Genomic DNA, 54,626 nt, shown 5'->3' with positions numbered 1-54,626 from the left:
TTCCTGCCACCACCTCCCCTCCCTCCAGTCACCTCACCACCTCCTCCCCTCCCTCCTGTCACCTCACCACCTCCTCCCCTCCCTCCTGTCACCTCACCACCTCCTCCCCCTCCCTCCTGCCACCTCACCACCTCCTCCCCTCCCTCCTGTCACCTCACCACCACCTCCCCTCCCTCCTGTCACCTCACCACCTCCTCCCCTCCCTCCTGTCACCTCACCACCTCCTCCCCTCCCTCGTCACCTCACCACCTCCTGTCACCTCACCACATCCTCTCCTCCCTCCAGTCACCTCACCCCCTCCCTCCAGTCACCACACCACATCCTTTCCTCCCTCCTGTCACCTCCTCACATCCTCTCCTCCCTCCTGCCACCTCCTCTCCTCCCTCCAGTCACCTCACCACCTCCTCTCCTCCCTCCTGTCACCTCATCACATCCTCTCCTCCCTCCTGCCAGCTCCTCCCCTCCCTCCAGTCACCTCACCACCTCCTCTCCTCCCTCCTGTCACCTCATCACATCCTCTCCTCCCCTCCCTCCTGTCACCTCACCACCTCCTCCCCTCCCGTCACCTCACCACCTCCTCCCCTCCCTCCAGTCACCTCACCACCTCCTCCCCTCCCTTCAGTCACCTCACCACCTCCTCCCCTCCCTCCTGTCACGTCACCACCTCCTCCCCTCCCTCCAGTCACCTCACCACCTCCTCCCCTCCCTCCTGTCACCTCACCACCTCCTCCCCTCCCTGTCACCTCACCACCTCCTCCCCTCCCTCCAGTCACCTCACCACCTCCTCCCCTCCCTCCTGTCACCTCACCACCTCCTCACCGCCCTCCTGTCACCTCACCACCTCCTCCCCTCCCTCCTGTCACCTCACCACCTCCTCTCCTGTCACCTCCTCTCCTCTCTCCAGTCACCTCCTCTCCTCCCTCCAGTCACCTCCTCTCCTCCCTCCTGTCACCTCACCACCCCTCCCTCCTCTCTCCTGCCACCTCACCACCTCCCTCCTGTCACCTCACCACCTAGCTCCTCCCCCCTGTCACCTTACCACCTCCTCCTCTCCCCTGTCACCGCCTCTCCTCAGGCTGCGACCCTGGTTCTGGCCACCCCCACCATCAGGAACATTCTTCTTGTATCTATTCTATGTAGTCCTGGTAGAATTGTATAGGTTTCTATGAGATCCCACCTCATTATTCTGAACTCCAGAGAATGCAATCCTAAATGACTCAATTTCTCCTCAATCTCAGCAGGTCTGACAACATCTGTGGAGAGAAAAGGGAGCTGATATTTTGTGTATTTGTCAGAGTCATCCAGACTCAAAACCTTAGCTCACTTTTCTCTCCCCAGATGCTCAGACCTGTAGAAATTGTCCAGTATTTCTGTTTTTGTTTCAGATTTCAGCATCTACAGTAATTTGCCTTTATCAATTTCTCCTCGTATGTCTGTCCTGCCATCCCAGGAATCAGTCTGGTAAACTTTTGCTGCACCCTCTCTAGAGCAAGAACATCCTTCCTCAGATAAGGAGACCAAAACTGCACACAATATTCCAGGTGTGGGCGTGTGGCCTCACCAAGGCCTGTATAACTGCAGCAAGACATCCCTTCCCCTGTACTTGCATCCTCTTGCAATGTGAAGGCCAGTTTAGCATTTGCCTGCTGTACCTACATGTTCACCTTCATAGAACATTACAGTGCAGTACAGGCCCTTCGGCCCTCGATGTTGCACCATCCTGTGAAACCCCTCTAAAGTCTTTCTACACTATTCGAGGACACCCAGGTATTGTTGCACATTCCCCTCTCCTAATTTACATCCATTCAGATATTAGTCTGCCTTCTCATTTTTTCTACCAAAGTGGATAACCACACATTTATTCAAATTATACTGCATCTGCCATTCATTTGCCCACTCTCAATTTGACCAAATAACACAGAAGAATCTCTGCATCCTCCTCACATCTCACCCTCCCACCCAACTTTGTTGTCATCTGCAAATCTGGAGAGATTACATTTTGATCCCTAATCTAATTCATTAATATGTATTGTGAATAGCTGGGGTTCTAGCACCAATCCCTGCAGAACCCCACTAATCATTACCTGACCCGTTAATTCCTACTCTTTGTTTCCTGTCTGTCAACCAGTTTTCCATCCGTCTTAATACACTACCCCTATTCCCATGCTCTTTAATTTTACCCACTAATCTCTTACACAGGACTTTGTCAAGTTTTCTGAAAGTCAAAATAAACCACACCCACTGGCTCCCTCTCAACAACTCTGTAAGGTACATTCTCAAATAATTCTAGTATATTTGTCAAGTGTGATTTCCCCATCAATTGTTGCAGTTCCCCCATGCGCTCCTTGAATATTTGCCATTACCTATCCACTGACATCCCTTTAAGTAACGTTCCACAATCGATCTTAGCCAACTCACGCCCCTTACCATTGTAGTTTCCTTTAAGATTCAGAACTCTAGTTTCAGAATCAACTACTTCACTGTCCACTTGTGACACTAATAGAGGACAGCATGATAGCACAATCATTAGCATTGTGGCTTCACAGCACCAGGGTCCCAGGATCGTTCCCGGCTGGGTCACTGTCTGTGCAGAGTCTGCAGGTTCTTCCAGTATCTGCGTGGGTTTCCTCTGGGTGCTCCAAGTATCAAATACTTGATTAACCAAGTCTTCATATAGATCATGTTAAATTTATACAAATGATTTGGATCAACATGCAGAAGTCAAGGGTGACCAAAATGCTGTGCAAATACAACCTGATACATATATACATGAATAGAAAACATGAAAGTGAGCCCAAGGTTCCCAAAGCTGTCCACCACTGGATACTTTCCTGATCTCATGTCTGCACTTGTTAAATAATCAGAGCAATGACTCAATTATTGTACCATGTAATTAGAAGGCAAGCTGGATTAACCTTGTTTTCTTCTTATCCAGCAATGCAAGACCAGGAAAACACCATGTGTAAGTTTAAAGATCAGACATCTGTACAGAAGTCATGTTGGACAGCAATAGAACTCGCTCACTTGTTGTTAGCAGTGTCCTACCAGTTCAATGCTGCTGGTCTTCCATTTCTCATTTGTTTGTAGTTTGTGGAATATCCAGTGCACGGTGAAATTAAAATTTCTGACAAAGGTATCATTTTGACCAAGAAAGTAGCTTACATACAAGTCAAATTTTTGACTGGAAAATAGGGGAGTGTTTTGTTCATGGATGGTCTTGTTTCAATAAATACAACTGATAAACAGTACCTGTACAGGGGGGGGGGGGGGGGGGGTGTGTGTGTGTGGAGGAAATAGAGATGTAATAAAATGCTTTTTTTCAACCTAGCTTTTCAACTTCACACTTGTTGCATTTCAACTCTGCAGTTGATTAAACCTCATTGCTTCCCAACCAAAAAGAACTTGAGCCATAGAAACTTAATGCCACAGAAAAAAATCGTCTTTGGGTTCATTGTGCGTGCACTGGTTCTTTGAAAGAGCAGTCGAGCTAGCAACCTTTCTGGTCTCTATGGCTCCGTTTGCAGCATATTGATCATCTAAGCACTCAACCAACGCCGTGTTTTTAAATAAATTTTCCACATTTTAAAAATGTTTCAGGCTGTGAATGATTTTCAACCTCATGTAAACTAGTGGAGTAGTGACAAAACAAGTTCCTATTGCAGGTGACAGTGTGCAGCTTGTATCATAAATATCACAACACAATTATCTATAATTCTGGGGCAAAAAGTATTCACTGCAATTAAATTATGTAGTTATCTATTTAAAAGATGGACAAACTAAAAATGCCAAATTAGTTTCTATTCATATGTTCGTATAAAGAATCACCTCACTGGGATCTTCTGAATTCAAGTCGTCATCCTCAATTAAACAAAAGCATCTTGGAGCCTCCCAAATAAAAAGTCTTAAACAGATATAGTGGATTTCACTTTAGATGTGAAGAGGGTAATTTGGGCATCATCTTTAGATATTAAACTATTTAACCAGTTTAAAAACTCTAGTTCCATTATTTACTGGAGAAGTAAAAATATGTGAGAAATAAGCTGTCAATTGTAAAAAGTTACCACAAATACACAATCTGTCAGTTCTCCCAGGCAGAAACTCTGCAGATGTTAAAACTCAAGGTCTGTATAACAATGTGGGACAGTCTTCCATTTGCTTTGACTCCAGGGTGTCTGCCGATAACAACCGGGAGGGGTAATGGATAGCATCCATACTTCGAGAGAAGCCATTAAACCACTGATATCACCAATTGCAAGACAATATACATGTCTTTATAATGATTGGATTGTCTAATTAAGCATGCAGATCTTTGATGTGATTGATTAATTATTATCATATACTATGCATGATGTAACCTTTATCAATAATCATGATTGGACATATATAACTAGTAACAAATTATTCAGATATGCTCATTTCTTCTAACCCAATCTCAAAGTATATCGGTCTGTACCATTCTTGAATCAGTGCTCTCTGGCATCCCAATTTGGAACGGCAGTAGGCTCTGCTATAGCTTATAACAAAGGACTAGTTTTTTCACTCCAAGAGTCTTTGTCTGATTTCTCGTTATGGAAGAGTGAAGTACACCAAGATTGTATAGCTTTACTTTTTTCTGCCTTTTTAAATTTTCTTCCAAGGTCTTGCATTTTGGCCTGGCTAAAAGTAGACCTTTTCTCTTCTCCCATCATTGCTTCCAATGGATGGAGAGCTTCAGGTCCTCAAGTGAAAAATTGAAAACAAAATCATCTGCACTTGCAATGAAATTTGGTCACCATCAATGCTAATCTGTCTCGAGTATAGAGCTCCTGTGTTTCACATTTCTGTTATACAGGTAGTCAAGCACTGGGGACCTCTGCTCTGGTTTGGGAGCAGTAGGAAGTTACTCAGAATGTTTGATATGATGTCACACACCCCCCCCCCCCCCCCCCCCCCTCCTCCTCCTCCCCTCCTCCAACCAACCCCACTTTACACCTTATGTAGATGTGCCTCCTTCTGATTATAATCGGAGCCAGATTGTTCCTGCTTACCTGGAAGCGCACTCCAATACAGAACTTTCCCTAAGTTTGCATTTTTATTTCTTCAATCTTGGTTTAATAAGTAAAAGAGCGATCACACAATTTTTCACAGGAAGGCAAGTCAAATTACCTCCATTAGGTTTCTTGCAGCACCCAGCAATTCACTCAAGGACAGGTTGTGTGTCTGCTTAGTTGAGGAACAATGTGTAATATGTGGATTTTTTAAAAATGTGAAATGAAAATGTATACAGGCAAAATTGCAATTATAGCAATCATGAACTTACATCATACTTCATTTAAGATGTCAAAACTTGGAATGCAGATGAGAATTCTTTATTATACAAGTGCTTAAAATAACCCTATCCCAGGAGGTATTTGTAGAAAATGTAAAATTGTTAAAAACATGAATTATGGAACTAAAACAGCAACATACATTTCTGTACATTTAATCTGTACATTTCATATTACATTACAACTATTTAACAGATTTTTCTTTTAAGGCGTACATGACATCATCTTGGCTAACATTCAATCTTACTCGCATGTGCAGATCATTTTTACTAGATTCAACAAGCAGTAGACGACAAGCCCCAAGTCTTGTACATATTAACATAGTCTGGGACATTGTTGGAGGTTGCAGACCATCCATTCTGCATAGTCCCATATGCTGCTGGTAGATCTGCAAAAGTGGTAGTGGGAGAATAATAATTTAGAATCCAGAATTTTAAACAAAATATTCTGTGTTAAAATGCTGCTATATGAAAAACAATATACATATACTAATATTAAAGTTTTGCATTATAGCACATTTTCAGGAAGACCGAGGCTTGGACTGACAAGTGGCAAGTAACATTCATGCAACACAGATGCCAGGCAATGCCCCTCTCCAATAAGAGAGGATCTAACCATCACCCCCTTGACATTCAATGGCATTATCATCGCTGAATTCCCCAACGTCAACATCCTGGGGGTTACCATTGACCAGAAAGTGAACTAGCCGTACAAATACTGTGACTACAAGAGAAGGTCAAAGGCTAGGAATTCTGCAGCAAGTAACTCACCCCCTGACTTCCCAAAGTCTGTCCACCATCTAAAAGGCACAGGTCAGATGTGTAATGGAATACTTTCCACTTGCCTGGATGAGTACAGCTGCAACAACACTCAAAGACGTTCAACACCATCCAGGACAATTCAGCCTGCTTGATTGCTACCCCTTCCACAAACATTCAATCCCTCCATCACCAACAAACAGTGGTAGCCGTGCATACCATCTGTACATCAGGCACCACTAGCTAGGTATTACTCATCCCTAGTTGCCCTTCAGAAGGTGGTGGTGAGCTCCCTTCTTGAACTACTACAGTTCCTGAGGTATAGGTACACTCAGTGCTGCTAGGGAGGGAATTCCAGGATTTTGACCTAGCGATAGTAAAGGAATGATGATTTTTTTTTCCACGTCAGGGTGGTGAGTGACTTGAAGGGGAACCTCCAGGTGGTGTTGCCCCCAGATATTTGCTGCTCTTGTCCTTCTCGATGGTAGTGGTTGTGGGTTTGGAAGGCGCTGCCTAAAAATACCTTGGTGAGTTCCTGCTGTGCATTTTGTAGATGGTATACATTCCTGACTTTGTAGGGAACATAATTATGACGTTTGAATGAAGAAATATGCCCATAATAGAATTCCAGTTTGGCTAACATGCTATCTCTACTTGATTTTATGCAAAACATGGAAAGCCGTTTAGAAATTTTTGCTTGTATTTTATAGCATAAAACATATTGATTTTGCATTCCCACCTGTGTGGCATTAGTTGGGAGATTTTAACTTAGCCATATTTTCCTTTGCCACCAATTCCTTCCTAAAGCCACAATAACTTCCCTGGGCTAAATTAAATCAAAAATTAAAGCAAAAATATGGCAATTCTGGAAATCTGAAATAACAGCAAAATGCTGGATAAATGCAGCAGGTCTAGCAGCATCTATGGAGAGAGGGACAGAAATAACATTCAGTCCATATGACTTCTTCACAGATGCTGCCAGGCCTGCTGAGATTACCTAGCATTTTCTGGTTTGGTCCTTGTACTAATTGCCAGACTATAACTCAATGGAATGTTATCACCCACTCTGTTTACAGAAAGTGCTTAAAATAACACATTTTGTACTAAAATTAGGAACAATTCCCAAAAAGCAATTTAAAATGTATTTTATTCCAATATTAATGTTGCATGGAACAATTACAACAATGCACATTTCATCACACAATTTCCTACAATGTAATTTTTTTGTGTGTGCACTCATGTTACGCACACTGGATGAACAGCTGAAATGTCACTGCTGCAAGATTGGGAACTCAATTTTTAATCAACAATGGTAAATTATACTGACCATATATTTTTTATCAATATTGGTAAATTATACTGACCATATATTGTATTACTGGAAAAATAATTCACTCAATTGTGTTAGTAAAAAAGGTTAACAAGTTTTTCAAAATAGAAAACAAGCATTTTCTCATGGCTGCTATTGATTAAAATGGTCTATAAATAGGATACCTGTTTATAGGTTTCTGTACATGCATGTAAAAGGTGCTCTGGGCAAGTACTGGGGAGCATTTTACAGAAAGTGTTAGTATTTACCTGCTGAAATGTTGCTTCTTCTAGACCAAGCCGTTGGAATTCAGCAAGCACTGCTCTCATAAAAATCTGTTCCTGGGCAGAGGCATTCCTACAGCACAGAAAGAACAATATTTAGTAACAGGAATTGCAATCTCATTCTCTGGATTTGGATTTTTCATATAATAACTGATTGTTAACTGGATAGGAATGTCAAAGAGCAAGTCACAGAATATTGCTCTGCTAAATTAAAGCGAGGGGGAGGGAGAAAGAGGAGAGACAGGATCAGAAAATTATATTAAAAGGTTCACAAATAAAGAACCAATATGCATAATCTGTTGTGCTCAATTTTGTAACTAACTTATCAGCCTGCGCTGGCACCAGGCTTGAAACATCAAATCAATCTTTGGCCAAGGGTGCTAGATAATTTTGTGCAAAACATCCATTTCCAGAATGGGTCTAAAGCACAATTGTGAAGACCCAAGGTACTTCACCAGAGCATTACCAGAGAAAATTTGACATCATGTCACACAAGTGGAGGCATAGACAGGGTACATAGTCAGAGGCTTTTTCCAAGGGTGGAAATGTCAATTACAGGTTCAAGGTGAGAGGGGGAAGTTTAAGGAAGATGTGTGGGGTACGTTTTTCACGGAGAGTGGTGGGTGCCTGGAAGGCGTTGCCAGAGGATGTGGTGGAAATAGGCACATTAATAACATTTAAGAGGCATCTGGATGGGTACACGAATAGGGAGGAAATAGAGGGATATGCACAGAGTAAGGGCAGACGGTTGTTTTAGTTAGGGCATCATGATCGGCACAAGCTTGGAGGGCCGAAGGACCCGTTCCTGTGCTGTACTTTTCTTTCATCTAGATTAAAACATGTGACCAAAAGCTTGGTCAGCAGAGGTAGGTTTTAAGAAGCATCTTGAAACAGGTGAGAGGCAAGAGATATCAAGATATTTAGGGAGGGGAGTCCAGAACCTGGTGCTGGGGCAGCTGAAAGCACAGCCACCAATTGTGGAGGAAGGGAAATTGGAAATACACAAGTGGCCAGAATCGGAGGAATCCAGAGCTTTTAAAGGGTTTGAGGGGGTTACAGATATGTGGAGGGGCCAGCCAGACCAAGATAGGCTTGGAATACAAAGTTGAGAAGTTTACCGGAAGCATTTCAGAACCTGGCACTAATGCCGGTCATTGAATGTAGGGATAACGAGTGAACAAGACTTGGCATGATTTAGCACAGTGGGCTAAATAGCTGGCTTGCAATGCAGAACGATGCCAGCAGCGCGGGTTAAATTCCCGTACCGGCCTCCCCGAACAGGCCCCAGAATGTGGCGACTAGGGGCTTTTCACAGTAACTTCATTGAAGCCTACTTGTGACAATAAGTGATTATTATTATTATGAGCTAGATACGGGCAGCAACATTTTAACCTTACAGGTGAAAAGTAAAAGACCAGCCAAGAGAGCACTGAAAGTGCTAAGTCTGAAAATAACAAAAGCATGATTGAGGGCATCAGCAGCTGATGAGCACAGATGGACAATATTTCTTGTTGGCTGATTCAATTACATCCATTGAAATGTGTAATATTTTGCAAGTTTTAAGATTTCCTGTTGAGTCACATTTTCTTCCTGTCACAGTTGATGAATCAGGATGTTTCAGGGTATTCATATTTAAACTGTATGACATGTTTATTCACCATTATACTGTCCCTTTTAGCCCTTTGGAAGGCAGCATTTTACTGTGATGCTTTGCTCCACCCATTAAACCTTCTCTCCAAAAAATTCCTTTTACAATATTCTATTGGCTGTCTAGCATGTTTTTGAAATAGTCTCTTGCCCAACTATCAATTTCGCCATCAGTGCCTTCTCAGCAATTTTCACAATGCTCGTCTGCCCTGTTTCTGCTTCCTTCACCCCCACTTAGTTTAGTGTTGCTGTTGGTTTGCCATCTTGCTTCCGCAAACCCATTCTTGTGCTGGGGTATTTCCAGTCACAGGCTGCCCATCCATAGCATGAATGTTACTTGCCACAAACACCCAGCTAGAATATCATCCAGGTCATTTTCTACTTGGGTACAACTGCTTAATTGTCAGAGAAGTTACAAATCATACTGTGCAATATTCAGCAAACACTCCCACCTTATGATGGATGGAAGGTCACTGATGAAGCAGAAGATGGATAGGTCTAGGACACTACATGAGGAATTCCTGCAGCAATGCCCTGGGGCTTCCAACAACCACAACCATCTTCCATTGTACAGGTATGACTCCAGTCACTGGAAAGATTTGCCCAATTCCTAATGGCTTCTATTTACGAGGATACTTCATGCCACACTGTCAAATGATGCTTTAATATCAAGGGCAGTCACTCTCATCTTACTTCTGTATCTCCGCTCTTATCCCCATATTTGGAACAAGGCTACAAATTAGTTTTTCAGCCGACAAGGGGACAGTAAGGGGCCCACGGGGAAACATGAGACTGCGCCTGAGTGAGTCATAAAGAGTATGGAGTTGGGAATTTGGTGCACAGGACAAAAGAGGTGCTCCATCGTGTACCAACTCCTGGAGACTGATGAAAGAAAGGCGAGTTTTTCTTTCCTCATCTCCAAGCTAATAATAGTAATCTTTATTAGTGTCACAAGTAGGCTTACATTAACACTGCAATTAAGTTACTGTGAAAATCCCCTAGACGCCACACATGGCACTTGTTCGGATACACAGGAGGAAGAATTCAGAATGCCCAGTTCACCTAACAGCGCGTCTTTCAGGACTTGTGGGAGGAAACCGAAGCACTTGGAGGAAACCCACGCAGACATGGGGAAAACGTGCAGATTCCGCACAGACAGTGACCCATGCCGGGAATCGAACCCAGGTCCCTGGCGCGGTGAAGCAATAGTGCTCACGTGCCACCCAAAAATGTACTAAAAGCTAGGCAAATGTAAGATGCTATTACGTCAGACAAATATAAACCTATAAAAAATAAATATGTAACTCTTAAGTATCTAATATACGGGGCATCACGATGGCACAGTGGTTAGCACTACTTTCTCACGGCGCCGAGGTCCCAAGTTCGATCCCGGCTCTGGGTCGCTGCCCCAGACTTCTGCACATACTTCGCCACAACCCAAAGACGTGCAGGGTAGGTGGGCTGGCCACGCTAAATTGTCTCTCAATTGGAAAAAATTAATTGGGTACACTAAATTTATATTTTAAAAAAGTATCTGATTTACAGGAACAAGAGGAGCTGATCGGTGAGGAAATCCATTTTATTTTCTAGTCTCCAAATATGGTAAATAGTCATAGAATTGCAGAATCCCTAGAACAGAAAGAGGCCATTCGGCCCATCGTGTCTGCACCGACCTTCTGAAAGGGCACCCTATCTCGGCCCACTCCCCCATAAACCCACCTAACTGTTGAGCACCAAGTGATAATTTACCACGGTCAATCCACCTAATTTTAATTTAATTTTTTTAATCTGCACATCTTTGGACTGTGGGAAGAAACTAGAGCACTCTTGAGGAAACCCAGGCAGACACGGGGAGAAAGTGCAAACTTCACATTGTCACCCGAGACCAGAATTGAACCCACGTCCCTGGTGCTGTGAGGCAGCAGTGCTAGCCACTGTGCCACCCTATGTGCCTTGTTAGGCAATTGTAGAGGGAGGCTGAGAATCAACCACATTCCTGAGGGTCTGGAGTCACATGAAGGTCAGAGAAGGGATGGGAGATCTCTTTTGTTAGAATGAGTGAATCATGTGGATTTTTTCCAACCATCCAATAATTTCATGGTTAGGAAATGAAAAAATTAAAATCGCTTATTGTCACGAGTAGGCTTCAATGAAGTTACTGTGAAAAGCCCCTAGTCACCACATTCCGGCGCCTGTTCGGAGAGGCTGTTACGGGAATCGAACCGTGCTGCTAGCCTGCCTTGGTCTGCTTTCAGGGCCAGCGATTTAGCCCAATGTGCTAAACAGCCCCTCATGACTGAGACTACTATTTCCACTGGACGCAACGTGGGCAGCACCAAAGGAACATTACAAGTTCTATATAATGTGCAATCAAATAAAGTCAACACAGCATTTAATTATTTACCTTATAGCAGTAATGTACGGCGAGGAAAACATTTCATCAAGAGCCTGTACCACGTGAGGCATTCCTACAAGGTTGGATGCGGCTTGCTGAGCTGCTGAATATTCACATATTTCAGCAGCTCTCCTGCAAATATCAAGAGCACGCCTTGCATCACCAGACAGAGCTGCCACCTGCATGAATACAAAACAGTAGTCTGGCATTTGCATACGCAAGTGGTTGATATCCCATTGCTTTACTCAGATGAAAACAACACACACACACTGCTGGCCTGTTCCTCCTGATCAAAGTTATAAAAACTCACCATTTGCTTCAATTCCTTAAATTTTTAGATTTATTCAACTAGACATCACTTACCTTTCTACCCACTAGCTGAATAGCATCATCCTCAAAAGCCTTTAATCGGTTGAGTCTCGAGCAAATGATTCTTTGCAACTGCTTGTAGGTATACGGTTGGAAGGACATTCTGGTCAGTCCCTATTTTGAAAGAGATTAACATGTCCTATTATATCTACTAATCTTCTGACTTTTACAGCCGAGTTATAGAACAAAATAGGACAATGCCAACAAAGCAAAATAGGAGTTGTTGGAGTTTCATTTGTATTTCAAGAGGCAATTTGCACATTATTTTCAACTGAATTTCTCAAGTGAAATTTCACACCAAATGTCTTAATGGTTGCACTGACTATTAGAGAAAACATCTGTCAACTGTCTGTAGACTATGTTTTACTCACCAGCCTGCTTGCCACCCGGTTCATCATGATCCTCTCTGGCAAATCCATCGTGTTGGCTACTGCCAGAACCACCAATTTTGCCTGCTTTCGCGTGGGCCAATCAAATAGGTTATACATAACGTTCTGTTTCTGAGTCCACAAAAGATCAAGCTAAGAGGAACACACATTGAACACCAGAGTTAGCTTGTGCCATTCGATAGAAGTGAACTCTAAAAGGCTCGTTTAGTTTGCTTTTAATTGTTACTTTACAAGATCATTGAGTTATGTAAAATGATTTTTAAACCAAGAGGTTTATGCCATTGTGGGAGGATTTCTCTGCTTTCGACAAGAGGGTAAAACCTTGATGGTTTCCAAAGGATGATTTATCTCCCTTCTTGAAAATAGTTACAAATGGCACAATTCTGTAGTCGTTAGAGATTTACTTTTCCTGCTAAATCTGTAGGAGGGGCGAATTAAGTCTTGATGTGAGCAAATGTCCACCAACTTTGAAGACCTCAGCTGGAAGACCTTTGTTGCAGCTCTCCCACTGTCAGTGGCTCTCCCATGGATGCTATCATGGTACTGGTGGAGGGTTGGGGAAAAGAGAGGAGTAGAGAGCGAGGGAGCGAGAGAATCCGCTGCCACTGTGGATTCAATTGTTAGGGGTTGTTAGAAATGTTCTTTCCAATGTTTTTTAAAAATAAATTTAGAATACCCAATTCATTTTTTCCAATTAAGGGGCAATTTAGCGTGGCCAATCCACCAACCTTGCATATCTTTGGGTTGTGGGGGTGAAACCCACGCAAACATGGGGAGAATGTGCAAACTCCACACGGACAGTGACCCAGAGCCGGGATTGAACCTGGGACCTCGGTGCCGCGAGGCAGCAGGGCTAATCCACTGCGCCACCGTGCTGCCCTTCTTTCCAATGTTGAGGAGAGACGCACCATCCTGTGTGAGAAAGGGATTTTGACAATTTGACCTTGGTCTATGGATGACCCTGGTGGTTTTCTCTAAGAAACTAAGAGAAGGAATAGGCTATTCAGGACTGTGAGCCTGTCCCCCCATTTAACACAATCATGGCTGATCCTTGATCTCAAATGCCACATTCCTGCTTTCTCCCCATACCCCTGGGTGCCATTAAAGTCTAAAAATTATCTATTTCTTTAATACTTGGCCTCCATAGCTTTCGGTGTTTGAGAATTACACAGGCTCACTGCCCTATTGAGTGAAGAAATGTTTCCTCATCTCAGTCCTGAATGGTCTATCCCTTATCCAGAGATAGAGGGCTGGATTCTTCCACCCCGCCCGCAAGAATGCCACGAGTGACAGTTGGACGATGGAGAACTCCATTGACCTTGGACAGGATTTTCTGGTCGCTGAGCGGACACGGCCGGAGCGGATTCTCTCGCTCCCTCGCTCTCTACTCCTCTCTTTTCCCCAACCCCCCACCAGTACCATGATAGCATCCATGGGAGAGCCACTGACAGTGGGAGAGCTGCAACAAAGGTCTTCCAGCTGAGGTCTTCAAAGCTGGTGGACATTTGCTCACATCAAGACTTCATTTGCCCCTCCTACAGATTTGGCAGGAAACGTAAATCTCTAACGACTTCAGAATTGTGCCATTTGTAACTATTTTCATGTATTCTCATGTTGGTCAACATACTGTTGAATCTCGGCTTTCTCTTCGCACAGCTTCTCCTCAACTTTCGGATTTGTATTTTGGTATTGGCCTTTAGCAGTTGGAAAGCTGCCTTCTTGACTTGCAACTTTGGGTGTTCTGTTGGGTAATGAAGGCTAAGTTTTTTGTTCCCGGAGGTCACATATTTCAGCATTGTTTCATTGAACCAGTGCTAATGCTAAAGGTTGCTTGAACCCAGTGGTCTAGACACAGGAGTCTAGCACAGCTGTTGTTCCGAAATTGAATCGGATGCGGAGAATTTCCAGATTGGTCGAGCGGCACTTGGGTTTCCTTACTGCCAGCTTTAGGATTGAGATATTAATCATCATCTTTTTGGACGTTTGGACCGTGGGATATTTTGTGCAATGTTCATTACCAATTAAACAATTTGATGATGTGCCCAACTGGCATCAGTCCCCCACATGGGCAGAGTTATCCAGACATCGTTTAGACCTTTGATTCGAACAAGACATAATTCAGGAGGAGCCAGCTCTTTGATCTAGGATGTCTCCTTGTAGTTTTGAATTTGTTCTTCTGATGGAAATGTATTTGCTATAATAAGGCCATACTGAACACACTATCAGTAGGAATGAATGATTTTTCGTCGGCTTTAACCACACTATTTTTCCCCAATGGATCCAGTCCAGACGTCAAAGTCATGGTCAACCCTGGCATTAAAGTCCTTCATGAACCGCTGAAATCTATATAGTGTAGGTACACCCAATGTTATTCGGAAAGGAGATCTAGGATTTCGATCCAGTGACATTGAAGGCTCGGTGATATAGTTACAAATCAGGATGTTGTGTAGCTTGGAGGAGAACTCTATTTCCATGCATCTGCTGCCTTTGTCATTGTAGGCGGTTGGAGATCATGGGTTTCGAAGGAGACACTCTGGAACATGTTGAGCACTATGAAAGGCAGCCGCCTCTCTGTCAAAATGCTACCAACGAGGAGGTTCACTACTGGATCAGCTGCAGCAGTTCTGCTTCTACAAACTACAGCGCAAGTGTTTGACAACAAAGACCTCTGCAGGTCCTCGTATACAGAACAGTTGTCATCAACACTTATGTACTGCAGAAATACCTGGACTGTGCATCAGCACCACGAAAGAACACAAGCATTAAAAAATTCAGTCCAAAAGTGGAATACAAAATGCTCAATCCTCACCTCGTCCACTAACAGCACTGTGGTCTCCCTCTTTGGCGCTGGTGTACCGAACCGTTTTTCAAGCAATGCAGCAGCGTGGTGCGCTGTGGCTTTCTCACCGGTCAATAACTAGGAAGGAAAGTAGGTTAAAAAAATTGTTACCTTTCTGTATACAAAGTAAAGAATAACTTTCATTTACAATTTTTATTTTAATTCTCCCGAAATGAATAAAGCAGCTCAGTTACAATTGATTCCATTTTTGAAGTGCAATTATTGCCATTCCGAGTACAGGAAGATTCTGCTATACAATACATGACCAGTATTAATGGGCTTTGCTGATGCTGTTTGAAGGAAGAATGTTGGCCCGGGCAGCAACACACCTAAACTTTCTACATTGTAACATGGAATTTTTAACAAGCAGATGTCCTTTTGAATTAATATTTTATCTGACGGGCATGCAAACACCACAACACTGCCCCAGTGCTGAACTAGTGCGGGTATAGGCTGAAGTCTCCAGTACAGTCAAAATACATAACCATCAGACTCCGGTGGAAATCACCAACAACTGAGCCAAAGTGACTCCAAACTTTTCACGAAATGATGTGTTGGGCACCATATCCATAGGTTCTTTATACATTAAATTTAAAAATATTATTGAAAGTAGGTATAGAGTCAAATGGCACAAACAAAGCTCAAGCAGCTCAATATGTGGATAAGCGGCACACTGCAGCTAAAATAACTTTGCTAATTGAGTCGGGGGTTGTGATTTCAAGCCCCACTCCAAGAATGAAGGAAATAATTTCAGCTGAAACTTCTGTACAGTAGTGAGAGTGTTCTGTATTGTCAGAGGTACTGTGTTACAGACGTGTTGTTGCAGGATTCCTATATGTTCATATACTGTAGGGCAGAACAGACGGTGTCGAGGCGGGAGGTGTGATGGTAATATCCTCAAACTCCTGGTCAACAAATATCTCATATCAAAACAGTTGTCGAACGAATTGACAGTCCTGTGACTCTCTGTCTACATTTTCTAAAAGCAAGTAAAACGTTACAGTCTTCTGAATCAGGGCTCCATTCTGCAACCTTCCTGTCCAGAGGTAACACCAACTGGGGTTGTAAAGTATTACACCATAAGATATAGGAGGAGAATTACACCATTCGGCCTATTGTTTGGGATACCGAGGACAAGAAATATACTATACAAGTAAACTTTCCATTTTTGGGGGGCAGCAAATTTAAAACTTGTCAGAATCCCTACAATGCAGAAGGAGGCCATTTGGCCCTTTGCACCTACACTGACCCTCTGAAAGAACACCATACCTAGGCCCATTCCCCCACCTTATCCTTGTAAACCCCTAACCCCATCCAACCTGCACACATTTGGACACTTTGGTGAAATTGAGAAGAACACCTACTTGCACAGTCCAAAGATGTGCAGGTTATGTGGATCGGCCATTCTAAATTGCCACGTGTTCAACGGTATAGGGCGGGGAGTAGGGCTGAGTAGAGTGTTCTTTTGAAGGGTCGGTGCAGACTTGATGGGCTGAATTGCCTCCTTTTGCACTAAAGGGATTCAATGATCTTTGGACTGTGGGAGGCAACCGGAGCACCCAGATTAAACCCAGGCAGATACGGAGAGCTCTCCAAGGTTGGAATTGAACCCGGCTTCCTGACACTGTGAAGCAGCAGTGCTAAACACTCTTGCCACTGTGTTGACAATTGGTTACATTTGACCCTAAAATTAGATTTATACCTTTAATATCTGCACATAGCATTGATGAGGGTCTGTAAGCTTCATTCCATTGATTTCTATAAATTGGAAGGAGGGGAGGTTATCCTGTTTTGCTGCATGCTGTAAACACCGCATCACCTCATGCACTGTTGCTGTTTTCCCTGTCCCTGGCACCCCAGATATATACATACACCTGTGAAAAACAAAATTTGATTTTAGGGCAGAACTAAAACACTCAATGGCCCAGGTTTCTAATTCTGAGGTAAACAGTGAAATGGCAGCACTCAACACTGATCTCAAATAGAGCTGCCCTCAAAGATGTAGTGATCTGTGGCATGGATTTCCTTATTCCCAACATTACTTTGATTCTGTCTCAATTCAAGGGGATCGCCAGACATCCAGCAACAATGATGTCATTAAGATGGCTATACAACGACCCAAATCAATCACACTGAAGAATTTTCAAACAGCAAATGAAGTAGTAAAAAAAAAAACTTAGTTGTTCACTTTATGGAGGAATAAAGGGGATATACATAAAAAAAACTAAGGTAGAAGCTGAAAACTTAAATTCAAATTTAACATGCTCCAAACTAAATAATTAAGTTTCTCCAGGCCAGAGGGGCTGTTCAACAATAAATATGAACTTCATAAAAGTACGCGATTAAAAATCCAGTTAGACTTTTTAAATTCATTGCTCTCGAGAAGGTGGTGGTGAGCTGCAGACAGAGGTGTAGGTACACCCACAGTGCTGTTAGGGAGAGTTCCAGGATTTGAACCCAGCAGCAGTGAAGCAACGGCGATATATTTCCAAGTCAGGATGGTTAGTAACTTGGAGAACCTCCAGATAGATGGCAGCAGTCGTGGGTTGGGGAGGTGCTGCCTAAGGAATCTTAGTGAGTTCCTGCAGTGCATTTTTGTAGATGGTGCACACTACTGTCACTGTTGGTCTGTGGTGGACGGATTAAATATTTGTAGGGGTACCAATCAAGCAGACTGCTTTGTTCTGGATGGTGTCTCGTCACTCATCCAGGTAACTGGACAGAATTCCATCATACTCCTGACTTGTGCCGTGTAGATGGTGGGCAGGCTTTGGAGAGTCAGAAGAGTTATTCGCCGCAAGATTCCTTGCCTTTGACCTGCTCTTATAGCCACAGTATTGAACTGGCTAGTCCAGTTTAGTTTCTGGTCAATGGTAACCCCCAGGATGTTGATAGTGGGGTAATTCAGCAATGGTAATGCCACTGAATGTCAAGGGGCAATGGGTAGATCCACTCATGTTGGAAATAATCATTACCTGGCACTTGTGTGGCGCAAACGTTAAATGCCGTTTGTCAGCCCAAGCCTGAATATTGTCCAGGTTTTGTTGCACTTGGAGATGGACTACTTCAGTAACCAAGGAGTTGCAAATGGTGCTGAACATCGGGCAGACATCAGAGAACATCTTACTTCGGACCTTATGGTGGAATAATGATCTGAAGAGCATTGCACCTAGGACACTATCCTGAGGAGCTCCAGCAGTGATGTCCTGAAACAGAGATAATGATCTCCAACCACCACGACCATTTTCCTTTATTTGATATGATTCTAACTAGTGGAGGGTTTATTCCCGGATTCCCACTGACTCCAGGATTTCTGTAGCAGTAGCACAGATTTACTTCAAATTGCTCTCCCAGCAAGTAATGTTCCTCTGAGAAGAGACTTCATTCTACATTCTGTCAATCACTGGATTAGCAAAATCTTCAAAAATGTATTGCTAATAGGGTGGCACTGTGGCAGTGGTTAGCACCGCTGCCTCATGGCTCTGAGGACCGGGGTTCGACCCCGGCCTCGGGTCAATGCCGATGTGGGGTTTACACATTCTGCCAGTGTCTGACCCCACAACCCAAAGATGGGCAGGATAGGTGGATTGGTCGCGCTAAATTGCCCCTTAATTGAAAAGAAAAAGAATTGGGCACTTTAAATTTTAAAAAATGTATTGCTAATAAGTGTGCACTCTATTCACTAACACAGCACATCAAAATAAGAAGAAGGGCAGCACGGTGGCGCAGTGGTTAACATTGGGACTGTGGCGCCGAGGACCCAGGTTCGAATCCCCTCACTGTCCGTATGGAGTTTGCACATTCTCCCCGTGTCTGCCTGGGTTTCATCCCCACAACCCAAAAGGTATGGTTAGGTGGATTAGCCAGGCTAAATTGCCCCTTAATTGGAAAAAAATATATAACTGGGTACTCTAAATTTATTTAAAAAAAATCAAAACCACAAGAGGCTCAAAAAAAATAAATATTGAATGGTTTCAAAATGAGTAAATGTTTCGTACCCTCCAGTACCATCAATCACTTTACTCTCCACGTAGTTGTAGATATCCTGAAACTCTTGCTCTCTGCAAGGTAGAGACTCTGGTACTGCAGACACATGTAATCTTAAGGAAACAGAACAAGCAAGTCAAAAAAAGGCAGAGAGTCTGACAGATAATACAGCCACCATTTTCGGAAAGGGTCAGCAGAAGCCGAACGCAAGGGTCAGTAACTGACTAGATTTTTTTTCTTGCCCATGCCTGAACACCACATTATTGGATCATTTAAAATCAAACCAATCTTTCCTCCAGCTTAAAAATCAGTTACATGAAGACATTACATTTCATAATAACAAGCGCATTGTGCTAATCATTTAAGTCTATTATTAAAAAAGGTTGTTCTGTGGGTTTAACAATCTGTCACGATAAAATTATGAATGATTAGTTTGAATGTATTCCACATATATTTTTTCAAACGGGAGCTGGCAAAGTTATTTTTAAGATTCCCAGCTATTCAAAATTTACCACCTTCTATTTTTAATAGCGGACCTTATTTCCAAGGTAGTCTTCAGTAAATGTCCTTGTACTCCATACCTTGCTCTGGCCTCTTCCAACACACTGACAGGCTTTTTAGCCAGCTGGTTCCTCTGAGGAATACTTGGAGTAGGATTGCAGGGTGTCCTTGGCGTCCGAGGAGTTCTTGGCACAGGCTGAAGAGAATTTAAAAACATAAAAATAGCACTCCGGAGCAAAGACATCTACAGATATAATCGTGGGCAAATCTACTGCACAGCCACATGACTTGGCTACAGAGGTTAAAAACTGGTAAGCCTTTTATCTGTCAATTACTGCATTTAGCGTTTGAAAATAATACCACTTATCCCCAAATAATTTGGTGCAGAGGGAAATGTTTAAAATATAATCTTTTCTGAGCAATGCTGTGTTATTAAACTAATTGTGTTTGTTTTGTTTAAGTAGTATTTCCTTGAAACTATTCAATGCATATTAAACAGCAATTGAACAGGTTATAGATTAATTATTCAGAGAGGCACAAAATGAAAATGCAGAATATACAGCAAATAATCTGACCACTTGGGGTTAAAACTTGGTAAACTTGAGAAATTACCCAGCCTGCGAACTTTAGGTTTACTAATGATAGTAAATTCATTTCCACAGACACGATTACATGGGGTGTAGTCAGTTGGCTACTGTGTGTTAACTGTAGTTGACTGCAAAACCATTCGGGTTGGTCAAACTAAGTGGTTCACGCATTATTTGCAAATAATCCACCAAGACAAACTTGCTGTCTGGGCGTATCCAACATCAGCTCACATCAAGGGCTTTCACAATTAACATACCGTTTTGGATGGAGTCTTAACAAGCTTCTTTGCTGTGGCCTTTGGTGTTTTAGGGAAAACCTTTGCAGATTTCCTATCAAATGGTAAATCATCCTCTTGCTCCTCATTCTCACTGCTTAGTTCATTGTCTGGAAGGAATTCATCTTCACTAGACTCTTCACCACTCTGATCATCTCTTAATTAAAGTGAAGGCTTGTGATTAGAAATATTGTGTAGGAATCAATCAAGCTGCAACAATGTTTACAATATTAAGTGTGCTATAAGGTTAAAATTAAATAAGCACAAATGAATTAACTCTATAAATCAGTGTTCATCTACCTAATTAAAATCAAATTAAGTTATGATAAAGTGCACCCCTTAGGTGCTAACTGGGAAAATGATGATAAATGAAGATATACAGACTATATTTAAATCATGATCTGTGCTGAATTAATAAACAGACACCAGCACTCAACAGCTAGCCTTAAAGAATGGGCATATAGCACCAGAGGGCTATGGTAAATCATAGAATCATGGGTTTCATCAATGCCTGCAGGAGAGTTAGACAATTAGAACACAGAAAAAAAAAATACTATAAATAGAATTTGGCTACTGCAGAAATTGATCCAGAAACACTGGTGATGCAATATTAGAATTGAGAGCGAAATGTTAAATGTTTAAAATCAAGACTTTGTTCTCTGTATTCTTTGAAAGCAAAAATATATTATACCTAAAATGCAGAAAGTTTTAGGTTGAAAGCATTAACTCTACATGCAACAAACTCCTCTCACCACACATATCAACTTCCCCCCCCCATTTCCACTTATCTGTGCCATTCCACATTATGGACCTTCCTCACTCAAAACCGATCACTAGTATAGTCTCTTAAATCATAATGGAAGCCTATCATTACATCCAAAGTTCAGGCATTTTCAATCACAAGAAACAGTTGGTTTTAATGTTATTATGTTCTATGTACTGGGATAATTCAAGGAGTGTCAAATCCCAATCTACTGCAAGCAAAGAAATCTTGAAAATTTACTTAACTGAAATATAAAAACTACAAGTTTCAGCAATTTTGTAGAAAATAAGGCCAGTGATTCTTTGCTTTGAAGGAGAAACAAAACCAACCTTTATAACTTTAAGAGCCTTACTTTAGATACTGTTTCAGAACGGCTGAACAGCACTGTGCAGACTTCCGACAAGACCTTGGAGTACCACTAATATTTTCCATTTTACTTTCCATTTTCTTTGACCTAAAAATTGTGAAGAGCCAAATTTAAAACCGTTTTATGTTCATATACAAAACATATGAGATCTATTAAAAGAGTGGCATAGATTTTGTACCAAGAAGTAGCATCACTGGGCTAAATCGCTGGCTTTTAAAGCAGATCAAGCAGGCCAGCAGCATGGTTCGATTCCCATACCAGCCTCCCCGGACAGACGCCGGAATGTGGCAACTAGGGGCTTTTCACAGTAACTTCATTGAAGCCTACTCGTGACAATAAGCGATTTTCATTTTTCATAACATTCACTTTACTCAAAGCTGTAACTTAAATTTAATACTGAAACTCCACACCTTTGAACACACATAGTGAGAGGTAATATTTCTTCCGAGTCCTGACCAGAAAGTACTTTAAAAAAAAAAATAAACCATTGTATATATTGGAACTTGCTGTCACGTGAAATAACTAAGGAGAATGGCATAAAATACATCGAGGAATGTTAAAGTACCAAGAAAGAAAGGAAGGAATAGAAGGGCACACACATCAGATTTGAAGTAGAAGGGTGGGAGGAGGCTCATGTGCAGCATCAACACTGGCACAGGCCTCGTTTCTGTGCTGTTGTCTACACTGGATATGCATCAAGTTAACATAAATTTTAATTCCACTGCACTAGTATCAGGATTGCATCAATGCTCCCAAGTTTTATGGCATAACTGTGCTTGTACTCAAAGGAATGTAGGTTGGGGCTTGGTTGGAATAACTTCCCTTCACAGTCAAGAGGATATCCAAGAATACCTGGTATTTCTCAGGCTACTGGGAGAATCCTAATCCTAACACACGGCATCATCTTTCATAAATTTTAACCAGGTGGTTGTGTGGTTAGACAGAGAGCTGACTACTACTAGTCGTAAGAAACGTACTAGACAGCTTGTCCCGGAAGGCCTCCTTTCTCCAGTGGGTAGAAGTGGGGCCTCCCAGAATGTTAATCAGAAAGGTTTGGTGCCGCACATGACTTCTGGCATGCCAGCAGTTCATCATTCATAAAAGATTATACACGATATGTGAATTTTGATTCATTCTCAAGTTGGCAAAGTGGAGGTTTCTGACGGTAGTTTGTGCTTCATCTGAAAATAGTGTCACAATGCGAGTTGAAAGTTAGCAGCTAATCCAGAGAACATAATGTGGCCCTTCATGAAGAGCAAGCCTAGCCTAATGATCCCTAGCTCATGCCAGGCTATTAACCCACTGAGGCAAGGTACTTCAAGCTGATCTTTATGCCCAAAAATTAGAAAGGCAAATGGGAGGCTGTTAATACACCAGCTCATTGCACTCATTAAATAGGTCTAACAAAACATTCCTTCAGGATAATGCAGAATGCAGTGAATGTACAATAAAAGAAGAAAAAAAAAATACAACTTTGCAGCTCACTCTTAATTTTTAAAAACCTACCCTGAGCTAGTTTTAGAATAATTTTGGGGATTCGGCTCTAACCTTTCACTTGCTGGTACGCTGCAATTACATCAGATTTTACAATCCTTTTGGCCTATCATGTCTGTGGCAGCTGAAAAATAGCTTTCCTGCTTTGGTCTGTAGCCGGGTAGCTTACGACACCTCACATACTTTGAAAATGTCATGAGGGTTTCTGCCTCTCCCACCCTTTCAGGCAGTGAATACCAGATCCCCACCACCCTTTGGAGGTATCCGTATCTCATCTCTAATTCCTCTACCAATTACCTGAAATCTATGCTCCATGCTTATTGCCCTCCTTGCTATGGGAAATATAAAAGTGTCCCAATTCAGGCTATCTAGGCCCTTCAATTAACAAAAATGTTTTAGGGCACCAGTTAAGGGACAATTAAGTGTGGCCAATCCACCTAGCCTGCACATTTTCGGCTTGTGCGGGGGGAAGAGAGCGAGAGCGAGAGAGGCAGACAAGGGGAAAATGTGCAAACTCCACACAGAGACTGACCCAGAGCTGGGATTGAACCTGGGTCCTCGGCACCGTGAGGCAGCAATGCTAACCACTGCGCCACCTTGCCACCCTATCTAGGCCCCTCAAAATGTCATACACCTCAAGTAAATCTTCTCTCATCCTCCTCCGTTCCAAAGAAATCAAACCCAGTATATCCCATCTTTCTTCATCATTAAAATTCTCCAATTCAGGCACCATCCCTGTTAAGTGCCCACGCTATCCACAGTGACAAAAACCCTCTGCAATATTCTAACTTTAGCCTGATCAGTGTTTTCTGCCATTCCAACACTCCTTGCACTTCTATCAATGGCTTGGTCAATGAAGGAATATTCAGTGCTATCACAAAACCAGAAAATACTTAGCAAGTCTGACAGCCATGTGTGGAAAGAGAGAGTTAATATCGAGTCAAATTAGATTCTCCTTCAGAAAGTATACAGTGCATTGACTTAACCTCTGTACGCACACGCCCAGCACCATTTAGGTATCTGTGGATGTGCACTACCACCATACTCCGTATCCTAGCCATGCGTTTTATGTAGTCTACATAGTTTAGTCTCACATGGCAGTCTGGCCAGAAAAGTAAAAGCCCGGTGATCAAGGGAAAGTGACTATTTATTTATATATATTTTTAATAAATTTAGAGTACCCAATTATTTTTTTTCCAATTAAGGTGCAATTTAGCGTGGCCAATCCACCTACCCTGCACAGCTTTGGGTTGTGGGGGTGTGACCCACGCAGACACAGGGAGAATGTGCAAACTCCACACAGCCAGTGACCCAGGGCCGGGATTGAACCCGGATCCACGGCGGCGTGCTAAACACTGTGCCACCGTGCTGCCCCGGAAAGTGATCATTTAGGCGCAAAATTGGCGCAGCTGCAAAAAGTAAAGGGTGATGGTAGACAGCTGTTTTTGTGCCAAGAAAGTGGTTTCCAGAGGGGCTTCTCTGATCTCCATACTAGGATCTGTATCTGTTCAGTATTCCCAAGCTTCATTTGTCCTCAGGTGCTTTTATCTCACACTTCCACTTTTCTGCCACCAAATAGAATCATAGAATTTACAGTGCAGAAGGAGGCCACTCGGCTCATCAATTCTGCACTGGCCCTTGTAAAGAGCACCCTACTTAAGCCTATACCTCCACCCTATCCCCGTAACCCCACCTATCCTTTTTGGACACTAAGGCAATTTTAACATGGCCAAGCCACCTAACCTGCACATCTTTGGACTGTGGGAGGAAACCGGAGCACCCGGAGGAAACCCACGCAGACACGGGGAGAACATGCAGACTCCACACAGACAGTGACCCAAGCTGGTAATCGAACCTGGGATCCTGGAGCTGTGAAGCAACAGTGCTAACCACTATGCTACCATGCCACCCTAGATCTTTAATATCTTCCTTAAGGTTTTCTTCCTCATTGTCAACCACATGGCCAATTTTTGTATCACCTCCAAACTTATTTATCATGCCCCCAACATTTAAGTCCAAATCAGTAACATATACCGCAAGAGGAGGAACATCGAGGAGCCCCAACGGAAACAGCTTTTTAGTCACAAAAATCACCCATTTCTTTCTGCATCTGAACTAGATTTGCATCCAAATTGCCACTTTCCTTGATTTCACATTTCTGGCCACTCTGCCATGTGGGATCTTGTCAAAGGCCTTGCTAAAACACATGTAGACTACGTATAGCACTCCTTTGATCAATCCTCCTGCTTACCTCCTAAAATTCTGCAAAAGGTGCTGAAACCTCCCAACAGAAAAAAAAGCATTTAAAGCCATCAGAGATCACCAAACTTACTACATGATTCTGTACTAATCGTAGCTAAACACATCAAACATTTGTCAGTAGATTGTGTTTAGAAAGTTACAAATTATTAGTATCACAGGACATGAGCAGACTACAGAGCTGTGGCCTCAATTCCAAAGTTGGGGTGGCACAACTACAACCGACGCTTCAAAGAAACATCGAATGGTTAATGGTCCCAACTGTTCAAGAGAGACTACAGCTATGTGAATGGTGAGAACCACTTGAGGATACGCCAGTGAGTGGGAAGAAAACTGTAGCAGACTTATTTCCAAAAAGTTTAAGATCAGTATTGATATTTACATAAACCCACCCAATGCAAGCTCCATGGTGTCATTTTACACTGCAACATATGGAATGGGCCAAAAACAGAAAATACTGGACCATCTCAGCCGATCTGACAGTGTCTGTGGAGAGAAAGGAGCTAATTTTTTGAGTCTGGCTGACTATTTGCCAATGCTAGAGAGAACTGGAAATAGGATCAGATTTATACTGGAAGCCTGTAATATGCTTATTTGGAAGATGAGATGCTGTTCCTCCAGTTTGCGCTGGGCTTCACTGGAACCGGCAACGGGCAATGTGTTTCTGGAGAACAGGCTCCTCTGAACTGAGGACGTGTTGACCACAGTAAACTCGTAGATCTCCTGAAGTGTTTCATAAAGTTAATTTTATGAAACACTTCAAAACATCGGATTTCTCGGCAGTAGTAAAAACAGATCACGGACGGGTAACCAGTGCAACAGGATATGAAAGATACTAGCTGCAGTATTGCAGTTAGCACTGTTGCTTCACAGCACCAGGGTCCCAGGTTGGATTTCCGCTTGGGTCACTCTCTGTGTGGAGTCTGCACAGTCTCCCGTGTCTGCATGGGTTTTCTCTGGGTGCTCCAGTTTCCTCCGACAAGTCCCGAAAGACGTGCTGTTAGGTGAATTGGGCATTCTGAATTCTCCCTCTGTGTACCTGAACAGGCCCTGGAGTGTGGCGACTAGGGGCTTTTCACAGTAACTTCATTGCAGTGTTAATGTAAGTCTACTTGTGTCAATTGCAGTATTAATGGAAGCCTTCTTGTGACAATAAAGATTATTATATACCTACCAAAAGAGTGAAATTTGTTTTCTCCCACTGAATTTGTAAGACAAAACACAGACCCACACATTCCCTTTCTTCCACCTTTCTAAAAGATACACCGAGTTGTCTAGTGTATCTGATCATTCATTTCATGGTCATTAAGTGATCCCATTTACCCATTTCAGAGACTGAAACACACTACTTTGAAAATAGTGTTATGTCACTGTGTCCTACCTCTGCATCCTGCCCAGCTTTCTACCCGCCTCACAGCACAAAATTGAACCTAGTTTCCCTGCCCCTACTTGCTCAAACATCTCTAACTTTCTCCCAGCTACAGTCAAACATCACTGACCTGAAATGTTACCTATTCTTCACGGACGCTGCCCGACTTGCTGAGCATTTCCTTGCAAAAATAACCTATATGTTTCTTTAGCTGCTACACTGATGCAAACCATTATTTGCCATCAATCTATTCAAGAAATAAACAATTGGGCATTGGGAAGGTAAAAATATTGTGTAACTTACTTGGGAAAATCAATTATTTTGACATTCCTTCTGGATTGGCTCATAGAGTCTTGCTGCTTAATCTTGGAATCAATAGGCATCAAATTAAAAGTGGCAACTTGGTTGTTCAACTTGCCTCTTGTCATTTTAAGGGGTGAGATGGCCTTATTTTGAAACTTCTTACAGGGCAAAAGAGCATCATCTGAAATACTATTAAAAGCTTCTTTGCGTTTTATAGCTCCAGGTTCCACCACCTGACAAAGTTTCCTAGCCAAAACATCATCATCGTCATCATCTAAGAGTTCTGACAGAACATTCCTCAGCTTACGTCCGGGAGTTTTGCTGAAATCTGTAATTTAAAAAAAATAAATTTAAATCAGTTTAGAGTTATGAACATAAGGATACAACACAAATGACCTCGCCACACCAAGAAAACAGAATATTGTGTGCAACACTGTCATGTCAATTCAAAAGCTCCAATGAAAGTGTAAAAGAGTTCTATACCAAGAATCTGGGGGAGGGGGGCTAATTTGCTCGGATAGCCCACTCCAACAGGCAAGTGGCCTTTGCAGATTCCGCAAAAATTTGAGATGCGGGCAGCATGGTGGCACAGTGGTTAGCATTGCTGCCTACGGTGGTGAGGACCCGGGTTCAAATCCAGGCCCTGGGTCACTGTCCGTGTGAAGTTTGCACATTCTCCCCGTGTCTGCGTGGGTTTAGCCCCTACAACCCAAAGATGTGTAGGTTAGGTGGATTGGCCACACTAAATTGTCCCTTAATTGTAAAAAATAATTGGGCACTCAATTTATTTAACCTCTGTCTTGCAACACCTCACAAGCATTCCAAAGTGTCCCTTCAGAGATTACACAAAGACAGCTCAGAAAGCCCACCAGTGCCCCAAAATTCTAGTTTTCTTCAAGCTGTGTTGGGGCTACCTTAAAGAATCAATATACAAGTTACATTCGGCAAGATCATAAAGCATAGGAGCAGAGGCCCATCGAGTCTGCTCCACCATTCAATGAGATCATGACCGATCTGATGGGATTATCCTCCATTCCACTTTCCCGCTTTATCCCCATTACCCTTGATTCTGTAACGGACTTAAAAATCCTAGCCTTGAATACATTTAGCATTCCAGTCTCAGCAATTCTCCGCGGTAAAGAATTTCACAGATTCACTAACTACCTTCAAAATAAATTCCTCATCGCTGTCCTAAATGGGCAACCCCTTAATCTGAGATTATGCCCTTTATCCTAGACTATTCCAGAAGGGGAAACAACCTCTCAGCATCTATCCTGTCAAGCCCCCAGAGAATCATATAGGTCTTCATATGGTCAACTCTCATTATTCTAAACTCCAGTGAGTATAGGGCCAACCTACTTAATCTCTCCTCATAAGTAAATTCCTCCACACCCAAGATCAACCTAATGAACCTTCTCTGGGTTGCCTCCAATACCAGTATATCTTTCCTTGGATAAGGGAACCAAAACTGTTCATAGTATTCCAGGAGCAATCTAACTAGTGCCTTGTATAGTTTTCACAAGACTTGGCTATCATCCAACAGATTTGCAATGGCAGGATTGGATCCGTGATCAGGGTCTTCTGGCTATGTCCAAGATAGTAGCCAGATGCCTCCAATACCATGATCCCTTAGACAATGAAGTCTCATCTGTTTTAATTACTACAGCTGCTCTAAGCCTGTTAATTTTACGGGTGGAAAATCACCACTCCCTCCAAAGTAATTATCAGAGACCTGCCGTCTTAGATTTCCATTCTACCTCTTTGCATCTCCCCCAGGAGTAGGTGCTTGGCACAAAGGACACACAAAAAAAAATCAGTCACAAATACCAAGCCACACTCTTTCTTACCACAAAGCGGAAGCTTCCTCCGAACTTTGGATTTGTCGCTTTCCATGTTTGGGATTTGTGTAATCCTCTTACCATTGGAATTTTTTTGATCAGAATAGTTAGATTTCTCTTCAGTAATCATCTTGACGATGCCATTTTTGCACTTGTGGTTAATAACTTTTCCGCCTAATGTTCCATCCCCATTGGCTTCACTGTGAAACTCAGACTCACAGTCATTCCCAATAGTATTCTGCTTTGAAAAATAATTTGCATCAGACGCCTTCTGTACACTTATGGGCAAGGACTCCAACTTTTTACGATGACTGTCTTTTTTGGTTTTCTTGTCAGAGAATGTGTTTTTAGGCAAGATGTTAAAATTCTTTCCATTCCAGTTTAATTTAACGAACATAACATCACCATCATCAGGTTCAACGGGAGGAAATGGTTCATTGGGACCAATCTGGAACACCTAAAATAAGAAGTTTAGATCTTATCAAAAAGTTCAGAATTCATGTAAACCAATGTTTTCTTTGCTGTTTATCAAAAGTTAGCATCAACTGTTAACTGCAAAGGGCAGCACGGTGGAGCAGTGGATAGCACTGCTGCCTCACGGCACCGAGGTCCCAGGTTCGATCCTGGCTCTGGGTCACTGTCTGTGTGGAGTTTGCACATTCTCCCCGTGTTTGCGTGGGTTTCACCCCCACAACCCAAAGATGTGCAGGGTAGGTGGATTGGCCACGCTGAATTGCCCCTAAATTGGAAAAAATGAATTGGACACTCTAAATCTATTTACTTTTTTAAAAAACTGTTACCTGCAGCAAAATCAGAATGTCTTTAACCGTAGCACAAAAAGTTAAGATATTATAGGCTTGCATTCAGACTGGATATTCTATTCAATGAATTAGTTTTAAAATGTGGATTCATAATTTTCAAGCTCAGTATTAGAAAAACAAATTGAATGTAGGGTGCTCTGCTGAATGGTGAGGTCCAATGTACCCCAATATTGGGCACCAGGCCTTACTCCCAAAGAGCCTGCAAGGTGCAGCCGCTGAAGCGTAACTGAATATCAGCTGATGCTGGTTTTGCAAGATCCTTGTTTTGAATAAATTATTTTACATTTGAAGTGTTTCAGATTTGTACTCCTGCAGCCAGTGCATCTACTTTATACAGTATGATGGATGGCAGACTTCCCACTGTAATGTGAGCATACACCTGTCGACCACATCAGGATGTGATGGTACCCAACATTTTTAATAAGTCACTTCACTGCACAGATGCTTGGGAAGCCTCTTGCACCATATGCAACCTTTCCAGGACACTTTGAAAATAAAAACGCAGTTTCCAAAAAAAGGCCAGCCATATTATCACGCGTCATTAGCAGCACTCGCACAAATAGAAATATTAACCAAGCTACATCAGCAAACAAGACAGTAGAAACAGTGAACCAAACTTAACAAGCTTCCCTTCCATCCATGTAACAGTGAAATTTATGGTAAAAAAATGATCAAAATTAATTGAACGCCACTTATGCTCCAAAGCCATATACCATGCTGATCATGCACTTGCCAAACAAAACTGTTGAAAGTCCAGCTTCAATTACCAAAGGCTTCTCATTCACTGCCGCTGCTTTAAAAAATGTAGATCTAATTCCATCATAAAGCATAGAATTAACACTCAGCACAAACATCAGGCAGAAGTAATACGGAGGTAACCAGGTTGCATACGGCAAAGTCGCACAAGCAGCAATGGGATAAATGCCTTGATTAATTGCTGCGGATCAAGGCAGGCAAGACCACGGATGAACACCTCATCCAAAATCCCAGCACCTCTGACAATGCAGCACTGCACTCAAATGCCAACCATGTCTAGTTAAGTCGCTCAAGTCTTACTTTTACAGCCTTAACAAGGGTCTCTGCACTGATATGATCATCACAGTCCGGGACTCCATACAAGAAGATCTCCTTGGGGTGAGTCTCCCTTCCCAATAGTTTCTGCTTTGTCTTGGGTATTTCCTCAATTCGAGCAAACCACTGGACCACTGCAGACTTGGCGGGATGTTGTTGGTTACCTGGTGAGGAAAATAAGCCACATCAATTAAGAGGTATGGGAAACCGAAGTTTGAAAAGTTTATGTATGTAAAAGAAAAATGGAGGGCCCAAGTGTGAAGAAGTTTCAACTTAAATGAACTTCAGCTTTATGGTTGTGTTGAATTGCTATTTTAAACATCCATTGGTTTTTTGTTAGTAGAGGAAATGGATATATTAAAAAATATATTGCATGCATTCCTGGTTTTGATGCAAAACTTTCAGTTGCCCACGGTAATGTGCTAGAATGCTGCAATCTGAGTTTAGACTGCCAAAACGCACCGAATATTCATGGGCAAGGTAATATTTTATGTAAATCATTATTATTTCCAGATAATGCAAGGTTACTTCAATCTATAAACATTCAAAGCAGAAGCATACATGAGTTTATATATGAAACTTGTCCTTACCATTCTCGAACAACTTTAGCAGTTTAGCTATATATGGTCGATCCTCATCTTCACTTTTGACTAAAACAAAATCTCCAACATTGATGCAATGTTTGACAGAAGCTCCTTCACATTGTATCTGAATACCTCTAAAGAAGCAAAAATATTATGTAATTTTTCTAACATGGAGTATGCAAAACACTACATGTCCCTTCTCAACAATTAACCTGCAGAAATTGGGCAAGAAATGCATTTGCATAATACATTTCTCTGCAAGTTGGGAACATAGGAGCACAAATAGGCAATTTGGCTCTTCAAGCCTGTGCCACCATTCAGTATCAGGGCTCGTCTGAATATGGTCTCTGCTCCACTTTCCTGTCTGCTTCCCAAAATCCTCAACTCCCTTGCCGAGCAAAACATTTGCCAAGACCTAGCTTTCACTATTTTCTAGGGAAAAGAAATTGGAGGCAGAATCTAAATGGGGTAGAGGACAGAGAGATTACAGATAGACAAAATACAAAGTAGTGACAAGTTAACAAGACTATATAAAAAACAAAACAAAGCACTTGGGTTCATTTCTACAGTGATGAATTGAAAAGCAGAGTATTGTGAACTCCAGACTGCGCAAATGATGTAGATGTACTGAAAATACAAATATTATTCACTAGAACATTAAGATACTTCATTTACTTATGTGGGTGCTCTCATGACTGAAGGATCCATGAAAATCAGCATGGATGTGCAAAAAAACTGGCAGTTCATGTTGTTGATACTCAGGAAAACCTCAGCAGCTGCACCAGCCCTGGTCTTCCTCTGGGCACATTGGATGTTGGACAGCAGTGTGACCCATTGACAAGACACACTGCAGAATCGCACCAAGGCCCTCAACAGCACCTTCCAAACCCACAACCTTGAGCACCTGGAAGGACAATGACAGCAGGTGCATAAGGAACACGACCACCAGCAGCTTCCCCTCTAAACCACACATCATCCAGCTTGGAACTACACCGCTGTTCTTTCACTATTGCTGGGTCAAATTGTTTAAAGTGTGAACTCTTTCCTAGCCTGTGTGCATCGCTGGCGAGGCCAGCATTTATCACCTATCCCCAATTGCCACCAAAAGGTGGTGGTGAGCTGCAGTCCATGAGACAGGAGCGCACCAACAGTGCTGTTTAGGAGGGGGATTCAGGACTTTGACTATGACAGTGAAGGAAAGTCAATATAGTCCCAAGTCGGGGGGGGGGGGGGGGGGGGGGCAGAGGGGAACTTTCAGGTGGAGGTGTTTCCATGCTTCTGCAGCCTTTGCGTCCTTCTAGGTGCAAAGGTCACAGGTTTGGAAGGTGCAGTCTAATGAGTCTTGGTGATTTGCTGCAGTGCAGCTTGGAACTGGCTACAGAATGTTATCATTTATTGTGAGGAGTGTGGTGAATGTATAAGTACTATTAATTCACCAATATACTGTGTTGCATTATACCATGCTATTAACCCTGTGGGTTCCATCTATGGGCCACTGTGTGGCTTCAACCACAGGGGGAGATGTGGAGCATGTACAGGCTCCACCCCTTGTGGAAGTATAAGAGCAGCTGACCTGCAGGACCACCTTCAGTAACGTACCAGTCGCAGGCAGGCAAAGTTGTAAGCAGGTTAAAACCACTGTTTACTTCGACTCGAGTCTCCGAGTGAATTGATGGTCACATCAAGGAGAATTGATTACAAAAGTAGAGAGGTTGTGCATCAATGCACAGGGTATTGGTGAGCCCACATCTGGAGTATTGTGCACTGCATTGGGAATCTTATTAATTTAGAGAATGATGTAAATGTATTAGAAACAGTTCACTAGGCTAATACCTGGAATGGGCAGGTAGTCTTATGGAGGAAAGGTTGGAGGGATTAAGCTTGTGTTTACTGGAGTTTATTTAGAAGCGCAAGAGGCAACGTGATGAAAACCTAAGATCCTGGAGGGGTATTGACAGAGTGGATGTGGAGAGGATGCTTCCTCTTGTGCGAGAATCTAAAATTAGGAGCGGGTCACCCATTTAAGGCAGACATGAGAAATTCTCCCGGACGGTCGTAAAGGACAACAGAAACAGAATATTTGAACATTGTAGGGCTCGATTGCTTGATAAGAGGATGAATGGTTGTCGATTACAGACAGGAACAACTAAATAAAAATTAAGGCTGATTAAGGTAACTTTAGGCGATCCTGGCGGCCAGATTCCTGAGATATAAATGACATTAAACTGGAAGAGGAGAAGGTACAGTTTAGACTCACTCGTACTCTAACTGCGGCAGCCTCCGGTTCACTTGAAGAGGTTCCCCTGCCCAGCTGTAAACGTGTCTTTTCCGCTCCTTCAACCTGGTTAAATAGTTGCTCATCTCAGATGCGATTCGCCAAACTTCAGATTATAAAATATAAAAACAAATAAAATCCGCACCCTGAGGAAAACGGGGCTGATTCCCACCCGGAATCTGCTCTGAAGAAAACTTCAACTGCCCTGATGTGAAAGGCAGAATGAAATGCGGCTGCAGCCCAGCAGACTCTCGGTGGCCTCTCCCGCTCCCAGCAACACTCACATTTTGGCGCCATCCCGGTCAGCTGAGGCTCTGCAAAGCATTCTGGGTACATTTAAATTCATCAGAAAAACAGAAGAGGGTCTGCCCGGCCACAGGGGGCCGCTGTAAGCAGGATGTCTGCCCGGCCACAGGGGGCGGTGTGAGCAGGATGTCTGCCCGGCCACCGGGGACGGCGTGAGTAGGATGTCTGCCCGGCCACAGGGGGCGCTGTGAGCAGGATGTCTGCCCGGCCACAGGGGTCGGTGTGAGTAGGATGTCTGCCCGGCCACAGGGGACGGTGTGAGCAAGATGTCTGCCCGGCCACCGGGGGCGGTGTGAGCAAGATGTCTGCCCGGCCACAGGGAGCGGTGTTAGCAGGATGTCTGCCCGGCCACAGGGGGCGGTGTTAGCAGGATGTCTGCCCGGCCACAGGGGCGGTGTGAGCAGGATGTCTGCCCGGCCACAGGGGGCGGTGTGAGCAGGATGTCTGCCCGGCCACCGGGGACGGCGTGAGTAGGATGTCTGCCCGGCCACAGGGGGCGCTGTGAGCAGGATGTCTGCCCGGCCACAGGGGTCGGTGTGAGTAGGATGTGTGCCCGGCCACAGGGGACGGTGTGAGCAAGATGTCTGCCCGGCCACCGGGGGCGGTGTTAGCAAGATGTCTGCCCGGCCACAGGGGCGGTGTGAGCAGAATGTCTGCCCGGCCACAGGGAGCGGTGTTAGCAGGATGTCTGCCCGGCCACAGGGGGCGGTGTGAGCGGGATGTCTTCCCGGCCACAGGGGGAGCTATGAACGGGATGTCTGCCCTGCCACGGTGTGGGGGGTGGTGTTGCTCCATCAAACAGTGACTAAAGTGTTGCCTTGCCTGCTGGGATTGCAATGGCGAACCGGACGGTGAAAGATGCTCACAGCATCCATGGGACCAACCCGCAGTATTTGATTGAGAAAATCATCCGCACTCGCATCTACGAGTCCAAGTACTGGAAGGAGGAATGTTTCGGGCTGACAGGTAGGGAATGGGGCTGGAGGATCAAACACAGAGCTTCAGGATATGATTGTGGTTGAGGCCTGGGTCTCTTGCTCGGACTGTAACTGTGGTCGGTTGCGGACTGGAGCAGCCACTCGGTTGCAATAAGCTAAAAGCAAATTACTGCGGATGCTAGAATCTGAAACAAACACAAACTGGAACGCCTCAGCAAGTCTGGCAGCATCTGTGGAGAGAAGGGAGCTAACGTTTCGAGCCTGGATGACTTCCGTCAGACTAAGGCCAGACCTGCAGGGATTTTCCAGCGTTTTCTGTTTTTGTTGCACTCTGTTCCAGTGATGGCTTTTTATATTCCCAGGAGAAACCCTGAGCCTGTTCTGGTTTGTAAATAGCAGTCGCAGTGTTATTCATTGTTTTTCAGCTGTTTTTTGGATTTTTGAAACACCATTTAAACTTGAGTGTGAAGACAGTGAGATGTTATATTTACAGTGAGATTTTGTTCTTTTAGTACACCCGGATGTCAACATAGCCGCAAAATAAAGTTGACAGCACAAATGGAACTTTTTTGGCAATAATAGAAAAGGAGACAGATAAGCTAGCAGAATGGGTGAATATTTGGATGATGTAATTAAATTTATGTTTTGTGAGTTAATACATTCTGTGCAGGAAAATGACATAATTACAGATGGGTCTAAATTTGAATTTCTTTTGAGTGGGTTGATCACAGCATTTTTGAAAGGGATTGTGACTGACACAAAAAAGCCTTGAAGGCCAATTCATACAGGATTAGTAAAGGGAGTTGAATGAACAAATTGAGGGAATGGAGCAAGTGGTGTATCTCGTAACTAAGCTTCAAGAGCACAAGAAACTATAAAAAGACAGTAGTGCAGGACTGACAAGTGTTAGCAGTAAGGAATGAGGGGAAAAGAAAATAACCTGGTCCTTAAAAACCTTTGTACCTTTAATTTTAGACCTTGTACAAATGTCTTTGTTCCATTATTGATGGTGGTATTTAGTCACTTCAGTCCAGTTCCTGCTTTGTCTCTCCTTCAAAGCTTTTCTCAAAACACATCTTTCCATCCAACCTTCTCTGCCCCATTTCCAAATTTTCCTTGCCATGGTTCCCTATTGCAGTGGGACGTTTTCTATGTTAAGGGCACCAGATACATTCAAGCTGTTGTTGCTACTCTCTGAATGACTTGGCATGTGTCACAGGAATAATCCTGAGATTGCTACCTTGCATTTTAACTTGGATGCCTAATTCCTCAAACACCAATTTTAAGTTTTCCTTACATTATTGAAACTCAATATTCACTTTCTATTTCCAGAATATTTCCCATTATATTCACTTACTTTTCTTAAGACAGTAGTGTATTCAGGAAAGCTAGTCATGATTGTAGACAAGGCTGTTTTTCACCTATGTCTGCCACTTCCTCTTGTGCAACATTATTTCTTTAGTCTACATGCTAACTATTTGCTCAGCAGTTCACCATATGTAAATAGACATCTAGACTTTCCTGCGGTTCTTCCATTCAAGTACCAACTTTCTGCATGTTTCCTCATGTTCACCACCCTCCCCAATCTGATGGCAGCTAGGCCCTTCCTCTGTCTTACTACTTCTCTCTTGTTGCAGAGTGGTTGTAGGGCTGAAGGAGATTACAAAGGTAAACCAATGAGGGATCGGAAAAAAATTGAAGTGTGTTTGAAAGTTTGTATTGCTCAATTTGGGAGCGGGGGTGGGTGGGGTGGGGGGGGGGGGGGGGGGGGGGGCGGTGTTGGTGAATGGCACTCAATATGATTTAGGTCAGGGCAAGTGTCAGAAGGGTAGCTGAGCTAAGGGTCACTGTGTTTCCAAAAGAAGAATTTCTTTTCGCTGTGCCCATCAGCCGGTAAGGCATTTAAAATGAGAACTACTGCATAATCAGCCATGCAGCCTTCCAACCCTAAGAGGATTAGAGGCAACAGTGAGCAGGTGAGTGCACACTACATATACACTTGGTGCCGAGTGCCCTGTACCTACATGCTTGTAACTCAAAATCACCTGGAGGCGAGCTTCTTTCATTTTGAAGCTAGGCAAGAAGACTATGAACATGGATCATTTTGTTACAAGAAAGAGATGGCCAGAGACACAAATAGACAGTGTGTACCTCTTAGCCAGGATCTTGCATTGCTGAAGAGAGCTGTTCTGGAGGGTTAGTGGCAGGACAGAGCAGTGCTAGTCTCTATTAGTGTACAGAGCTCCAGGGCCTCCAGTGAACAGCCTACAGAGAAGAAACTTAAATCGGGAGCAGGCTTTGTTGTTAATGTGCCAATGCAAATCAGGATGCAAAACGCATGTGTGTTATATGCAGGGAAGTACTACCGAATCAGAGTTTTAAACCCTCAAAACTGTATAAAGGCATCTGAAGACCTAAAGGCATGGGAGCTCGAAAAAAACCTGATTTTTCTTAAAGGATGAAATGAGAACTGAAATCATCAGCTGAAGTGCTTAGCAGAAATGTAACACTGATTGACAAAGCACCATTAGCTTCTTACATGGTAGCTTATCTTGTAGCTACAGCGAAAATGCCCCACACTGTGCAAAGAGATTAATTCTCCCTGCAGCATTAGACATGGCTCGCAAGGTCCTAGATGAGAGGTCAGCTTTGTTACGACCCCCTGGGCTAGTGCGTGTTCAATTCCAGTCCCACTTGACCCGGAGTCGCAACACAATTTAAATTAGTAAATAATTCTTTTTCTTTTTTTTAATAATTTTTATTGAGAAATTTTGATTTTATACAACAATAACGCACCTTAGTAAAATACCGAAAATAACAATAATATTAACAATCATATACATTCGCCCCATCCCCATGAACAACCCAGCATTTTAACAACAACGCAAATTAACACACTATGAAGTTACAGAATAAACACTACAATAATGCACCCCCCCCCCCCCCCCCCCCCCCCCCGGGTTGCTGCTGCTATTGACCCAGTTACCTATCTCTGAGCCAGGAAGTCCAGAAAAGGCTGCCACCGTTTATAGAACCCTTGTGTTGATCCTCTCAGGGCAAATTTGACCTTTTCCAATTTTATAAATCCCGCCATGTCACTGATCCAGGTCTCCACGCTTGGGGGGCCTCGCATCCTTCCACTGTAGCAGAATCCTTCGACGGGCTACTAGGGACGCAAAGGCCAGGACCCCGGCCTCTTTCGCCTCCTGCACTCCCGGCTCCACCCCAACCCCAAAAATCGCGAGTCCCCACCCTGGCTTGACCCTGGATCCAACCACCCTCGACACCGTCCCCGCCACCCCCTTCCAGAATTCTTCCAGTGCTGGGCATGCCCAGAACATATGGGCGTGGTTCGCAGGACTCCCCGAACATCTGGTGCACCTGTCCTCACCCCCAAAGAACCTACTCATCCTAGTCCCGGACATGTGGGCCCGGTGCAGCACCTTAAATTGGATGAGACTAAGCCTCGCACATGAGGAGGAAGAGTTGACTCTCTCCAAGGCCTCTGCCCAAGTCCCGTCCTCTATCTGCTCCCCGAGTTCCTCCTCCCATTTAGCCTTCAGCTCCTCCACTGACGACTCCTCCACCTCCTGCATTACCTTATAGATGTCAGACACCTTCCCCTCTCCTACCCACACCCCCGAAAGCACTCTGTCCATCGTCCCCTGCGAGGGCAGCAAAGGGAATCCCTCTACCTGTCGCCTAGCAAACGCCTTTACCTGCAGGTATCTGAACATGTTCCCCTGGGGAAGGCCAAATTTATCTTCCAGTTCCCCCAGGCCCGCAAACCTCCCGCCAATAAATAGGTCCCTCAATTTGCTGATGCCCGCCCTTTGCCATCCCCTGAATCCCCCATCCGTGTTCCCCGGGATGAACCGATGGTTGCCACCCAGTGGAGCCTCCATCGAGCCCCCTGTTTCCCCCCGATGCCGTCTCCACTGTCCCCAGATTCTTAGGGTCGCCGCCACCACCGGGCTCGTGGTATACCTCTTGGGGGAGAGCGGCAACGGTGCCGTTACCATGGCACCCAGGCTCGTACCTCTACATGACGCCATCTCCATTCTTTTCCACGCCGCCCCTCCCCCCTCCATCACCCATTTACGCACCATTGACACATTGGCTGCCCAATAGTACCCCAGAAGGTTGGGCAGCGCCAGCCCGCCTCTATCCCTTCCTCGCTCCAGGAACACCCTCCTCACTCTCGGAGTCCCATGTGCCCACACAAAGCTCAGAATACTGCCGGTCACTCTCCTAAAGAAGGCCCTGGGGATAAATATGGGCAGGCACTGAAAAAGGAACAAGAACCTCGGAAGCACTGTCATTTTGACGGACTGCACCCTCCCCGCCAACGACAATGGCAGCATGTCCCACCTCCTGAACTCCTCCTCCATCTGATCTACCAGTCTGGTAAAGTTATGCTTGTGGAGAGTCCCCCAGTCCCTGGCCACTTGCACCCCCAGGTACCTAAAGCTCTCCCCTGCCCGCCTAAGCGGGAGCCTACCAATTCCTTCCTCCTGGTCTCCAGGGTGCACCACAAACACCTCGCTCTTGCCTAAGTTTAATTTATAACCTGAGAAGGTCCCAAACTCGGCTAGTAACTCCATCACTCCCGGCATCCCTCCCACCGGGTCCGCCACATACAGTAACAGGTCGTCGGCATACAACGACACCCTATGTTCCTCTCCACCTCGCACCAAGCCTCTCCACCTCTCTGAATCTCTCAATGCCATCGCCAGCGGCTCGATTGCCAGTGCAAACAACAAGGGGGACAAGGGGCAACCCTGCCTGGTCCCTCGGTAAAGCCGGAAGTACTCCGACCTCCTCCTATTCGTGGCCACGCACGCCATCGGGGCCTCATATAGCAGCCTTACCCATCTAATGAACCCTTCACCAAATCCAAACCTCCCCAACACCTCCCATAGGTACCCCCACTCCACTCTATCGAAGGCCTTCTCCGCATCCAGCGCCACCACTATCTCTGCCTCCCCCTCAATCGCCGGCATCATAATGACATTCAGCAATCTCCGCACATTCGTGTTCAGCTGCCTTCCCTTCACAAAACCTGTCTGGTCCTCATGCACAACCCCTGGCACACAGTCCTCTATCCTGGTGGCCAGGATTTTTGCCAGCACCTTAGCATCCACGTTGAGGAGAGATATGGGCCTGTATGAACCACACTGCTGGGGGTCCTTGTCCTTCTTTAAAATTAACGAGATCAGTGCCCGTGACATCGTCGGGGGCAAAGTCCCCCCTTCCCACACTTCGTTGAGTGTCCGCACCAGCAAGGGGCCCACTAGGTCCACAAACTTTTTATAAAATTCCACCGGGAACCCATCCGGCCCCGGTGCCTTCCCTGACTGCATCTGCCCGATCCCCTTAACTAGCTCCTCCAGCTCAATCGGCGCACCCAGCCCCTCCACCTTCTCCTCCTGCACCTTCGGGAAAGAAAGCCCGTCGAGGAACCTCTTCATTCCCCCCCCTCTCCCCCGTTGGCTCCGACCGGTACAGTTCCCCGTAAAAGTCCTTGAAGACCTCATTCACCTCTACCCCCTTCCGCACCACATTCCCACTCTTGTCTCTCACTCCAGCAATCTCCTTAGCCGCATCCCGCTTACGGAGCTGATGAGCCAGCATCCTACTCGCCTTTTCACCATGTTCGTACGCTGCCCCTTGTGCCTTCCTCCACTGTGCCTCCGCCTTTCTAGTGGTCAGCAAATCAAATTTAGCCTGCAGGCTGCGCCTCTCCCCCAACAGTCCCTCCTCTGGTGCCTCTGCATACCTCCTGTCCACCTCCAGCATCTTTCCCACCAGTCTATCCCTCTCACTCCTCTCGCTCCTCTCCCTGTGTGCCCGGATGGATATCAGCTCCCCACGAATTACTGCCTTCAGGGCTTCCCAGACCATCCCCACCTGAACCTCCCCCGTATCATTCACCTCAAGGTACCCCTCAATACTTGCCCGGACCCTCCTACACACCTCCTCCTCCGCCAACAACCCCACATCCAACCGCCACAACGGACGTTGGTCTCGCACCTCTCCCATCTCCAACTCTATCCAATGCGGAGCGTGGTCGGAGATTGCAATGGCCGAATACTCGGCCTCCTCCACTCTCGGAATCAGTCCCCTACTCACCACGAAGAAGTCTATCCGAGAGTAGACCCTATGTACGTGGGAGAAGAAAGAGTACTCGCGTGCCCTCGGCCTTACAAACCTCCATGGATCCACCCCACCCATCTGGTCTATAAACCCTCTCAGTACCTTGGCCGCCGCCGGCCTCCTACCCGTCCTAGAGCTGGACCGATCCAGTGAAGGATCCAACACCGTATTAAAGTCCCCCCCCATGATCAGACCTCCCGCCTCCAGATCCGGGATCCGTCCCAACATACGCCTCATAAAGCCCGCATCGTCCCAATTTGGGGCATACACACTAGCCAGTACCACCTTCTCTCCTTGTAGCCTGCCCCTAACCATCACATACCTACCCCCCTTATCCACCACCACCTCCGATGCCTCAAACAACACATTTTTCCCCACCAGAATCGCCACTCCCCGGTTCCTCACATCCAACCCCGAGTGGAAAACCTGCCCCACCCATCCCTTCCTCAGGCGGACCTGGTCCGCCACCCTCAGGTGGGTCTCGTGAAGCATTGCCACATCCGCCTTTAGCCCCTTCAGGTGAGCCAGTACCCTCGACCGCTTCACCGGCCCATTCAACCCTCTCACATTCCAGGTGACCAACCGGATCAGAGGGCGTCCCGCCCCCCCTCCCCCGTCGGCTAGCCATAGCCCGTTGACTGCCCGCCCCAGGCCAGCACCCCCTGCTCGACCCCGTCCCCATAGCGACAACCCCTCACCTCTGTCCCCCCAGCCCCCACCAGCTCCTTCTTGACCCTACCAGCAGCAACCCGGTATTCCCCTTTCCCCCCCTCCCTTCCCCCCCAGGCTAGGAACCCTCCCAGCCGTGAACCGTCCTCCATTGTACTTCCGTGGGTCAGCTAACTTCTGCTGACCCCGGAAACTCCCGCCAATAGCCCGACCCCTCCCGAAGTGGGATCATCCCCCAATCTATCCCCCCTCCTGGCACCACTCCAGCGCGGGGAAGAACCAGTTAAGGCCCCGCCTCCCCCATCACCATCTCCACCCCCCAGCCCCGCAGCACGGGAAACCAGAGGAAAGCCCGCGCTTTTGCACTGCCCCACCACACCCTTCTGACGCAGCTCCCAAATATCAGCCCCACTCCATACCCCCACTCCGGCATAGAATACAACATACCCCCCCGACCCTCCCCTCAAGATACACAGCCCAGACAATGTCCCACAGCACAAAAACAAAAACATAGCAGAACAACCCCTCCGTAAATAACCATATCGAAATTGCAAAAGTACTAAAACAAGAAGAAAACAACAGAAGAAAAAGAGAACACAGCAACAGCAGAATCCAGCACTAATATCTTACAGCCGACCTCGCAACCCCCAACCCCTAGTTCAAGTCCAGTTTCTCCATCCGCACGAAGGCCCACGCCTCCTCCGGGGAATCGAAATAATAATGCTGGTCCGAATAAGTTACCCACAGGCGCGCGGGCGGCAACATTCCGAACTTTATCTTTTTTCTATAAAGCACGTCTTTCGTCCGATTAAATCCGGACCGCCGCTTAGCCACCTCAGCACTCCAGTCCTGGTAGATCTGCACTACCCCATTCTCCCAATTGCTGCTCTTCACCTTCTTGGCCCAGCGCAGCACGCACTCCCGATCACTGAACCGGTGGAACCTCACCAGCACCGCACGCGGGGGTTCATCTTCCTTGGGCCTCCTGGCCAGCACCCTGTGCGCTCCCTCCAGCTCCAAGGGCAGATGGAGAGATCCGGCCCCCACTAGCGAATTCAGCATTACAGCCACATAGGCTGTCAGGTCCGATCCCTCCAGCCCCTCTGCAAGGCCCAAGATCCGCAGGTTTTTCCGCCTCATGCGGTGATCCAGCTCCTCAAAGCGTTCCTGCCACTTCTTGTGGAGTGCTTCGTGCCCCTCCACCTTACTCACGAGGACCACGGCCTCCTCCTCTCGTTCAATGGCCTGCGTCTGCAACTTCTTGATGGCAGCACCCTGGGTGGACTGAATCTCTGACAGCCTTCTGTTTGTTTCCTGCAGAGAGCTCAGTACTTCATCCTTGAATTCTTTAAAGCAGCGCAGGAGATCAGTTTGTTGTTTCTGGGCCCAGAGTCTCCATTCCTCTGGAGCTTTGTCGGTGGCCATCTTGGATCCCTTCCCCCGTTTTTTCTGAGGAGCTGCTGCTGTTTTTTCCACCTTTCCACTCCAAGTTCGAGTCATGGACTGCAGGGAAAGTCGTTCAGCACACCTTCCCCCACCGGGAGACGTCGAAAAATTTCCGTTTTGGGCTCTCAAAAGAGCCGAAAAATCTCTTTAAAACGGGAGCTTCCAAATGTGTGGCTTACTGCTGCATAACTGCCACTCAAAGTCTTAGTAAATAATTCTGAAAGACACCCTAAGTCTAAGGCTGCCCAATAACTGCAGTCACCAGGTTTGTAAATTTAAACACTTTTTTTTTATCAATAACAATAATTAAATATGCAGCAACTACAACTGGTTAACTATTATCTAATACCTAACCCCCCTCTTTAACTCCCCCAATGCACATGCGCACGACTGACAAACACTAAAGGAAAAGAGGAGTGTAAAAATAATGAGGAAAGTAATAGGATAGGAGTCTTTGTTTCAGATGGTTGTCTTATAGCACACTTCCTTCAATTTAAGCTCAGCTGGAGTTTCTGCTTTCAGTATGTAATAGTTTTCATGTAGATTCATCCAAATTCTCTGTAGGTTCAGAAATACAGCAGCTTTTCTGGAGAGACTCACAGCTTCTTCTCCGAGCACCCAGGACCTGACTTTCCGTTCCTTGGTTTTCTGAAAACAATCCCACTCGGGCAGGACTCAATCGCCGCCTGTCGCTGGATCAAATACGACCTTTTGCCAATTCATTGGCCACCAGCCAACCAATCCAACCAAATCCCTCCGATCTCTCCAAAAAGTCTGAGTTCTGCTGTTAAAAAGTTAGCTCAGTTTACTACTTTTAAGCTTTGAGTTCCTTACTTCCTCTGCTCGACTTAAAGGCTTTATTCAATGTGAGGCATTGGCATTGAAATGAATTCCATCTAAACTTGAAGTGGCATTGAAAGGAATTGTGAAAGTCTTAAATTAATTAAACGCAGAGTACTAAATATCAGGCTTTTTGAAGTTCTGTGTTCCAATATGGGGGCTGAGCACACATATTTATTGTTCACACAGAGGTATGTTGGCTGTCAAGGGATTGGGTGCTTGGCAGAACTTATGAACTGAGATACAAAATTCACAATTTCTTCCGTGAGAAATTGTCCTCTCTGGCTGATTTGTTTGGTGATGAAAGTTGGATGCTAACTATGTCTTACCTTGCAGACATCTTTTCAATTCTAAACCTAGTAGAACCTCAAATTGCAAGGAAACGGTGATGATTGTCTTTGCACTGTGAAGAAATAGATGCTTTCTACTTAATGGACAGTTTGACAAATGCAAGTACAAAATCAAAACTACTATAGTTTTTTGAACTCCCACTGCAATGGCACACCGAAGAAGGGAACTTTCAATAGACTGACTAGCCTTATTCAGTTGCATCTGTCTGCACTTATCAACAGTTTTATTCACTACTTTCCAGAGAAGTTTCAGATTTTGAAAGAGAAGAGGTGGGTGAAAAATCCCTTTGAGTTCTGGGCAAGGTACGTAGGCGTAAGAGGTGACAGCACATTCAAGGACTCGAAAGGGAGGTTGGAGATGGGGTGGTAGCTGCAAGGATGGAGAGCTGAATGGTTGTTTGTTAATGAGTCAGTTGTACATATATATTGTGTTAAATTCCAGTTCAGAGCAAACTTTATTTATTCACTCAGCTGTATTTTCATTCTTAGCTCTTGCACCTTCCTTATGACAATCTATATAAGTCGAGTGCAAAATGTTTTTAAATAACTTCACTTTTTAGGTGTAACAGCAGATTGAGTCAGATATTGAGAAGTTGTCCTATGCTATAGAAATTTTGTAACAAATTAATGTCTTCTTTGCTTCTTAGCGGAATTGGTGGTGGACAAAGCCATGGAACTGAAATATATTGGTGGCGTCTATGGTGGAAATATTAAGCCTTCACCGTTCCTTTGTCTGACCCTTAAGATGCTTCAAATTCAACCCGAAAAGGATATAATTGTTGAATTTATAAAGAATGAAGATTTTAAGTATGTAAAATTTATTTATTATCAAATCGCTAATAAACTTTTAAATGTCAATGTTCATTGTCCGGTTATGGTCCAAATAGAGGTGATGGTGATGAATATGCTGAGCTATAAACAATGCACAACAGTTCCTGGTTCTTTTTGCTGTTTGATGTTCCCTGATGGAAAATGTGCATATGGGGACTCTGAGAACCAAGTCATGCTTTGCTGCCATGTAGTTCTTGGTTGACTCACCTGTCTTAACATAGCCATGAAAAACATCAATCTGAGTTAAGCTATCTGTTCTTCAACATGAATCTTCAGAAGTGGAGGTGGTGTAGTCCTGTCTCGTCATTCCAAATATGATGAAACTGAAGGAAATAACATTTGATAGTCTTTATTATGGAAAGAGGTGAATTAATGAGCATTGATATTACTTGCCCTATAAAGCCTTTTGTGCCTTGCATATAATATTTTATCAAATATTTTTTCTGTGTATGTTTTCTTAACTCACAGCTAAGTTCTTTGGTATCTAATGTTATCAGATTTTATAAATGAAGAATTTCTTAAACTGAAGCTTAAGTGCATTTTCATTGATTTTCATCCCAGGTATGTTAGACTGCTGGGTGCATTGTACATGCGACTGACAGGCTCGGCCATTGATTGTTATAAATATCTGGAACCACTCTATAACGATTATCGGAAAGTGAAGAGGCAAAAGAGAGATGGAGGTAAAGATTGTTCCAGCTATGAGCAAAAATGAGACCTCATTGTTTTCCAGAATTGAGTGCCTTGTGGTGTGACACTGAGAAAGATTTCTTGTTTGGAGCAAATGTACTTTGATCTCTAATGATATTGGAAATTAGATTGCAGTGATATATTGCTTTATTCACGATAGCTTAGTATCACATCAATTTCTAATCTCCATTCACTCACAAGTATTCATCCTCAGTAACAACCTTTCATTTTTGACTGTTAAATCCTTGAAAATTATTGCAATGTCCTTGATGGATGTAGCTAAACCAGTTCCGAAATCCGGTGATTTGAATCATGCTTGTTCTGCTTGTATTAAGAGAAATTATTTTTCTTTTACTTGATTACAGATAGAAGAAAAGGTATGAAATTGCCTCAAACACTTTAGGATCTAGTTTTAATTCTAGTTTTTGCAGTCTTAATTTTCTTCCAAGTTAGTGGATTTTCGCAGTAACTTCATTGCAGTGTTAATGTAAACCTACTTGTGACACTAATAAAGATTATTATCAATTCTTAAAAGGAACTCATGAGTGCTCACTACTTTTATGTGTGAATAATTTATAAATTGAAATGAAACTTCAGGTTTTGTATTATTTTTATTTCACATTATCATGTTTTTTTTCTCCTCAAGAGTTTGAACTTATTCATGTGGATGAATTTATGGATGAGTTACTCCATGAAGAGCGGGTTTGTGATATTATCTTGCCCCGACTTCAGGTACAAATTATAATCTGAAATATGTATGTTCTATTCTCTCCAGTTAATTGTATCTAACCATTAGGAAAGTGAAAAGATTGACCTCCTACCCCACCCATTTTATTGAAAAGTGTCAGGTGAGAATGGGAATGGACTCGACTACAATGCACCACGGCCTCCCCACACCCACCTCCACCCCACATGTTTCAATAGTGTGCCAACATTCGCAGTGCATGCTTGTGCGTAAAGATTGGCTACTATGATAAAGCATGAGTGCTGATGGTGCCCATGGAATCCTATGCAACAAAGGGTCAGCACTTTAAAGCTGAAGGGAACGATTTGGGAGGGTGGGTCAGAGAATTGTATATGTTAAATTGTGTCTTGCAAAAAAACATGGTTTACTTTTCTTATATAGTTAATGCCAGTTAATTTTAAAATGTATTGAAGGAAAAGTTTGTTTTGCTTTGTAGTACTTACAGGATTCCTTTCACACAAATCTTAACTCTTCAAATTAGACGGTTACAGACATCATGCACAAGTAACATGATTACTACTAGGATATGATTTCCTGTGGTTCAACATCTGAACAGTCAAGACCAAGGACAGTCTTCAAATGGAGCAAGAATAAAGGGTATTGGGGTTTAATCAGTCGAAGAGGCAGTATAAGGGGAAGGACGACTTGAGGCAGGGAAGCTACTTCAGTGATGATCGTATGTCTGAAATCAACATCAGGGATTGTTATTGACACCTTAAAAGTACCTCTGAGGGAGAAACCTGGGGCCTAGAAATGATGATTGTCAATTGGATGAGCCCAAGAACCTGAAGGGTACCTCATTGATATAAAGAAGACATTAAAACTGAAACTGCAGCATCACAAACTGTCACCTTAATGGGCAAGTCATCCAATCTATCTCTAAATGTGGGAACACTTAATGCTGAAAGCTTATGGACATTGCTGACAACAGAATTTTAAACAGACAGGTGACGGGACATATAATGTTAATGATTAGCTGGTATATTTACCACAGTTTGTCGAACTACTGGAGGTTGAAAGCATCACTTTCAATTCCTTTCTCCTTTCTGTAAAGATCCACGGACTATATGATTTACCTGAAAGATTTTACATAAAATCTCATGATCTTCTAAAATAGTGCAACGGATCTTAAAAATATTGATCGTCCTCGTGTCTCCTTGTTAAATTTGTTTAGTAATGGCCTTGTGTACAAGATTTGTTTTGTTCACTTGCTAGCTTATGACCATATCTGTTCCTGTAGGTGAGTAACTTGTCAACACTCTGAAGGATACATTTTTAAATGGAAAAAAGCTCTGACAGCTTGTTTGTATGAGAGACTTGAGTTCATTTCCTGTTCAGAATAGGGAAGTTGCCTGCACAGTTGAGCCAGTTACGTGCAAGGCTTTTATGTTAGTTAGAAAACTAACTTCTACACATTACAATGGTTAAGAAGAATGAGAAGGTGCAGGATAAATAACTGCATGTTTGAGCTCTCTTTCATTTGAATTTGTTTGCAGCATGACTACATGGTAACTTCAAACCAACATGGCCACCGACATCCTAACTGGGAAACCCCTGGGTTGAACGTCCATTTTTTAAAAAAAATGTGTTCTTTGGATATGAGCAATGCAGCCCATCCCTAGTTAAACTGAGATGGTAGTAGACCTTCTCTAATCAGTGCAGTTCTTGTGGTGATGCTATTAGGAAAATTCTAAGATTTTATCCATGATAACATGAAGCCAAGTCAGATTGATTTGTGATTTGGAAGGAAGCTTGGGGTTGATGGTGTTCCCATTGCATTGCTGCTGTTTTCCTCCATGGTAGAGATCACTGGATTAGCAAGTGCTATCAGGGTAGTCATAGAATCCCTACATTGCAGAAGGAGGCCACTCGGCCCACCAACTCTGCACCGACCCTTCGAATGAACACTACCCATATCCACTCCCCCATCATCCCTGTAACCCCATAACCTAACCTACACTTCCCTGGATACTGGGGGCAATCCACCTAATCCTCACATCTTTGGACTGTGGGAGGAAACCGGAGCACCCAGAGGAAATCCATGCAGACACTGGGAGAACACTCAAACCCCAGACATCACCCGAGGCTGGTAACCTTGATAGGTTGCTACAGTGCATTTGGTTAATATTGCAGGGATAGTGCACACACTGGTGATGAAGGGATAGCTATTGAGATCAGAAGTAGGGGAGTCAGCCAAACAATTGCTTTGTTCTGTATAGTATCAAGTTTCATGTCAGTTCTGGATGCTTCTTCCATTCATAAAGCATATAAGTATGCTGTCTGGATAGAAGAAGCATTCAGGGCAGCACGGTAGCATAGTGGTTAGCACTATGGCTTTATAGCGCCAGGGTCCCAGGTTCAATTTCTGGCTTGGGTCACTGTCTGTGCGGAGTCTGCACGTTCTCCCCGAGTCTGCATGGGTTTCCTCCGGGTGCTCCGGTTTCCTCCCACAAGTCCCGAAAGACGTGCTGTTGGGTAATTTGGACATTCTGAATTCTCCCTCTGTGTACCCGAACAGGCACCAAAATGTGGTGACTAGGGGCTTTTCACAGTAACATCATTGCAGTGTTAATGTAAGCCTACTTGTGACAATAAATATTATTCCTTTCATGAGCCTTCATAGCTGATGGAGAGGCATTGGTGGACTCGGCAATTGTGCCCGTGTGGTTGGGGCTTGTTCTTGTCGGAAGTGGTCATTGCCTAGCACTTGTCAACTCAAGCCTAGATGCTCTCCACGTCTTGCTGTGGGGTGGCATTGACTGATTCATTCTCAGAGGAATTGCTAATGGTAGTAAACATCAAACTCGTCAGCGTATAGCCCCCGCCATCTGAACCTGTGAATAATTGAATCAATTTTATGTTTGATTGAGCTAAAGAGGCTGCACTGAGACAGGTGGCAAATTGCTTGTGATTTAATCCAATCAAATAGCTTACCATGCTTTCTCCCAGAGTCCCAAATGCATGGTCACTTGGACATGTAATCTATGTGGCTCTCTTCACCATTAGTAGCATTTCCATTCAGCAACTGGCTTTCAGTATTTGGAATGGGGAAAGAAAGGTGTGGGGGCAGGTGGCAGAAATACACCCCATGAGAGTAAGTTAACAATAGTTTAATTTCCAAAAATCCATAACTTGGGATTCTACAAGTAGAAACTTAATAGCAGTAGTTTACATAAGTGCAACAATAGCTCAAGTTGTGATCTTGATACCATAAATACATTTTTGAGGTGTTTTTGTATGTAAAAGGGTGACCCTTTTCATTCCATGTTCTGAATTTTGCAGCTACAAACTTTCATTGTGCTTGAACTATTTGTAATAATTGATATGAATCAGCTTTGAAATAAGCTATTTTCATAATCTAGAAACGCTATGTGTTGGAAGAAGCAGAGATGCTGGATACACGAGTCAGTGCTTTGGAGGAAGATATGGATGATGTAGACACTAGTGATGATGAAGACGATGACGATAAGGTTTATATACACTTACTGCATGTATTTGAAATATCATATATTTGTCTTATTGTGAAAATTTGCTTCAGGGACGGCACGGTGGTGCAGTGGTTAGTACTGCTGCTTCACGGCGCTGAGGACCCGGGATCGATCCTAGCCCCGGGTCACTGTCCGTGTGGAGTTTGCACATTCTCCCCATGTCTGCTTGGGTCTCACCCACAACCCAAAAAGATGTGTTGCGTAGATGAATTGGCCGTGGTAAATTGCCCCTTAATTGGAACAAATTGGATACTCTTTATTTTAAAAAAATTAAAAAATGTTTAAAGAATATTTGCTTCAACTGTTTTCCATAGGGATGTATTTATTGTACTTTGATGCACTTCTGAAATGTTTTTTTTAAGGAACAGACTTTGGCCTAAACAAGGCTCCCCCATTAGCCTAACTTTTAATCAAACTTTAGTCCATTTCAGCATGCAAGCTGCAAACCTGAGAGATGATCCATCACATTAGAAACCCTAAAAAAATTGTTTTGTTACTAAACTGCATGATTTTTGTTGATCCATGTTTCTTTTAAAAGTAGGACTGATACATTTAAATACTTTTGAACTTTAAAACTAACTTAATACTTCCATATCGCAAAACTACATTTTTTTAAAAGAAAAAAATAGTTGTGCCAGTTGATGATTTTGTAAAATTGGAGCTTTTCAGTTTTCAACATGTTTTTGCCAGTATGTTTGTCAATATTTATAAAGTATTTTTTGAATGACCTTCAATCTTCCTTCCCTTCTCTCCTCATCCCACCCGATATCCTAACCCCATTCTGCCAGGCAGAAAACATTTCTTGAGTTTCTATTTTAGTTTCTATGTGAAAGTAGTTTTCGTAAGCAGTTACATTTATCACAACTACTTTTGTTTACATAATTGATATGATTTATCTCAACAATGTCATTCACCTGATTACAGGGACCGGAGTTAATTCTGGTCATCTATGTATGTAATTGGTACAGATGAATAGCAAAATATACTATGTAAATATTCAGTTGCCACCTTAATTTTCTGTACATTATTGTCATTAATTCCAAGGGTGACAGAGTCCCATCACCAGAGCCTCCACGACGAGGCTACCGTGACCTTGATCGGCCTCGAAGATCTCCATCTCCACGATACAGAAGAAGTCGAAGCAAAACACCAAGGCGGTAAGAAAATAGCTGTAGTCTTAACATTTTAATAAATGAAATAAAATGCAAAATGCTGGAAATTCACATTGAATCAATCAGCATATGAGATATAGCATTTTGGGTATATTTCAAGACCTGGTCCAGGATCTAGCCCCACCACGCATCTCTTCCCCCTGGTGGATGCAGTGAGCCATTAAAATTGCCGTTTACTTTGGCGGGACTGAAATATCCTGCTGGGCAGATGGACCCGTAAAACCTTGTCCCTTGAGTATGTTTTATTTCAGATTTACAGTACTTTCATTTGTCCTTTATTTATCAGTTTTCTTTAAGTAATGGATTGGTGATGGTGCTTAATTATGCTAGCAAGTTGTGGTAAATCTTTTCTCTTTAGATGTCTTATTGATATTTAGAAATTATTATCAGAGTTAAAGCATGCAGATATAAGAATAAATCATAAATTTGGAAAAAGAGACCAGTACAAATTAAAATTATACTTAATGTAGTAAAGGTAATTTTCCTTTACATCATGCTAAAGGAAATATTCAAAAGTCATCAAATTCTTAATCTTGTATTTTACAGACGAAGCAGATCCCCCAAGAGAAGAAGGTATAACGCTTTTTATTTCCTTGTCATTTATTGGTAGTGAATGCATCCATTATTTTTATTTCTTATTTCATGTTATTTTTCTACTGAAGCCCATCACCACGGCGTGAAAGACATCGCAGCAAAAGTCCCAGGCGGCATCGCAGTCGATCTAGAGATCGTCGTCACAGATCAAGATCCAAATCTCCAGGTATAATTTATTTTACTTGTTTTTAATTCAACAGCTTGCCATTTTCACTTTAGGAATGGACACTTGTACACAACCCTCATGTTTGGTGGCAAATGTGAAGCCTGTAAGAGAATGTCTTCATACATTTCCCCTCTTAAATTATTGTGATAGAAGATGGGCTGTCTTTTAAGACTATCTTTGTTGTAACTGACTGGTTTCTTGTTGATATTTAATGGAAATGTAGGCTGGTGTCTATGTAGAGTTCTTTGTTAATGAAATCCAAAGTTGGCTGGGTCCACTGAGACCGAAAAGATGAAGTGAAAGCGTTTGCCCTTGACATCAAGGCAGAATTTGACCCAGTCTGGCATCAAAAACAGGAATCATGGGGGTAACTTTGGTTGGAGTTTTACCTAGCACAAAGGAAGATGGTTGTGGTTGTTAGAGGTTAATCATCTGCGGTCCAGGATATCACTGCAGGAGTTCCTCAGTTCTTCAGCTGCTTCATTAACGATATTCCTTCCATCATTAGCTCAGGAGTGGGTGGATATTATCCAAGTCTTGGTGCATTTGGACATGAGGAGTACAACGGTACTGAACATTTGTGCAATCATCCGCAAACATGTTCAGCACCGTTGTACTCCTCAGGTACTGAGGCAGTCCATGTCCAAATGCACCAAGACTTGGACAACATCCAGGCTTGGGCTGACAAGTAACATTCGCACCACACCACTGCCAGGCAATGATCATCTCCAACAAGAGAGAATCTAATCATCTCCCCTTGACAGTCAATGGCAGAACTATTGCTGAAACCCCTACTTTGACCATTAACCAGAAACTGAACTAGACTAGCCATGCAAATACCCTGGGGACTAGAGCAGATCAGAGACTAGGGGTTCTATGGCGAGTATCGCACTTCCTGACTCCCCAAAGTCTGTCCTTCATCTACAAGGCACAAGTCAAGAGTGCGATGGAATACTCGCCACTTGCCTGGTTGAGTGCAGCTTCAAGAAGCTCGACACCATCCAGGACAAAGCAGCCCACTTGATTGGCACCCCATCCACGAACATTCACTCCGTTCACCACCAACGCAGAGTGGCAGCAGTGTGTATCCTCTACAAGATGCACCGCAGGAACTCACCAACGTTCCTTTGACACTACATTCCAAACTCATGATTGCTACCATCTAAAAGGACAAGGACAGGAGGCACATTGGAACACCACGACCTGGAAGTTCTGCTCCAAGCCAATCACCATCCTCACTTGGAAATATATTGCCGTTCCTTTACAGTTGCTGGGTCAAAATACTGGAACGCCCTCCCTTAACAGCACTGTGTCCTCGATGTTTGTGTGTCTGGGGTGATCACATATGCTCTAAATAAGCCTAACTACTAGTGATTGCGTTTACGGTTTCTCAGATTGTATATGTGTATGCTAGTGTGGTGATTGCTCCAGGTCAGCAACTGTAAACGGCTCTGACACATGTCGAGAGGACATGGGTTCAAATGCCACCCTGGCAGTTTGAGAATGGCATTGTTTTAAAAAAGCTTCAGGTAAAAGCTGATAGCACCAAAAGTGAGCACCAAGCTGATGATGGATGTATAAATATGGTTCAGTAATGTCATTTATGAGTAAGTCTGTATATTAGTCCATTTCCACACCTATGTGGAACTGCTCTCTGAGGTTTCTTAATATTGTAGATTATTAGCCATCTTTTTTGGGGAGTGGGGGGTGGGGGGCAAAATGTATTTTTGTGGTGGGAACTGCATAAAGATTCTTTTGCCATTTAATGTATGTTTCTGTCACTGATAATTATTACATTTTTCAAATAGGTCATCACAGAAGCCACAGACATAGAAGTCATTCTAAATCACCTGAAAGGTATTAGTTTCAGACTTTTTTTTCTAATTGACACAGAGTGAATGCATTATTCCTAATAATTTTTACTCCATTTTTAGATCAAAGAAGAGTCACAAGAAGAGTCGAAGGGGAAATGAATGAAGGTGGCATACAACCACAAATACACATTTCTAGTGTGTCACAATACCTATTTGTAGATATAACTGATATTTCCTCATATGTTGACAATATGCAGTCAATATTTGTACTTTTTGTTTATTCTGATTTTAAGATGCTATTAGCAACAATTCCATTTGACGTGAAAATACTATGGTCGTGCTGTTGTACAGCTTTTTGGAGTGGTCAGAAGATTGACATTTCTGCAATTTTTTGAATATGTTGAATGCTTGCTAAATTAAATTTACAGTTTTTATTTGTGATGATTTAGGTGACATATTGTGAAAGATGGAGCAAGTACGTTGTTTTGGTAAACTTGATTATTAAAAGTGATGAATATAGCAATGGTTATACAAAGGTTCACCTGAAATATGTTATATTCCATTCTTACTCCACAAATATTAAATGTCATGATTCAGATTGTTTCAAGAACTGTGGAAAAAAGTTAATGCT

The 54,626-nt window shown here is 43.6% G+C and overlaps 2 protein-coding genes across 2 annotated transcripts; one reads left to right on the top strand and one right to left on the bottom strand.

Moving 5' to 3' along the window:
* Positions 1 to 5,326: 5,326 nt before the first annotated feature.
* orc1 (origin recognition complex, subunit 1) lies at positions 5,327 to 34,076 on the bottom strand. Its single transcript, XM_038794245.1, has 16 exons — positions 33,773 to 34,076; positions 31,522 to 31,649; positions 30,917 to 31,095; positions 29,049 to 29,496; positions 27,202 to 27,529; positions 21,762 to 21,863; positions 20,629 to 20,803; positions 19,865 to 19,980; positions 19,295 to 19,396; positions 16,999 to 17,170; positions 15,267 to 15,374; positions 12,440 to 12,589; positions 12,063 to 12,182; positions 11,709 to 11,878; positions 7,643 to 7,730; positions 5,327 to 5,694 (listed from the first exon to the last, which is right to left on the bottom strand). The coding sequence occupies exons 1-16, from the start codon at positions 33,874 to 33,876 to the stop codon at positions 5,491 to 5,493; spliced, it is 2,694 nt and encodes an 897-aa protein (XP_038650173.1). The 5' UTR covers positions 33,877 to 34,076; the 3' UTR covers positions 5,327 to 5,490.
* A 746-nt stretch (positions 34,077 to 34,822) lies between these two features.
* prpf38a (pre-mRNA processing factor 38A) lies at positions 34,823 to 54,385 on the top strand. Its single transcript, XM_038794244.1, has 10 exons — positions 34,823 to 35,062; positions 45,143 to 45,302; positions 45,888 to 46,009; positions 46,663 to 46,748; positions 50,124 to 50,231; positions 51,294 to 51,406; positions 51,968 to 51,994; positions 52,084 to 52,181; positions 53,990 to 54,038; positions 54,116 to 54,385. The coding sequence occupies exons 1-10, from the start codon at positions 34,933 to 34,935 to the stop codon at positions 54,156 to 54,158; spliced, it is 936 nt and encodes a 311-aa protein (XP_038650172.1). The 5' UTR covers positions 34,823 to 34,932; the 3' UTR covers positions 54,159 to 54,385.
* Positions 54,386 to 54,626: the final 241 nt, after the last annotated feature.

The sequence above is a fragment of the Scyliorhinus canicula genome, chromosome 4 (assembly GCF_902713615.1).
Source record: "Scyliorhinus canicula chromosome 4, sScyCan1.1, whole genome shotgun sequence".
NCBI lineage: Eukaryota > Metazoa > Chordata > Chondrichthyes > Carcharhiniformes > Scyliorhinidae > Scyliorhinus > Scyliorhinus canicula.
The sequence above is the reverse complement of the archived record's forward strand: the minus strand, read 5'-3'. Positions and strand labels throughout refer to the sequence as shown.

Bases quoted from the DNA above. Each gene is read 5' to 3' on its own strand.
- orc1 (XM_038794245.1), bottom strand. From the start codon at position 33,876: ATGAGCAACTATTTAACCAGGTTGAAGGAGCGGAAAAGACACGTTTAC. The intron at 31,096-31,521 runs GTAAGGACAAGT...TTTCCTCACCAG, and splicing joins GCTAAAGTTGTTCGAGAATG to GTAACCAACAACATCCCGCC. The intron at 12,590-15,266 runs GTGAGGATTGAG...TGTTCCTCTTAG, and splicing joins CAGTGCTGTTAGTGGACGAG to CTTGATCTTTTGTGGACTCA.
- prpf38a (XM_038794244.1), top strand. From the start codon at position 34,933: ATGGCGAACCGGACGGTGAAAGATGCTCACAGCATCCATGGGACCAAC. The intron at 51,995-52,083 runs GTATAACGCTTT...TTTCTACTGAAG, and splicing joins AGATCCCCCAAGAGAAGAAG to CCCATCACCACGGCGTGAAA. The intron at 54,039-54,115 runs GTATTAGTTTCA...CTCCATTTTTAG, and splicing joins CATTCTAAATCACCTGAAAG to ATCAAAGAAGAGTCACAAGA.